This window comes from Ochotona princeps, chromosome X (assembly GCF_030435755.1).
Source record: "Ochotona princeps isolate mOchPri1 chromosome X, mOchPri1.hap1, whole genome shotgun sequence".
In the NCBI taxonomy this organism is placed as follows: domain Eukaryota; kingdom Metazoa; phylum Chordata; class Mammalia; order Lagomorpha; family Ochotonidae; genus Ochotona; species Ochotona princeps.
Window position 1 is genome coordinate 25,627,665 of NC_080865.1, and position 72,089 is coordinate 25,699,753.

Genomic DNA, 72,089 nt, shown 5'->3' on the forward strand with positions numbered 1-72,089 from the left:
ATGGTTGTACTCTGTGTATTAGCTATCACACATTAAGGAAGACCTAGAATTTTTGCTTTCTTAGGACTGGCTTATTTCACTAAGCATAATGCCTCCAGTTACATCTATTTAGTTAAAAAAAAAGAAGCTTTCATTCTTTTGATGGCTGAGTAATATTCCTTGGTGTATAAATATTGCATTATTGCATTTTCTTTATTCAATCATTCATTGATGGGCATCTGAATTAATTACATATTTTGGCTAATGTGAACTGAGCTGCTAGAAACCTAGGGATACAAATAACTTTCTCATATGCTGATTTCATTTCATTTGGATAAATTTCCACAAGTGAGATGACTGGATCATGTAGTAGGTCTATTTTTAGATATAGGAAGGATCTCTGTACTGTCTTTCCCATGGTGGCTAAGCTGCTGACATTCCCACCAGCAGTGGATGAGGGTGCCTTCCCCCACATCTTCACCAGCATTTATTTTCTGAGTTTTGTTTGATTAGCCATTCTCTTTGGGATTTTTATTTGCATTTTCGTGATGGTGAATGAATCTAAGCATTTTTTCCATATTTCAATTAGCCCTTTGAATTTATAGCTTCAGCTAAATGTTTCAGCTAAAATCAAGTGGAAAACATTTTAAAATATTTTAGGAATATCACTCATACTTTAACTGGCATTGCATTGAGTTTTAGAATGCTTTATGTTGTTGGGATGTTTAACAATATGAATTTTCTGATCCATGAAACCGGATGCAGTTCCATTTATTTCTGTCTTCCTCATTTTTTTATGTCAGTGCTTTGTAGCTTTCAACATACATGTTTTTACCTCCTTGGCTAAGTATCTTCCTAGGAGGGTTTTTGGTTTTTTCCTTTTTTGCAGCTATAGCAAATAAATTGTTTTCTACATTTCTTTGTAGGAGAGTTCATTAATAGAATGTGTAAACACAACTGATTTGTGTATGTTGATTTGTTCTCCTAAAATTCCTGACTTTGTTCACCCATTTTAAGAGTTATTTTTAAAATTTTTTCAGGGGTTGTTTTAAATATTATCATGTCACTTGCAAACAAAAACAATGTTTCTTCCTTTATGAATTGAATGCCATTTGTTTCTTTTTTTTGCTCAATTGCTCTGGCAAGATTTCAATTACTATTTTGATAGAAGCTTCCTGACTGGATATGTTCTTTTTGTTCCACATCTTGGAGTAAAAACTCAACTTTTCACTATTGATTATCAGTTATGGCTTGTAACATATGGCTTTTATTATATTCTTTTTTATTACTCTTTGTTTTTTCATAATAAACCATTAATATTTAATGTTCATTATGGAAGTGAAGGGATGGGGATTACAGACCCCTTTGGAGACTCCATTCTGGAGGAATGGAGAGGGCTAGGGATGAGAGAAGTAAAAGAGATGTTTTTGTAGCAGGAGTTTGGGGAGGCAGAGTTGAGAGTATGCATTGGCAGATGTCCCAGACTGGTTGAGGTAACACTCCAGAACCCATACCATGGTGACTGTTAGACCCAGATAAGGTACCTGCTGGTGGGTGCTTGTGGCCTGACCCAGCCTGCCTCCAGACATGACATTTGCCAAGAAATCCCTCTAGGTCTCCCACATGGGTGGCAGAAACACATGTACTTGTGTCATCATTCATTGCCTTCCCAGACACATTAACAGGAAGCTGAATAGAAGCAGAATAACCAGAACTTGAACAAGCCCTTTCATAAGGGATGCTGACGTCATACTCATTGCCATGAAACCAAGTCCTAGGAGTTTTTTTTTTTTTTAAATACAAAGTGTAGGAAACATTATGGAGGCTGTGGAGAAAAGGAATTCCTTTGACAATAAAGGTAAAAATTCTCTCATCCTCCCTCCCTCCATTTCCCTCCCCCTTCCTCCCCCTCCCTTCCCCTTTCATCCCCTCTGCTCCCCTCCCCTCATACTTTCTCTTCTTCCTTCCCTCACCCTCTATCTCTGGCACTGTTTGAAATAAACAACTCTCTAAAAATGAAAGTAAGAAACCTTTTATATAACTTTTATATAAACCAATAGTCCAAGAAAATTCTGTCATTTTAACAGAAAATAAACTAGATTCTAGTTTGGTTAGTACAATAATTAATTTTATGCCTTCTAAAACATATTATAAATATACCCATATAATATCAGCTAGCTTTTAAATGCAACAAATATCTTTTCCACAATATTATACTACTTTCCTCTTACATTGTGTTGTATTCCAATTTTCCTCTTATTCTACAATAATAATTTTACTTTAGGACAAAGTTACTTCCTTTATAACAAGAAATGTAATACATATTTTGCATTCTTAATTTTAGCATATATCTATGATGTTAATTTACCTGAATATATTGCAAAGTATTTTTAGAGCTGACAGACCATAAAATATCATTATTATTGGGGTAAAGTTTCATCAAATAACTTTAATTTTTTGGTGACATGGAGATATTTAATCTAAAGGAAAGCTTTATTACCTCTAAACCAATCAAATTGGTGAGTACTACTTTAAGGGATTTTAGAATCTAATTTGATGATATCATCCAAAGGTAGGGAAATATTACTTAGAAGAGGTACTCTTTTATCAGTATGAAGCATACTCCATGAACCCCATTGGAAGCCTGAATCCATGGATAGTACCAAAATCTCTACATGGTATGTTTTCTGCTATATGATTGCCTCTGAATTTGGTAATGTATTCAGTGCAGCTATTTTGGAAAAAGTCATGTCATGGGCGAGACCGAAAACAAAAGTAAAGAGATTTCGCTATACTGCTCAGAATGATATTCGATTTAAAAGATGTGAGTTAAAAGGTGTCAATTATTTTTAGAATTTCCGGTTTAATATTTTTAGACCACAGTTGGCCATGGATAGCTTAGACTGTAGATTATGAGATTATAGATGGAAAGACTACCATGCGTGCATATGTACATAAACACACAACATTAATGATTTGATGCCTAAAATTTGAACCATGAGTCAGGCCTTGATAAAATTTTGCTGTTTCTGAAGATATTGAACTGTGTCAACACCTTAAAGAGTAGCCATGCAATCAGCAGGGAAGAATAGGAGGAAAGCTGCCTGATGGAGTTACCCATAGAATTTATAGGTAAGCCAAAATTAGGAAGCATGAGGAATTTATTTACATAATTTCATGGATCTAAGAGCCCCACATATATTCTCGAGAGACAGCTACGAGAAACTAAATGCCAATTTCTTTGAATAAAAGAGTTGAGGGATTTCTGAAAATCGCTAGAGATGCAGAGCTGAGACAATCTCTTATGCAATTACAAGGTTTCCAGGAGCTGAAGAAATTATAACACACCATCTTCAGCTAGGGAATCCAGGAGAAAACAAAAAAGCCACAAAGGGCCAAATTTTTTATGTTCTAGAGAGAAAAAGGAAGGAAGGAAGGATGGAAGGAAGAAAAGAAAAGAAAAGAGAGAAGAGAGGAGGGAAGGGGAGAAGAGAGGAGGGACGGAGAGGAGAGCCAGTAACTCCTTAGAGATGTGCTGCTAGTGACAATGGCAGAATGTCAGACTCATTTAAGATCATCATCATGGATCCTGATTTCTCCAGCAAGGAAAGGAGGCATAAGATCTCAAAAGCTGGCATGAAAAACAAAGTGCCTACAGTGAATACCAGAAGATACATATTACTGTGAGTCATGGCAAAATTAATAGTCAAATAATGGAAAACCAGACTTAGTAAAGACACACCATTCAAAAGGAATGTTGGAAGGGGATGAAACTATTGCACTAGGGGGAGGAATATGCTTGCAGTTGGGAGAATGCCTTAACATTACCTTCCTATTTGAATTTTTGTAGGGTTTTTTTTTTTGTTTTAAAACAACAGAAATTAATTTTCTCATAATTCGGGAAGCCCAAAGTCTAAAATCAAGGTGTCAGCAAGGCCACATTTCCTCTGAAATCCTGGGTAATACTTCCTTTTTCCTCCTTAGCTTTTAGTGTCTTTGGACAATTTGATTTGTGTGTGTGGACAATTCAATGTGTGAACAAATGGATTAGGCATATGAATGCAAGGCTTTTCAAGAAATGATGTTGAGTGTGCAGACATCCAAATACAAAATAGAATAAATTCACACCTCACACCATATGCAAATATTAACACATAATTTTATCTAAAGATTAATAGTAAAAAACTTCCAGATGAAAATATAGCCAAAAATTGTGATGTAAACAAAATTTCTTAAATTCCAGGGCTAGAAGTATTATATTGTTGCTTAAGATGCTGCCTGCAATATGGCTTTCCATATCTGAGCATGAGTTTTATCCTGACTGCTCTGCTTCCAATCCTGCTCCCTGCTAATATGCCTGGGAAAGCAGTGAAAGATGGCCCAAGTGCTTGTACCCTTACTGTTAAACCCGAGTGGGCAGGGGCCAGGGGCCCCTCGCCCCACGACAAACGGAGCCCTCCAGCAGACACGAGATAGGAGACCAAGAGATGCAATCACGCATGAGGCAAGGTTTATTTCACACGGGCTCGTGGGCGCTCCCGCTTGATCTAGTAAGGAGTCGTGCCGAGCCGTACAAGCTGGGACTTTTTATAGGATATGGGAAGCAGGAAGCGGGGTTACAGAAGCAGATGCATAGTTACAGGGATCCCATTGGCACCTTTAAGTCACACAAGGCTATGATTGGTACAGGAGCTGCCTTTGCTCAAAGCAGTCTTCAAGAATGACTCAATGTCTGAGAAATGGAAACTTATCTTTCTTTTGTAAAATAGAAACTTGGGAAACTGAAGCTTACTGTGTCTAGCTCTTGGAAAACACCCAATGGCTCCTAGCTCTCTATCTTGTAAGGTCTTCTGCCGCTCCTTATCTCACAAGGTCTTCTGCCTGTAGGCATCCTATTGACCCTTTTTTTGTTGGAGCTAAATTTGGGCTCTACATTACCATTCATATAAGAAATCAAAATGAAGCTCTCAGCTTCTTGTTTTGTCCTTAATGAATGCTGCCTTTCAAATAAATAAATATTTTTAAAAGACTTAAACCTGTAAATGAAAACAATAATAAAATGGTGTTCATAAAAAGTAAATACATGTGTTCTAAATACATCGCTAAGGAAATATGAAAATCACAAACTAGGAGGAAATATTTTCATTATATATCTCTCACAAAGGACTGGCAATTAGTATCTACAAATAATTTCCAGAGCTCAATATGAAAACAAATAATTCAATAAAATTGGACAAAATTGTGAGTAGATACTTTACCAAATAAGAGACATATGTGGCAAAAAGCACATGAAAGGAGGTTTAACATTATTAATCATTGGAAAAGTTAAAATTAAAATGATTCTAATTTACACAGCTATTAGGATGATTCAAAATAAAAAAAAATCTTATTCATAAAAAAATACAAGGCCAATGCCGGTACAGAGGATTTAGAGTCCACACTATATCAAGTGGTGTTTATGTGAGTATTTAAAAGTTTGAATCACCAATAACACATTTACCATATGATTTTCCTATGACATATTGACTAGCAGAAAGGAGGAAGCATATGGTCATCTTCATAGATTTTGAAATAGCTCAGAAAACAACTGGCATTGTGAATTTTCAGATTTTCAAAACTTTAGATAACTGGAACCTTGTTTAGTATAATAAAAAGGTATGTTTCTCAAATTAAAATATTTGTAATGTTAAGGGTTGAGGTGCTTTCATTAATGTTGAAAGTAAAACATTCACTATCACCACTACTGTGGAAAACTGTTGTGATAGTAGCAAAACATATAGTTTTGATGACAAAATAGATGGGGTCAACTGTTTGTCAAATACTTGCAGGTGGGTGCAACACACAAGAGATAGGTCTGAGATCACCTTAGATGAGATTGTTTTAAGGACCCCCAAACTAAACCAATGGACTCATAAATCCAACTATGGGGAGAGTGACAGGACTTGTGGTCTGAGAATGGAATGTATCTGTCAAAACTAGACCTCCTTAATGGCTAAGATGGAACAGTAGACGGCGTACTCTAAGGCACATGGAGGATATGTCAGACCATTGAAGTCAGCAGAAAACTCCTGGTACCACAGCAGAGGAAGGAGGGCAGAGCAAATTGATCAACTATCCCGGGGAAGCATGATAGCAAATATCTGAGCAAACGGAGACTCAGAGGAGGACTGTGTCAACCAATGGACCTTGGAAAGATATCCTCATCCTTGTATCTGCAAGATTGACAGCATTTCCAGAACTATCAAAACCACCTGAGCAGAACCCTTGAGGCATGTGGAGCATGTCATGCCTCAAGGGTATGACATCGGGTGAGATGACATCAGGTGGCTGTTCCCCAGGCTGCGAGAGAGTTGGGAAGCTGGGTGTTTTCCCTTGTCTCTCCCTTTCCCTCATATATAGAAAGAAGGAAAAGAAAATGTGGAAATAAAGGTTGTACCCATTTTCCCCTGATCCTGGACCCTTCCCACCCTAATCAACTATGTAAACATCATTAAAAATAAAATTAAAAAAACCTGGTGAAAAAGCTGTCTTCAAATATAAAATGTCATTTGTCTTTTTAAACGTGACAATGCAAATTATATGATTAAAAGCAAGGTAGCATGTCACAAAAGTACTTTCATATGAATAAGCTGATAAAAATTGACAATTTAATGTTTTATTAAGGTTTTGAGGGGCCTAATACATCTGATTCACCAATTCATGACATGTCATTATAAATTAAGTTTCAATATCATTGTAATAACTGTTTACAAAATATTGAAGAATTTAAATATGCAACGAATTGCTTAGAATTTAACAAAGGTTTGTATTCCTATTTAAATTTTCATGACCTCAATCAAATATCACATGGAACATTTAGACATGGAAGAGAAATCAGAAAAAAACTCTTATCAGTAAGTAACAACTGTAAAGAACTGCTTACATACAAAGTCAATTTTAGCACAATTGTGTGTTTATTTTAAAATATAATTGGGTTTGGGCCCGGCGGCGTGGCCTAGCGGCTAAAGTCCTCGCCTTGAAAGCCCCGGGATCCCATATGGGCGCCGGTTCTAATCCCGGCAGCTCCACTTCCCATCCAGCTCCCTGCTTGTGGCCTGCGAAAGCAGTCGAGGACGGCCCAATGCTTTGGGACACTGCACCCGCGTGGGAACCCGGAAGAGATTCCAGGTTCCCGGCTTTGGATCGGCGCGCATCAGCCCGTTGCAGCTCACTTGGGGAGTGAATCATTGGAGGAAGATCTTCCTCTCTGTCTCTCCTCTGTATATATCTGGCTGTAATAAAATGAATAAATCTTTAAAAAAATATATAATTGGGTTCAAATCACATTCTAATAGAAAGGTAAATTTCAACTGTAGCAGTATTTTTTTGTATAAAAATGGTAGAGATTATGCAAGATATAGTTTTGTGGTACTGAAGAGTACAGTACTTTTCTCAGGAATATGCCTGACACATAAGTAATAATAAATACGAAGAATTTTTTTTAAACATTATTTAATAATCTTACTTAGTTGATTAGGGAACAAAGTGTCAAGGGCTACAGGGTGAAAGTGGGTAGTACCATTGTTTCCATTTCAATATCATTTTACCCTGCATCTGGGGTCAGGGAAAAAACAAAGGGAAAAGCCCCACCCAACCTCCCACCCATCCCAGAATCCCAATGGGAGGCGCGCTCTGAGGGTCCTGCTCATACAGTTTTGATAGTTCATCAGTTCTGGATTGCTGCCAATCTCTCAGTTCCAATCGCAATGAACCCTATTCAGAATCCACTGGCTAACAGTCTCTTCATGGTTGGGGTTCTAAGATCAGCAGTTCAGTTGGAGGGATCTCCAAAGAAACTTCATCTGAGATGATCCCAGGCTTGATTCTTGCGCGAGTTTGCTAGTACAGAGTCCGACACTGTCTGTCACACCAATCAGCTTATGCTCATGCTGGTCGTTGGGATTGCTGGGTTCGTTCTGTTTCCAGTCCTGCCTTCCTCGTGAACCAACGGGTGTTGTAGTCCAGTTCGATCCTGCCCACTTCATACTTGGTCCTCACGCAAACCGGTTGGAGCTGCAGCCTAGTTGGGGTGACTCCCCATAACCCTCACCAGTTCTGCCCCCTACCCTGGTTCCCATGCTTGCCAGTAGGCACCGCAGGCTTGTCAAATCTGTCCCACATCCTGTTTAGCTCTCGCACGAGTCGATGGGCATTGAAGTCCGGCACCTCCTTCGGGGCTACCACTCTCATTGGACAGCACAAACACCAGGACAGGGGCAGGGGTGGCTGTACAGAAGGGAACCTGCCAGTAGGTGTGTGGGCTGGAAAGTAGGTTGGTTGGGAAGAATTTTATATAACATTTATGTTTTCTTCTTAGCAAAAAGTTAAGAGAAAAAGTGAAATACATAACAAAGGGCTCATTTCCTCATGCTATGAGCGTTGCTTGCAAAGCACTATGAAAAATACCAACAACTTCGGAAAATGAACATATTTTGCAAAGAAAATAAACACACCTGATTTTAAGCATATGATGAGAAGGCTCTACACCATCTTTACATATGCCCATAAAGATAACAACTGCGACTGTTTTCTCTTTTGAATTGTCAAATTCACCAAGTATTACAGAGCTCCATGGAGAAAAATGCATTTTTATGGATGGTTGATAAGAATGTATTATAATCAGTGTGGTGGTCATTCACCATATTTATTAAACTGAAATGAATATCAGTGTGATGCAACAATTCCTCCATTTTTTGGTTCTATTCAGTCATTTATAGGTCTTTCATTGAACATTGAATTTCCTAGAAACCAATGACTTGTTATAGAATCTTTTGTGATTGTGTTATACCAAGCAGCGAGCACACAGTTTTAGATCATGTGGTTTGGAGGGTAAGGGTGAATGTGTGAAAGAAAGTCAATAAAAATAGGGCATATGTCTTATTGAGTGCTACATGAACAGCATTTTTAAGTTCCTGTTATTTACAGTCCATGAATAAAATGGATCTATAAATTCAAAAAAAAGGAATACATAATATTGTTTATTGCCACACAATTATCAAGAAAAAAGCAATAAAAGTTGAAATATCCAACAATGGGTGCATGTGGCTCGAACAATATTCCACAGATTAACTATCTAATATCTTCATTAAGTAAATAAAGAAAATGCTTTTATTTATTACATAGTATTTGTCTGCATGTATGTGTGTATATTCAGTTATGTGTAGATGAGAGACAAAAATACATTTGGGTGATTATCCAAAACATTGGTAAAAATAGTTGCCACAAAGAAGTAAAACTGTGGGGTTAATATTCTGACTGATCAGACAGTTTCCAATGATATTATGCTGTTCTTTGCAATTTTATTATCTTCTGTATGTTCTTATTTCATGTATGCATTATTATTTAAGAATTATACAGTCACATTATTTTAAAAAATTACAATATAAAACAAAATGTAAAAGGTAATAGCTTTAATGTTTGATTTTTTAAAGATTTATTTTTATTGGAAAGTCAGATATACAGAGAGGAGGAGAGACAAAGATCTTCCATCTGATGATTCACTCCCCAAGCAGGGGTGAATTTTTCAAATTCACTCCCCAAGTGGGAGTGCTTTTTCAGATTCATTAGAAATTCATAACTGACAAAATTTACAATCCATTTTGGGAAGTTCTTGAAGCACAGAACAAATTCTTGTTGTGTTTTACTTAAATAATTGTTTTCAAAAATTTCAGAGAAATCCAAGATTTTTCCTTAGAGATGATAATTATTTGGTGTATTGTAACACAAAATTATAATCTAACTGCCTTGATATAGTAATTTGAATTATTATGGATATTTCTTTAAATACATGGTTATTGCAGCCCTTGATTTTTTAAAGCAGAAGAATCTAAGAAATACTGTTCACTTTCCGAAGCAAACCAGATGTGAAGGATAAAAGAAGAGTGACTAAGAAAATAAATATAGTAGAAATTGTTTTTGCCCTCCCCAAATCAAAGGTTAGAGTGACATGCCATTATTGAAATAATGACAATCCTGTGTGCTGTGCTAGCTAGGTGAAATACAGCTTTTAGTTTCAAAAGGACAAAAGAAACTACTGTTGCTTCATAGTTGTAAATTAAAGCCATAAAATTGTCAATGAATAAACTAGACTGTTTTTTGTAATCTCACAGCATCTAGATGCTCTTGACTGATAGTCTCAATCAAAGCCACAAAATTACTGAAGGATCATTGCCAAGTAAATGGCTCTTCACATCTGTTGTCTAACTGCTGACCTTCTTTTCTCTGCCAGGACATAAAGGAGACACTAGAGACAGGTGATACAGGGTCAGATAATAACAAATCTTTTCCAATACTAATTATTTTTTCCTGAACTGTCCTTGTAAAATTAATGAGTTTGAGACTGAAAAAAAGTTTAGACAATTATAGCTTAAGCTGTTTTTTTCTTAAGGATTCTTAAAATCCTTACCCTTCCCCCTTGATTGGGTTTGAATTAAAGAGTAAGAAAAGTTTGCAGACTTGATCATCTCATTAGAATTAAATTAAGGAACATTCATATGATCTGATTGTAAAAAATTAGCTACGGAGTCCCCCAAAATTAGTTCAGACAGACAGAGACCAATAAGAAAAGCTTAGAACAATCAGGAAAAATTCAGCTTGGACTCCTATATACCTTACTAGGTAGGACACAAAGATCAGTTACTCCTTGCTAAGGTATTGAAGATTTCTCTGCACACCCCTCCTAAAATTGTTCTGCACCTTAATTGTTAACATATGCCTTGTTAGAGTTATAAGCCAGTTTGGACTATCCTAAAATTCTTGAAGTTCAGTGAAAATCATGCTTGAATATTATAAACTGCTAAATATAAAAATGAAAATAGACATGAGACAGCTGAATAGTACCCTACAACCATTTTAAGGTTTATAGCAGCCAGTTGTATATAAACTAAACTTGAGATGTCAATGAAGTAGTTACAGGATGTGGTTAAGAACTTGCATTTTCTAACATATTGGTCACTCAATACCATGTCAATTAACTTCATGATGTAAATTTCCATGTTTCTTCCTGTTGTTGAAGTTGTGTAGTGGCTTTTCATTGGAGGGGATGATACTCTGCCAGCCCAACTTTCAGACCAAGGATGGTCTCCTAAGAAACTTGAATTTATCTGGACAATAAGACACTGGATTCTATGCATGGTACATGTCCTCAATGAAGAAATCATGACTGGTTATGAACTGTACTACTGCAACAATATGGAAGAATTCAATATGGGGGGAGGGCTTTTTGTAGGGGTTAGGGGAATCCCAGAGCCTATGAAACTGTGTCATAAGACGAAATAATAAAAAAAAAAAACAGCTACAAATTCCCATTACCTAATATACACTAAATACAAATTCGCTCTCCTTTCAAAGGATAGAGGCTAAGATATATTTTAAAATAAAGAAGATGACATTGTTAATGCATTTTAATAAAAGTATACAATACAATAGGTTGAACAATCCTGTGGATATTGTTGAGTTAGGGCCCAAGAGTTCATTGAAGTCTACACAGGTTTAAATTTTCAGAACAATGGTGAGGATTTGGAAGGGCATTTTGTTCTAATAATTTGAAGGATCTCAAAACAATTGTCTAGTCAGCCTGTGTTCTGCAACCATCCTCACTATGCAGGTACCTGCTTTGGGGACCAAGTGTTGATTTAAGTGCTCTGCCAATCTACTGTGTTACATGCTCTCCCCTGGTGATTGATTTTAATTTATGTAAGTTAATCTTTCTTTTCTTGTTAGTGCAATTTGGATTCAGTCATTCACTGGTTTTCTGCCATTAAAGTATGATTACACACTCAAAGAATTATATTATTTATTCTCCACAGATTTCTTTCAAACTTTTTGCTCTCCTGCATGTGGTTTGTAGATAGTATTTCTATTCATTCTGGCTCCGCAAGTAACTATGGGTTTCAGTCATTACTAATACTCACCGGTACTTAGATCTCATTTTTCTGATACACGAAGATTTTACTGCTCTGCCCCATAAGTGAAGAATAGTCATGTGATTGTTCTGCCTAAGAAAATGTAATTGATTTGCTCTGTATTACCAGCCTCTCCAACCCACCCATCGTGCCTCTGTGGCACACATGGGAGCATGGGTGTTATGTGGAAGTGTTACAGAAATGTGAATTGATTGGAAAAGTTAACCAGTACATGGGCAACAGTTGCTTTGGCACTTTCGCTGACCATTGCAGCCATTTGGGAAGTGAAGTAGCAGTTGGAAGATCTTTCTCTGTCTCTGTCTATCCCCCTCCCTCTGTAACTCTGTCTTAAAAAATAAAAACTTTTTAAAAATGGTTACTTTACCTTCAGGCAAATAAATTAATGAAGTGTTTTAACTTTCATGATTTTTGCTTTGTGTGTTATAAAATCAAGGCATTTCTAATTTTATCCTTCCCTGTTTTTAAATAATCATCCTTATAAAAATAGCTTTCAACTAGTTTATAATGCTTTTGCATCGCATGGTACTCCTGGTTTTTAATACATCCACTGCACTGTAATTTATTTCATTCTACTAATTTAATGTCATCCTTTTAAGTACTCAGACTGGTCCCAAATGATTTATATGAACTCTTTTAATACGTACATTTTATCTTCATCACATGTCTCAGCCTTTTTAATGCTCTTTGCTCATTGGAAATTACTGGGCTTACCTTGCACTTCCCCTTTCTCAGATGTGAAAGTGAAAAATTTTCCAAAGACTTCTTTGTAGCCCTTGTAACTATAGTTTAAATTCTTTTATGTTATTTCAGTGGACAAACTTAAAATTATCTATGCTTCAAAACCATGTGTTCATTTGTCTATGTTCCTTTCAAATGTAACATTACAGGAGTTTCCTTAATATTTTATATTTTCTATGGCAAAATATCTTGGTTTCTAATATGTTCTCTTACTTGTTTTATACTGTAATTTTATATAAAATTGTTTCAAAATTGCTATATTACTTCCAGCATAACAGTTCCTTACAATTTTGCAATTAGAGTACTCCACTGAAACTTAGAGCAAATCATTGTTTACTGAGTGGCTATGTTTTCATATACTCTCACTTTTATTTGCTTTTCATCTATTAAACACCTTATTTCAATATGTGTACTAATTATGTGGTTCCAAAATCTCAGAAATCAATGAAGACACACTCAAAGATATCAATCTATTCTAGCTCCTGTGATTAGAAGTTGTTAATGAGGTCACAATTATATTTAGTCTTATTTTATCTTTTCTGTATTTCTGTGAAAGTCAACTGCTATATCATATTAGTGCTTTTATTTGGTTCGTATTTGAAAAAGGGCACATGGTATACATGGCTCTGTGCCTACTATTTCTCTTCCCTAGTAATCATAGGAATCACCACATATTGGTTGAGATCCATGTCATTCAGTCCTGGTACTATATAATGAATTTTCTTAAAAATATTTTTACTTTTTCACCTTTTTGTTTTTTTAAGATTTATCTTTTTTTTTTTTTAATTGGAAAGGCAGGATCCACAGAGAAAAGGAAGAGCAGAGAGAAGGATGTTGTACTCACTGGTCCAATCTCCAAGTAGCCAAAACAATTGAGTTGAGCTAATCTGAAGCCAGGAGCCAGGAGCTTCTTCAAGATCTCCCACATGCTTGCAGGGTCTCATGGCCTTGGCCTATTTTCCATTGCCTTCCTGGGCCACAAGCAGGGGAGCTGGACGAAAAGTGAAACAATTGGGACACAAACTGGCACCCAAATGGGATCCTGGCACTTGAAGCAGGAAGATTAACTAATTGAACCACTGCACCAGTCCCAGTTTTGTTTTTGTTTTTGTTTTATTTTTTATTTTTTAATTTTTTTTTACTTTTTAAAAGATTCACTATAGTTCATATATACAATTCTAGAGTATAACAATATTCCTATATAACATGTTGTTATATGTCTGTAACAAAATTTATCTAGGTAGTCTTAAGTATGGACATTTACATTCTCAATATTTTGCTATTAAAAGTAATGTTACATAAATTTTATTACATGTACATTATATTTACATTATTGGAGGTGTATCATTGCAACAGATTTCTTGAAGTAGCATTTCTGGGTAAGGTACATGTTAAATTTGATTACTTTAATATCTTTTGTAAAGATTCTACGATTTTATACTCCTGTAAGCAATGAATATGTCCTTAAAACATGATTTTATGTTTTGACACTCTTTATAAGTTACAAATTGGATCTCAGGGTAATTTTAACAATCAGTTTTCTTGTTAAGTGTGCTGCCTAACAATCATATATTTTAGGGTCAACTATTGTGTATTGGAAACTGTGTATCTGCACCTGTTCCCAATTTTATGTATTTTACTTTCATTTTTAATTCACACATAATAACTATATAAATTCAGAGACTACTTTGTGAATATTTTGAAACACATGTACACTGTATAACAATAAAATCAGTGTATTTAACATGTCCATCACCTGAAATACAAATAATTTCTTTGGGGTAAGGACATTCAAAATCTTCTAGTTATTTTGAAATATTTAATATAGTATTGTTAAGCATGATTGCCTTACTGTGCTTTAGAACACTGAAACTTGTCTCTCCCTCCTGCCCCCTTTAAAAACATTTGTTTATTTGAAAGTCAGAGTACAGAGGAAAGAAAAGGAGAGACAGAGACAGAGAAGGAGATCTTGCATCCACTGGTTTACTCCCCGGATTGTCATGAAGCCATGGTTGGGCCTGGCTGAATCCAGGATCTAAAAGCTTCTTCCAGGTCTCCCAAGTCAGTGTTAGGAACCATTTGGGCCATCTTGCACTGCTTTTTCCCACACATATTAGCAAGGAGCTGGATTGAAAGTGGAACGGCCAGGACTCAAACTAGCACCCGTATGAGATGTCAGCTTTGCAGGTGCAGCTTTTCCTACTTTGTCATAACCCTAACCTCTTGTCTCTTTTTGAATCATAATTTTGTATCTGTTTACCATTTTCTTTCCATCCCTCCTGTTCTTAGTTTCCCATGTTTCTAATAATGAATGTTCTACTTTAAAATTCTATGTGATCAGCTTTTTAAGATTCATAAAATGACTGAGATCATGCAATACTTGTTTTTCTGTGCCTGGCTTATTTAATGTAGTGTTCTACTGATTCATCCATGTTGCTACAATGGACAAGGTTACCTCATTCTGATGACTGAATCATATTTTAAAACAGATTTTTTTTCCATTCATCTATTAAAGGACATCTAGCTTTATTCCATTTCTTGGCTATTGTGAATAGTGGAGCAGTATACTTGGGAATAAATATGCTTTCTTGATTTAAATTCCTTTAGATAGGTATTCTCTATTAGGGTTGTTGAGTCATATAAACTTTTCAAAAAATTTTTTTGACGAATCTCCATACTACGCCCATGGTTACTGTGCTAATTTAAACTCTTGCCAACATTGTATAGAGTTTCTATTTCTCCACATTCTTGCCTCCATTTTTCATCATTTGTCATTTTGGCAATATCTGTAAGGTGATATTTCATTGTAGGAAATGTTGCTATTTCCTTAAGGATTAATTAGTTTCACCATTTTTTCATACACCTATCGACATTTTTTTGAGAACTGCTTATTCAGGTTTTTGCCATTTCTTAATTATAATACTTGTTTCTGCTATTGAGTTATTGAATTTTAAGTACTTCTTTTTTGAGATAATTTATTTATAATTGGAAAGGCAAATTTACAGGGAGAAAGAGAGACACACAGAGAGATCCTCCATCTGCTAGTTCACTCCCCAAATGGCTGCCATAGCTGGAGCTGAGCTGATCCAAAGCCTGGAGCCAGGAACTTGCTCCACATGGATGCAGAGTTCCAACGGCTTGGGCCATCCACTGCTGCTTTACCAGGCCATAAGCAGAGAGCTGAATTGAAAACTGAGCAGCTGGGTCACAAATTGGTACAATTACAGGATGCTGGAGCTTGCAGGTAGAGGGTTAATCCATTGAGCTACCATGACAATCCCATAAATAGATTTTAATGGCTAACATATGCCTTTCATTTTTTTTTTTACTTACTACTTCCATTTACTTAAAAAGCCGTGAGAGAGGTGCACATGCATGTACACACGTGCACGGGCACACCCACACACACCCACGAGAAAGATGAGAGAATGAGCTAATCAGAGGGAGAAATATCGTATCTATTGGGTTACTCTTGCACATGCCTTTTATAATCCCAGCTGAACCAGGTCAAAGCCAGGAGCCAGGAACATTCTCCCAAACGAGTGATATGAATCCTACGATTTGAATTAAAGCCTGCTGCTTCCTTGGATGCTCATGCATAGGAAGCTGTGGAGCTTGGATTCAAAGCCAGGTACTCTGATACTCATGTAGGCATACAGGGAGAAATCTTAGTCACTATCCTAAATGTCTATGCAGAGTTAAGGAATTTTTATATATTTTATCTATTGATTATTTAACAGATGTGTATTTTGCAAATATTTTCTCCCATTTTGTTGGAGTTCTTGTTACTTTGTTAGCAGTTTCCTTTGCTATACACAGAAGTTTTAGTTTGATATAGTGACGATTTTCTAATTTTTTTCTTACTGCTTGAATATTTGCATTTTTATTTAAAAAAATCCGTGCCCAGACCAACATCATGAAGCATTTCCTCTATATTTCCATCCACCAGTTTTATATTTTGTATAGTCACTACAAAGAATAGTATGGAAATTCCCAAAATAGAAAAAAAATTGTATAAAATTCAGCTACTCCATGACTGGATATATATCCACACTATATTGGTCATTTTTTTGTTGAGTTTTTAAAATATATTCTGGATATTTATCCTTTGTTGGCTAAGTAGCTTATAGATATTGTCTCCAATTATAATGTATACCTCTTCACTCTGCTGTTTCTGAGCTTGATATAATCCAATTTCCCTAGCTTTGATTATTTTTGTCTTTTAATTAAACTTTAAAGACATAGAAAAATCACTTTGAGCCACCCGGAGAAAAGAATAAGTCACTTATAAAGCAAAAAAAAAAAAAAAAAAAAAATCTGTTTGCCAGAAAGAGCAAAGCAAAGCAAGAGAGAAGCAATGTTTTCCTTTTTTTTTTTTTAAGATTTATTTTATTTTTACTTGAGAGGCAGAGTTACAGAGAGAAGGAAAGGATGAGGGAGGGAGGGAGGTGGGGGGAGAGAGAGAGAGAGAGAGAGAGACAGAGAGACAGAGAAACTTCCATCTGTGAGAATCTTCCATCTGTTGGTTCATTCCCCAAATGACCTCAATGGCTAGAGATGACTAGAGCTGTGCTGAGCCAGAGCCAGGAGCTTCTTCTGGGTCTCCCACATGGGTGCATGGTCCCAAGACCTTGGATCATCCTCAGCTGCTCTCCCAGACCACAGGCAGGGAGTTGAACTGGAAGTGAAGCACAGAGACAGGAACCCATTAACATGTAATATTTGTTGTTGTTGTTAATGAATCAATAGATCTAAAATATTTCTGTTTTTTTATTGCGGTGAATATCTATAGATATAATCCACAAATATTGAAGCTCATTAAAAATTCTCAGTAACTTAAAAGTTAGTATAATTAAAAAAATAAAAGCCTTTAGTGGGCTGAGCTGTGGTTAACCCCAGTACTGTGTATTTGTATGGGTATTTTCTCAGTTTCAGTTCACTAATCATTAAGCAGAGGAAAGGACTTCATTAAAAAAATAAAGATTAATTCACTTTTTTATTTGAAAGGCAGAATTACAAAGAGAGGGATGGAGGGAGGGGAGAGAGACAGAGAGAAGAGAGATTATGTTCTGTCCATTTGTTCACTTTCAATTGGTTACAATGGCCTTGGCTGTACCAGGCTGAAGCCAGAAGCCCAGAGTTTCTTCCAGGTTTCCCATGTGGGCACAGGGGCGCAGATACTTGGGACATCTGCTGCTGCCTCTCTCCCAGGAGCATTAGTAGCGAGCTGAATGGGAAGTCGATCAGCCTGAACTTGAACTGGTGGTCATATCGAGTGTCACCTGAGGCTGTGGCTTTACTTGCCATGCTGCAACACCAACCCAAGAGAAAGGACTAGAAATAAGCATTTCCTTTGTCCGGTGGCTGCCTACTTTAAAAAAAAAAATCTCATACCCTGCATGTAGGAACATTGTTAAGAGTGTGGAAAGTTGGACCATGTGCTTTTGAAGAAATTGGTATCTTGCTGGAAACATAACTGTGCTCAGCATTCCGCATTTTGGTCCAGATTTTGCTGTCTTTATGTGATTACATTACTTATCTTATTTTTTGTGTATAAGAATTTCCCTACTTGCTAAATTTGCTGTAGTTTTGTTTGAGTTCTCACACTGCAAACGAAATGTCCTTTTGATGTGCTGTTTACTCCCACAATTTTGATATTTTGTGATTTTAGTGATGATTTTACAGTTCAACATGACCTTAAAATGAAGTGCTGAAGTGCTGTTTAGTGCAAGAAAGTTGTGGTGTGTATTCAGTGAACTTCATTCAGGCCTGAGTTATACTGGCTATGAGTTCAGATGTGTGTCCAAAAAGAGTGGTTAAAGAAACTGTGGTACATCTACTCCATGGAATATTATTCAGCTATTAAAAAGAATGAAATTGTACCATTTACAACCAGGTGGTCCCAACTAGAGCCCATTATGCTCAGTGAAATGAGTCAATCACAAAAGAACAAATACCATATATTCTCTTTTATTTAAGGAAATCAGCATGGAAAGTGTAACTTCAATAATGTGATCCATACTTTTTGTTTGTTTTTATGGCTGTGTCATGTGTTTTCATGTTTTTTATTTCAGTTTTGTTTATTTCAAGTAATTTCTTTTCTCTTGTCGAATTCATCACTGGCTCATGGATTACACGGTGGCATCATTTTTCCCAACAGACTTTTGTGTTTCCTTTTTGTCACTCATGTGTTGGTTATTCAGTGGCACATTTTTTTATGGTGCTATAATTTGTTGTTGATGTTGTTGTTGTTGCTGTTGTTATGGCTGTTCTAACTCATACCAGTTGTTGATCTTGTTTCATGGCTTCTCACTTATGGTAATGTATAGTGATGGAGTACTGGGGTCTATCATATACAGACGTGGGGTATACTGGAACCTGCATCCTTGCCTCCAGACGAAAGATGGATTCCCAATGAAACTGTTGAACATGTTATATTGTCTTAAGCAGCTTTACTTCATATTGATTCAAGTAAGCCATTATTTTTTTTTAAGATTTTATTATTATTGGAAAGCCGGATATACACAGAGGAGGAGAGACAGAGAGGAAGATCTTCCATCCGATGTTTCACTCCCCAAGTGAGCCGCAACGGGCCGCTGCGCACCAATCCAAAGCCGGGAACCTGGAACCTCTTCTGGGTCTCCCACGCGGGCGGCAGGGTCCCAAAGCTTTGGGCCATCCCTGACTGCTTTCCCAGGCCACAAGCAGAGAGCTGGATGGGAAGTGGAGCTGCCGGGACTAGAACCGGCGCCCACATGGGATCCCGGGGCTTTCGAGGCCGCTAGGCCACGCCGCCGGGCCCGTAAGCCATTATTTTTAAAAAATGACTTATTTTTATTTGAAAGTTATTGAGAGAAGGAGAAACAGAAAGTGTAAGACCCTCCATCCACTGGTTCATTCCTCAAAAGGCTGCAATAGTTATAGCTGAGCTGGTTTGAAGCTGGGATCCAGGGACTTCTTTCCAGGTCTCCCACATGGGTCCAGGGTACTAAGGACTTCTGCCATCCTCTGCTGCTTTCCCAGGCCATTAGCAGGGAGCTGGGATAGTGCAGCCAGGACTAGAACTGGCACCCATATGGGATGCCAGCACTGCAGGTGGGGGCTTAAGCCCCAAGAAATTCCCTTTCACTGCAAAAACCTTTTCTCACCATTAGTGTTCTATAAAAGTTAGACATGCTATCAGTACAACCAAGTGGAATTGTAATCAGTCATGGAGCTCACTATCCATTCTGATAACAAAATTGTGAGCTAAATATCTGAGCACAGGTATAGTTCAAATAGCTGTACATATATCTACTGTGCATTTAGGGAATCCTAGTAGAAATCACTTATGCTTATATAGTCATGAATTCTGTTTCAGCCCTGACATTTAAAGAGCTTAAAAACGGAAGCTCTTGTTCTTAAAGTAGCAAAAGCTATTTTTTAATACCTCTATGCTATTTTCCCCTAAAATCCATAAAGAAAACCATCAAACATCCCAATTCAAGGCCATTCTACAAAATGCATGGAAAGTGCAACTCAAAACGTTCAAGGTCATCAAAAGCAAGGTGGGTCTGAGAAGCTACCATAACTGAGAGGGGCCTAAGGAAATAAGATGGATAAATGGGACGTGGTATCTCTGATGGAATGTTGGTGTGGAAAAAAAAGAATAAAAAGAAACAAATGCTGAATAATATGCGTCAGTTAATAAGAAATTTTGAAGACTGATTCTTTCCTCACTTTGAAATATGTACTATTCTAAAAGATGGCAATAATAGGTAAAACCTCATATGGGGAATATAGAAGCTATTTGTATTATCTTCCCATTATTTCCAGTAAATATACAATTATTTTAAAACTAACAACTTATTATAAATTAAAATTTTATAAAGAACTATCTCCCTTTTAAATGTAGAAAATGTTACACTTGTGTTTTATATCAAACCACTGTCACAACACTAAGTTCACAAAATTCTGCTCTTCTGTCATTTATTTTTCATGAAATATAAGGAAATATTGCCTGAGTTTAAATTATCCATGAATACTCTTACAGTATAGTCTCTTGTGTTAATTCTTTCTCAGGGGTTTCCTGACCAGCAGGCCCCGAGACCACCAAGGGCTGAGGCAACAGCTCTCTTCAGCCACAGAACCACCAGAAACAAACTGATGAGGGATGGTCATTTATGAGGGGTAAATTACAGAGTTATATAGAGTGAAAGGGGGAAAAGCAGGAGGGCGTCCTGATAGTATTTCCACCCAACAATCATTTTGACTGGCTAGTAGACATGTCTGTCTCTTTGGACCTTCCAATCATAGATGACATTCCTCACGCAAGGGTGGAAGCTGTGCCTCAAGCTACAGGCAGATAAGCCAAGACTCACATGCTCACAAAAGCTGGCACCTGGGCTGAAAGCTATGCTTCAGCTCATGTTCATTACATGTGGCTGGTAAACAGGATCAGGGATGCATTTGACTTCTCAGAGTTGCTTGTCAGAGAAGTCCTAGCGCAGCTCGTCCAAGGACAGAGAAGAGAGACTGGGGTGCAGCCCACCTCTCTCGCTGCATGCCCAGTGAACAGGCTAGGTTGGAGTACCGAAGACCATTGTCAAGGGATTTCCCCAGGGACATGGTGTGCCTTGTGCCTATGGCCTCCCACAAGGGCTAAGAAGGCAGATTCAGGGGCGATCTCCCTAAACTCTTAGCTGAATTTCAGCTAAGGAAGGAAATAGAAAAAAATGATTTCCTTACATTAAAAATGCTGTGAAATCTTTAACACTGAAAATGTCCACTATATTTTGAACTAAGGACTATTCCATTTTTACAGATTTACCTAGAAGTCAGTTCATAAATTAGAAAGAAACCTGAACTCCTGCTGTTAGATATGTATCACATTGTGCAACATCAGTAATTGCTTTTATCTCAGATTTAAAAGTCTAAAGTATTCGTTTACAATGTATATTTCAATAAGTGTAATCTTTCTGTGTAAATCACTCTAACCAACCCTGGACAAATCTGTAACTATAAATGCTCATGGGATTATCTTTTGATATAGTTTTTCCTAGTGCAGCAATTAAATGATAACAAAGCCAAACAAATCAACCTCTTCAACATACCATGTACACCTATCTGATCCTCAAATGATCAGGCTGGAAGGGATATTTTTTTTATTATTTTTATTTATTTTTATTGGAAAGGCAGATATACAGAGAGGAGGAGAAATAGGGAAGAAGGTCTTCTGTCTGATGGTTCACTCCCCAAGTGAGCCGCAACGGCTAGAGCTGAGCCAATCCAAAGCCAGGAGCTCTCCCAGGTTTCCCACGCGGGTGCAGGATCCCAAAGCTTTGGGCCGTCCTCGACTGCTTTCCCAGGCCACAAGCAGGGAGCTGGATGGGAAGTGGAGCTGCTGGGATTAGAACCGGCTTCCATATGGGATCCCAGTGTGTTCAAGGTGAGGATTTTAGCCGCTAGGCCACGCCGCCGGGCCCTAAACAGACAAATCTTAAAAGAAATCTACCAGCAGGCTCCTGAATCTGTGTCAGTTTCATTTCTCTCACAACTAGTTATTTTGACTTTTTGAACTGTGTGATAAAACTGTGATACATTCTGCAAATACGTGATCTTATTCAATTTTCACAATAATCCTCAGAAGGTAATGGTTTAAATAGAAAACATCAGTTTGTTTGTTGACTCATACTTTTTTATTTTTGCATTTTCTTTCACTTGTTATTTAGAGATATGTTGAGGGTCAGACCCCAGTACCTGTCTATTTTTTTCTTTCTTTATTTTTTTAATGTAGGGGCTGACACGATGGCTCAATTGACTAATTTTCTGCCTCTAAGTGCTGGCAACCCATATAGGCACCGGTTTGTCTCCCAGATTTTCCATTCCCCATCCAGCCCCCTACTTGTTGCTTGGGAAAGCAAGGGAGGATGGCCCAAAGCCTTGGGACCCTGTGGGTAAAAAACCCTGGAGAAGCTCTTGGCTACTGACTTTAGATTGGTTCAGCTCTGGTCATTGTGGTCATTTGGAGAATGAGTCAGTGGGTAGAAGATTTTTGTCTCTCCTTATGCTATAAATCTGCCTTTCCAAGACAAAATAAAAAAAGAAAAAATTTTAATGTAAACAGTTTTAATGCATTTCATAGTTATAACTATTTCAAAAAATTGCCAATAAATGGGTTGTTGTTAAATGCTAGCTGAAAATGTTCATGGAAAAATTGAATTAAAATATAACCATATTTTAGTCTATTTTTAAAAATCCACACATATTCTTATCATAGTATACATTTTCTAGGAACTTTATGGTGACCCCTCACATGCATGGGTTTGGAAAGGTTTTGCTCCAAAATAAATTATGTTTATTTATATTTGATTGAGGTACATAGAATGAGACAGGTAGAGACAGCTCTATCTGGTGGTTTACTGTCCAAATGCTCAGTCCAGCAGGGCAGGGAAAGGCTGAAGCTGGAGTTAGGCATTCAGTCCAGGTCACCCACGTGTAATTGTATGAGCCATCACCTGCTGCCTTCCAGGGTTTGCACATGGGAAAAACTGTAGTTAGAAGAAGAGCTGAGACTTGAACCCATGTGCTCTGATCTGGGATGTGGGCATCTCAAATAATGTGTTTACTGTTGTGCAAATGCCCTAAACTACTTTTAATTCCACTTTCCATGAACTTTTTGAAGTATCTTTGCATAAGTTTACATACACATGTATGTATAGTATTGTATACATACATATATATATATATATATTTTTTTCCACATCAAAATATTTCCATGAATAGGTTATACCAAGTCATTTTGCAACAATCTAGCAACAAAATTTTATTGGCTTTTGAAAGCATCAAAACACATTTGTGAATATATGGAGATGGAAAATAAACACATGATCTTTATCAGACACTTCTTGCATTAGCCTACAGAAAATAAACTTTGGTCTATGTTTGCTTTGCTTCTTTTTTCCTGTGCTGTAGAAATACTCCCAGTGTTCTTAATTAGCAGTCTTTCTCAAAAATTATTTTGAAACGGTACATCAAAGCTTGTATCTACAATAACTCCACTAAAATTTCAAAGTTATGATTTTCAAAGTCACCTTTTGTAAGACAAAGAAAGTAAATTTGTGTTGAAGTTGAAAATTGTAGCCAATTTCATTGGCTGCATGATGTATTTCTGAATATTGTCAAGGCATGTAGTATTTTGGTGGTAAAGCACAACATATCATTATGTTCTCTTTAGTGTGTTTCATTATGAAATATGTAATGGATGCTGATGCCAGGGAACAACCTTAAAATTTTTCTTAATTGTAATTTTGAGTATGCCTGGCAAACAAATTCGCAAAAAAAAAAAATTCTTTCAGAAGACATTCACCTATCCTTATATTTTAACTAATAATGGAATGAAGAGGCATAGAGGATCAAAGAAATATAATTTTGGAATTTATATATTTTTAGCATGTGTTTCCCATGAATTTATGATTTTAAAATGTTTGAAAGAAAATAAATATAAATTATGGGAATGATTCCAATTTATTATTGCTAAACTTTCCTCATTTAAAGAAACGCAAGCAGTTTTATAAAATATTTTGTCTTGCAAAAATTGTCATTAAAGCTTTTGCCTGTCCTTTTTTTTCCACTTTGTAAGTCAAATTTTCTTTAACAGTTTAAGCTTACTAAACTAAAAACAGTTTATCCAATCATCTATAAGCTATCTATGCATGCCCTTAGATTTTAACTACAGCTGCCCTGAAATTAGGACTAAAGATGGAAAGCACATGGCTATGAGCTCATCACCCCATAATGAGATGGGCTTCAGAGATTGCAAAACGTTTCACTTCCACAATATGCACATCGTGTACAATGCCAGATGCAGAAGCGCTGATCCGGTTGCCAAGCGCTATGGAGGGCAGGGTGATTCATTCAGAAATTGTCGCAAATTTAGACACTGAGGAACCAGCAGCCTGTTTAGGGTTGCTTACATACATGGTTACTGTGAATCCTTGTATGACATTCTGGCACCTAAAAGATCTCAACCTTAAATTCTGTGGAAATCTACCATGATGTCAGACTTGACTAATCCTAGATGTAACCCAATAGTCTGTGTGCCTGTGGATATTGAATCTACTTGTGATAGAGGAAAACCATTCCATTTAACCTCAGCATAAATCAGCACTTTTTTCCACAGATTTATAGATTTCAGTGTAAAACACTTACTGTGTATATACATCAAGTTATAAGTTCTATATTTGTGAAGTACCAAACTTTATACTGTATATGACATAAGATTATACAAATGAAATGTATTGTTAATGTAGTTTTATATATAAATATTTATCATCTTGGAACAGTTTATTCATTTATCCAGCAACTATTTTTTGATGACCTGCAAAGGGCCAGAAGCTAAGTTAGACATTAAGAACAATAGAATAAATTAGAGTGTGCCTTAAAAATATATGCCTAGTTAAAAATGAATAGATGATAAAATTTTGAAAAACATGAAAAATATACATAACAGAAATATAAGTTAGTAACATTCTTTGCTATCTGTGTGAACAAAAACAGTTTAAATATTTGATTTAAATGATTTTGAATATCTGATTTTATTTTGAGGGGTTTTTGAAGAATGAAATAAAGATTTTCTATTAAAAAATAGTTTCTCCTTGTCAGGATTTTATCCCTCTGAAAAAGTATCAGGAGCCTTTTATGGAAGAATAAGTTGGTTTGTTCACTCAATCAATTTTCTCCAGGTTTATCCCTGAGGTCTAATGTTTTGCCCTAATGACCTTTATTTCTAAGATATCAATCTTTCCAAAGAATGAACTACTAAAAGTGTAAAGGCTAGCAGATCTTTGAAGAATTGACTTTTGTAAGGGAAAGTATATTTTCCTCTGAATATAAAATAATATGGATATGTGTGGTATGTATAAGAGATAACGCTGGAGTATATTCAGTAAAAACACTGCCTAACTTTATACAGAGTCTGCACACTATGGTCTGTGAAACAAATCAGGCCTATCATCTTTCTTGTAAATAGTTTTGCTGGAACACAGCCATGCTCACTTGTTTACATGTTGTTTATGACTGCTTTCATGTTGCAGTAGCAGAAATATATAGTTATGATAGCGATTATGTGGCCTGCAAAGCCTAAAACATAAACTGCCCTGCTCTTTCCAGAAGAAGTTTGCTGACCTGTGGTTTATAATTTTGCATTATGCTCTTGGAATAATTTTTATTTGTTGCACTGATTAGGTCATGTTTGCAAAGTGTTGCTCAATTATGGAGTGCTAAATGATAACTTATACAGGTTAATTTATATAAGGCTTCATATAGATTATAAATACAGCCAAACAATTCCTTTGTATAGAAGCCTACCTATAGAAACAGAAATATGGAAATCAGAAATATATGCACTGCCCAATGACTAATTTTCTCTAAAAACTACTCAGTTTGCCACTATATTTTCCACATCTGTAGAAGTTCAGTGAGGAAAACGATCCATACCAGCTAGTTCATTTTAAGGTACTTAGTAAAGCAAACTAGTTATAAAGGCATTAAAATAACTGTACCTAGAGAGGGTGGGCCAACCCAGAGATTATCTATTATGTATTGCCACTAACATCTATAAAGATAAATGAATACCAGAGGTGAGAATCTAGCACTTCCCAATTTAGCCTGGAACCACAATACATGCTTCCTAATGGAAACTAGGGTCATGGAGAGAGAGAGTATTCTTCCCAGGGATACTGAAGTGTGTATGTGTCAGTAGAGCTACGTCCATCTGAAGACTCAAGGGAAGTTTTTTGTTTTTTTACTATTTTCTGGCAATCTTTGGCATACATTAGCTTGTAATTTGACTTAGGTCCCACCTAGCCCAGTATAACCTCATCTTAAACCCGATTATATCTACAGAGAACTTATTTCTGTATAAAGATAAGTTCTTAGGTTTGGGTAGTCATAGATTTGCACGGTTGGTGGACACTATTCAATCAAGTACAGATAAACTGCAGGAAAGAAGTGAATGCATCCAGGAAATTTCTGCCTCCATCTTCATGTGGACAGCTTCCCTCTGTATTTCATTTTACTCTGTCTCTATCTAAATTCCCTTCTTATAATGGCATCATTAATTCGATTTATGCCTCAACCTAGTCTGCTGTGACATCATCTTAACGTTATTACTTCTGTTAAGAACCCATTTCTAAATAAATTTACATTTTATGCTCCAGCTGGACATGAATTTCACACGAGATCTGTTAAAAAAAATTGTTAAAGTTGCCACCTGAAGCTTTTTCCCACTCACTGCATTCTGTTTGCCAACCTAACAAGAATCTAACTGGAAAAGGAGTTAATGGAAAGTGGGAAGTGGTTTCCTTAGTGGAAAGTGGTATGCAGCTGACAGCTCTTTGAAATACAAATCAGAACCTTGACTGGCTAGATATGGATCTGAGGAATAAGCAAAGAAATAGACAAAAATAACCTCATTGTATGTTTTAAATTTTTTCAGGTTCTTCTTATCTCTTAGATCCACACTAAACAGTTATGGATGAAATTGCAAGTAAATGTTGTTTGGAGAGTGTATTACATTAATTCAAATATGTGGGCAGAGTGGATTAAGGTCTAGACTAAGATATTTTGACAGCACTACCACTGGCAGTTTCTCTATTTATACTCATTCCCTGTATCACCACAATTCTCATCTACTCTGTTTCATTTTTTATGTTACTAATCTGACTCCACATTAATCTGAATTGCAATTCCCTATTCATGCATGAAACCTTTGTTCATTTGCGTGACACAAGATATTAATCTAAATATCAAGGTAATGAATACCTGAACTTTACTTATGGAATATTTTTGGTATAAATATTTGAATGTTTATTATATAATGATTTGTTTTTGTCTGGCATTTTTCAAAAAACAATGAGAATTTAAATGCCAGAAATATATGGTTTTCTTTTATAATGTCGCTTTTGCTACATTTGTTGCCATTTGATAATATATTTCTATCAGTAGCTTATCTTTCCTCTTATGATTACTTTTACTGTTCATGAACTTCCCTAGATGTTTGGATCTGTGCCATTCTGCTCTACTTGCTCATCACAACAGTAAACATCATGCTTAGATTCCAGGAACAATGTGAAGGACAAGTTTCAGCACATTTATCTCAGGTAAGTCTGAAAGTTACCTTCACTTACTCAGGAGGGATGTATCATGATTTCCCACTGAAACCATGATATAGCAAAATGAAACAAAGCAAAAACCAAAAAAGCAACCAACCAACCAAGTAACCAAACAAAAAATAGATTTTGCCTTACACACAACCAGGTAGAGATGTTATTTGTAAATAGCTGTTAAGCAATTTGATCCTTTCCTTTAAAACCTTCTTTCATAAGAGGAACATTATTGAGTAATAAGGATGTTGGAGGTAACTTTCAGGGATAATCTATCAAAAGAGCCTAAGTTCAGTTGGAAAATTATATTCTTGATTTGAAACATTATTTCAAATTTCCTTCTTGGTGGAAATCAGTATTTTTGGAGACATGGGCAACAAGGATAATTCAGTGACATGTGTGATTTTTGGATCAATTTGCATTTTAAATTTTTTTATAAATTATATACTTATTATACATGTACCATAAATCAGAGAATACTCATAAAATAGATGAATGCTATAGTACATATCTTACAAAAATGCAAAAATGTATTCCTATTGTGTATGTGTACCTATATAAGACAAAACTTTTGAAAATTTATGTGCATGCATGTCTTTCAGCAATATATGTTTGTGGATTCTTTTATAATATCCACCTCACAGTTATTTTTTTAATTTTTAGAGATTTATTTATTTGGAAGAATTACAAAGGGAAGGGGAGGTGGGAGAAAAAGGAGGAGAGGAACAAGGAAAGGGAGGGGATAAGGAGGAGATCTTCCATATATTGATTTACTTGCCAACTGGCAGCAACAGCCAGATCTGGGCCAGGCTAAAGCCATGAGTCAGGAACTCCGTGCTGGAGTCCCACTTGGCTGGCAGGGACCAAAGCACTTAGACCATCAGTTTTCAGTGCTTTCCCAAGAGCATTAACAAGAAGCAGGATCATAAGCTTAGCAGCTGGTACTTAAACTCTCAATTATATGAGATTTTGGTGTTGCAAGTGGTGTAACTTGCTATATCACAACACCTGCCACAATTTAGAAGTTTAAATTTTCCATTAACATTTGGACTGTGTTTGCTGAATATAGTTCTGTTATTTGGAGAAGTGAATTTTTTTTTAAAGATCTATTTATTTAAAAGTCAGAATTAACCAGAAAGAGGAAGAGAGAGAGAAACTTATTTTCTGATTCACTCTTCAAATGGCCACAGTGGCTAGGCTGGACCAGGCCAGACCAGTGCTAGGAGCCAGAATCTTCTTCTGGATCTCCCACATGGATGTGGGAGTACAAACACTTGGGCTATATGCCACTGCTTTCCCAGGTACATTAGTAGGGAGTTGGAGCACATGTGAAGCAGGTGGATCTTGAATTGGCACCCATGTGGGATGCCAGTTGGTGCAGGAGACTTCTTTACCACCTACACCGCATCACTGGTTTCCAGTAAGCTTATTTTGAATAAATCAGATCAACTCCCTTACCCACTTTGGTTTGTTAAATATTTTAAGTGACGGAGATGACAAGTGATCATGTTAGATAAGTGTCTTCTTTGGTTCCTCTTACATTTTCTTATCAGGTTTAGCAATTCCTTTAATCGAAAGGATAAGAAACTCTCTTCCTATAAATTATCTATTCAAAATATCCCTGAGATGAATGCCATCATTTAATTTTACTCTTTAGTAACAACATGCTTCAGCAGGAGAAATTTATGCTAATTGGGAATCAAGGCTTTAGGTTGGAATGAAAGCACTCTTGTTAAAGGAATTTTTAAGTGGCAGATCCTTTACTGTCAAAGGAAGCACTATATCAAAATGCTCTCTAGGGTACCTTAAAATAAATTTTCCCCACTTTGGAGTTTACAATTAGAAGCAAAGAACTTCTAAGCATCCTTCACTCCAGCAGTCTGAGCATGTCAGAGGTTACGACCCTAGTGGTGATCAGTTGTTGCATGTTAACAAAGCATGCCCCCAATTGCATACCTGGGATGAAAATGATGACGGACTTGGTGAGTCACTCAACCCCTGAGGACATTTTTGCAAATAGAGGCAAAACGTCAAGACCTTTCTCAAAAATTAAATCAGCAAGCTTCCTAGTTATCCTCCTGGCTTAAGTAGAGGGAGTAAATTTTTATTCCCTGAAGCACCTTGTAAGAGCAGAGCTGCCTGAGTGCAGTTCTGAGATGCCTTTAGCATGAATGGTGGTTGGAAAGACATAGCCTTTTCAGAATATAAAGCAGCAAAGAATTTCTCTTCCCATAAACCTGTATGAAATAATTTTATAAGAAATAAACCATTCTGTAGAACCTATGCATAGGAGATATACCAGTGATCTCTAAGCAAGGGCAAAATTTTAAGAAATAATTTCATTTATTTATTATTTACTTTCTATAAAAATATATGACTATGTTTCTATGGGTGCCTATTTCAGAATACTGCCATCTATTTGCAGCTTCATTTGCCTACTTAAACTTGACTTTGCTCAGTGATTTAAATACAAATCTACCATGTTTTCAGCAGCACTGTCCAGTGGACCTTCCTGGGACTTATTGATCTATAATCTGTACTTGAACAGTACTGGGAGACAAAGCCCATGTACTTAATAGTTTAAGGGACATTGTCCTGAAGTTTTCAGCCTTTTTTGTTGTTGTTCATACCACAGTTGAAAAATGTTGAGAGCAGTTCTTTATTTTTAAAAATTTCTAAATGCAAATTTGTGTAGGGTGTTTTTTAATTTTTTAAATTTTATATAATGGAGATAAATTTTTCATGTTTCATATGTACAGTCTTAAGAGCATAATGCTATTTCCCATTTAATCCTCCCCCACCTTGCACAGACCTTCTCTATTTGTTTCATAATTTTTATTTTGAGTTTTAAAACTTTATTCTTTCAATTTGCTTTATAATCATAAGCTTAACCCATAGGGTAGTTTTTAAATTTAGAATCTGAGCTCAGTGTTCCTCAAACTGTGATTCTTAGATTCAGAAGCTAAGTACCCCCAGGGAACTTATTCAAAATGGGAATTTCACCTTAGATGTCAAAATCATGTTCTGGGGATAGGTCCCAGCAATTGTTTGGTTTAGTTCTTAGTATAATACTCACACACGCTAAAATTTGAGGCATTTTCCTGGCTTTTCTTGAGTTCAGAAATATGAGGAAATATGCTTTGATTATTAATTTTAATTTTGTATAGTTATTAGTTTAGTATACGAAACACATAACAGATATTTTGTGTGCACCATATTGTGCACACATATTGTGCACTACATATCCCAAGCAACAATAATGTTCTTGGATGCTCAATCAATATTTCTGGAATGAATTATTGCATGGTTATCTATAAATAATTACATAACAGAAATTTTGTATCATCCAGGGTGACCTTTGGAAATTTAAGCCTGATAATTTCCTTATTAAATCATTTAACAATTTATCATCTTTCCAAGGATAAATCTGAAACTTCTTAAATAGACCTACAGGATCTAGCCATATCCAGTGCCACTCTGTTGTCACCAGTCTCCATTGACCTCTCAACTGTCTTTAGTTCTATTTTGCTAGCTTTGTGTCTCTGTGGTCTTTGAACCTCATGTCTTCTCATTTCCAGTTCATTGCATACTTTCTTCTTTCAACAGAAACTGCTCCAATAGAAATGAACAAATTCTAAGTTATTTAGATTAACATATTCCATAATCATAGGTGAAGACCACCTTTTATATTTTCCTATGCCCATTTGTATTTTTAGTTCATACCTATGAATATGTATTCATCTGTATGCTTAATTGTTTAAGTTCTATCCTCTTAAAGGCAAGAGTCATTCTCATGGTGCCTAATATAAAGTAGCTAGAGCTTTTGAATAAATGAGTAAAATAATTATGTAAAATTAGAGTAATCACTCAACAATTGATCACTGAGAGTTCAAAGTTAAATGTGTTTTTCCATGTTTGCCATTCTTTCTGGGTTACTTTTCCAATGACTCCCTAAAAATTTACCACATACTGTCAGTTAAACAATAGAAATTTGTTTTCTCACAATTTTAGAGGCTGGAAATCTGAAATCAAAGAGTGAAAAGGGTTGATCCTATCTTGGGTGCTCTATGAAACAATTTGTCCCATACTTTTGGCCTGTCTTTTGGGACAAGCTGCCTATTCTTGCTTGTGACAGTGAAACTCGAATGCATGCTTCATGTATTCATGTGGCTATTGTCTGTCTGTATAGGCCCAGCTTTCCTGATCTCATCAAGTCACCAGTAATTGTATTAATACCTACCATAATGCAGTATGACCACATCTTTACATGATTACGTCTTTAAAGACTGCTTCCATAAAAGATCAAATCATTAGGTTCTAGGTAGACAAAAATTTGGGAGAGGATAATTTTTCATCCCAATAAGCCTTTACCTCCAATAAAGAGATGATCCTTTAGAAAGAAGAGAAGCAATTAATATTAACTAGGATCTGCTTATTCATTTAGCCTGTTTCATATATTTTAACGTAATAACATTGTGAAGTAGATAGTACTAGATCCATTTCTCAATAATTATAAGTATTTTATAGGAGATTAAGCAACTTATTTAAGGTCACACAGCTAATTCATAGCAGAACTGATTTAAATTAGATGTTTTTTTTTAGCTTTATGCTCTTTCTACTCCACCATGATCAATAAGCTAGAATGACGCACTCTAATAAGCATATTTTGCAACACTATTTATTGATACTATCTCAAAATGTTGAAAAAACGATGTGTTTGCACTTTGAAGACTAGTTAGAATAGCTGCTCATTTCCTAGACACAAGATTTCTACCAATTCTTTCTCTTTATTATCTACCTTCCAATGTGGTTAGTAAAAACATAGTGAAAAACATTGGCCAACTCTTAGTATTATGCCCCTTTGATTTGCTTATCATTCTTCCCTTTTTCTATATGCCAACAAATATGTCATAAGTTGCCCATTGGGAACTTAGGTAATACATAGACAGGTAATATATATTCTCTTTTTTTAAAAACAAGTTTAAGTGCCGTGATCACAATTTACCATTATTTTCATCATTATTCAGAACATTAATGTTTTCTATGTTTTGTTTCATGTCAATGTTTGAGGTATATATGCTGAAACCTGAAAGTTCATGAAAGATGAAATTAAAGAATAAATTTCTTTTGGTGCAGAAAGGTTTTGAAATCTATCTTTATGAAGAATCTTCCAAAAGTTCATGGAAAATTCCTATTATGAAAAAGTTATACATGACTTTCAATGTGTTTTTATACCAAACATACTTATCTTTTTTCCACCCAACTTTGTGAAGTACTTTCCTACAGAAGCATACAAAATAATTTAAAAAAAAATAAGTGGTCTTGAGTACTTCCTGATAATTTCTATTGTGAGTACAAGGAGTATCTGGTACTATACATGCTATTTTAATATACCAGAAATATGGAAGACAATTTAAAATTAATCTGAATCCTGTAAATGATAAGATAAACCTTTTAGTAATTTCCAAGACTACAAAGACTATCTGAAGATAAATCTGAATTGAGAGTATTTATTGTATTATAGAGATTGTTTAAAACTATTTGATACTTTGTAATGATAAGCTGATCAATATCCTTTTTATGTTTGTGATCATACCTTGTTCTTAAAGGCCTTGTAAAATTTACTTCTTTACTCTTTTAGAGTATGTGCTTTATTATAAGGCATATATTATTTACTTTTGTCACATGAAGAATAATCAAAGTTTGTAGAGAAAAAATGGACTATTACTTATTTTTATTAAAAATTTAGGTATGAATATCTTGAACCACTGGATTTAAATATTTTGGCTATGGTGTAACTTTTATTTATTTTTATACTTTATTTTTGTAAATTTATGAAGATTTATTTTTAATTTTTCTCTACAATGTGAATTTACATGCATAAGGGATTATCCCTTTCTCTCCCTCTTTAAGTGTATCAAAGGATACTGGTTACGCAAAACCATGTCAATTCCATAATGTTACAAATTGCTGTTAATGTTATATTGGGACTCTTAATTGACTGTGATGATATTATACCAGCTCTGACTTCGGACCAGAAATGGTCTCCCCAAGAAACTGTTCAACCCATCTGGACAGTAAGTAGCTGGACTCTATGCTTAGTATATGTTTGCAAGGAAAGAATCTTGATTGAATTTGAACTGTAATACTGCATCAAGGTGGAGGAATCCACCAGGGGGGAGGGGAGGGGGAGGGGTGGGGGGATTCCCAGAGCCTATGAAACTGTCACATAATGCTAAATATTAATAAAAATATAAAAAAATATTGTGCAACACAAGCCATCTACATCTTCTAAAGTTTCTTAAATTTCTTCTTCAGAGTGGTACATATAATTTATTCTCGTATTTCATTAATTAGAAAGAGTCATTTGGCTTTACCTTCAAGGAGATGAATGAAAATAATCATGACATGTCTAGTAAGAGAATCAGATATAGAAGTGAAGAGCAGCAATGGTTATCATGGTTGGCCCTACTAAATCTACTTGGCTTATTCATCCTATTGCCTGCAAAATACACACTCCTCCCTGTAACATGACCAACGGGATCAAATGTGAAAATTCTTTTCGGTCTTGTTCATTACCCAAATTTCAGAATTTCTGAATTATGATTTAGAATATTTATGTTAGTTCAGGTATGGCTAGTGTTGATCCAGAGACCTATAAGTTAAGCGAAGATGAATATATGATATGTTGCACATAAATATCTTTAACTGTACTTATGAAACCTCAAAATAATATCCAATGGCCCTGAGTATATAAAGGAAGAAAGGGAAACAGAACATCTGTAATTCATAGACATTATGAAATACAACTGAGCAAATGTTGAGAAATTTCCTTTTCAAAGATGAAAGCTAGAAGGAATGGGAGTTAGTAGAATATTATTTGACTGTGGCCTGATTACACTAAGGAGAAGGAATGGCCACTTCAGTACTCTTCATAGTTCTGGCTACTAGTTATAAAGACTTTTACTATCCTGATATCCTCCATGGACAATATGAAATAAGCAGTGGAAAATGCCTCACCATGGAGTCCTTGCAGTTTTCTCAGCCTTCTGCTTCTACAAGATTGGAGTTTTAAGGATTATTTTCAATTTTAAGTGTTCATAGAATTTTATTTTTTGCAGTAAAATTCTCAGTAGACTTATATATTGAATTGCAGTTGGCTTGTTGTTCTAAAAGACACATACACTGTTCATTGTATGGCCTATTGGATTTGCTGTATTTACTTTATTATCCCTGTGTCTTTCTCTCTCAACTTAATTGCTTATTTGTTGAGCATGTCAAGTTTCAGTAAGGCAGCCATAACTTTGTTTTCTTTTTTTGAGCCATTGTTTTTCCAATTTAAAGGATTATCTAAGTCTCAAAAATCTTAATTGGATTTCTCACTGAAAGATCTTAATTTGTTCAGAGATATTAATAGTACGTATGGAGGGCATACTCCTGTTTTGATTTTTTTCCACAGCACTAGTCTTTAATGGGCCTTTTGTGTCAAATTCCTTCTCAGATACATATTTTACCAATTAGTGTTAAGAAGCAGTTTGTTCTTTTAAAAACAGTATTTCATTTACTTATTTTGAAAGCAGAGTTAGGAGCAGGAGGGAGAAGAAGGATAGGGCAGAGAGAGAGAGAGAGAGAGAGTAAAAGAGAATATCTTCCATTTGCTGGCTCACTCCCCAAATGGCCCCAACAGTTGGGACTGGCCCAGGCTAAAACCAGGAGTGAACTCGTATTTCTGGCCATTTTTTGAGACATTTTCTTATTCAACTGATTTCTGTATAGCTCTGAGATCAACAGATTCTAAAACAACATCTAAAAATACAGTAGTAGTGATGGTGGTGGTGATGAATAACTAGAGTAGTAAGATGATGATCATGAGGGTGGCAATTGCTTTCTCAAGTCAAGGTGTGTTTGTGCGTGTGTGTGGTGTTGTGTTGTGGATAATGTGTCAGTACCACTGAAGATTAGGCAATTTACTTTTATTTCTTGTTCTTTTTTATCAATACTCCTCAACTCACCTATCTTTTACATAATTTCTCTCTTCAATTTTTTGAAACATTTTCAAAGCAGTTCTATGTCAGGTCTTAATTTTCTCTAAATCAGTTTTTATAATATCCTCCTTTTATGAATGGAATAAATCTATAGAACTCATAGTGCATTATATATTACAGATACCTGTTATTAAAATTAGATGACTGTCAAGTGAATTCTGCATAGCATCAAATTATTGACTAGTTTCTATTAGGTATAAGCATTGTGGATATTTAACACATGGCGAAAAAACAGAGGAAGGAATTTTTCTTATTGATGACCATAAAATTAAAACATAAGATGAATCAGTAAATTAGGTAAAGTTAAAAACACTTTAAAACTAGAACTGTTTTTATGAGTACTTATTTACTTATTTATTGACTCATTCATCCAACCCGAGAGAGGGAGAGAAACAGAGAGAAATCTTTCATATGCTGTTTCACTCCTCAAATGTCACAGTGGCCTGGACTGCACCAGAATTAAGCCAGGAGCCAGAAACTCCATCTGAATCTGCCTGCAATGTGTATTGTAGGCACCCATGTACTTAGACCATTATTTGCTGGATTTGTGTGAGCATTAACAAAATTAGCAAGAAGCTGAATTGGAAATAGTCAGGACTAGAAAGGTACTCTAATGTAGGATGTAGCTATCCTAGCAGCAGCTTAACTTGCTGAACAACAGTATCATCTTCTAGCTTCAATACTTATTAATTTTAACAAATTTTGTTTTAAAGCATACCCTACTCAACCAAATCACTGAAGTATTTTATAGCAATTCTGTGACATTCTGACTATATATTTGTAGATAATAAAATGACCACCCACATATACATAGGGGATCAATATGTTCATGTAAAAGGAAATTGAAAAATAAGTTAATTTTGGTGTAAACATTTTTTGAAATACATGTATGGTGGAGTCTTCAAAAGTTTCATGGAGCATATGTACTATGAAATAATCATTTGTGGATTTCAAAATCATTTTGTACCAAACTAAGGTTCCATTTTTAGTTCTACTTGCATGAGCTTTTTGAACTACTCTTGTATATATATATATACACACACACACACACACACAGTTACATACACATGGAGAGAAGATATATTTTTAAAAGATTTATTTATTTTTATTGCAAAGTCAGATATACAGAGGAGGGGGAGAGACAGAGTGGAAGATCTTCAGTCCAATGATTCACTTCCCAAGTGGCCACAACGGTTGGAGCCGAACCAATCCAAAGCCAGGAGCCTGGAGCCTCTTCTGGGTCACCCACGTGGGTACAGGGTCCCAAGTCTTTGGGCCATCCTCAACTGCTTTTTCAGGCCACAAGCAGGGAGCTAGATGGGAAGTGGGGCCACCAGGATTAGAACTGGTGCGCCCATATGGGATCCTGATGCTCCAGGTGAAGACTTTAGCCTCTAGGCCATAGCAACAGGCCAAAGAGAAGCTATTTTTAAATATAATCTAAGTACCTGTATAAAAATTATTAATTCCTCAAAATAATCAAATATTCATTATTTGTATTTTCATATTTCAGTATCTTACAAATGCATGTGTTTAATAACTGATTTATAGTAGGATTGTGGTCTGTGTGCCTTATAGCTAATAGTAATACATGGCCCTCTGGTTTTTACAGCAAGCTGTTCATTGCAGGTTGTCTTCCCTGAAATATTCATTTTTGCAAGACTTTCAATGCTATTAAGACGCCAGCCTACTCTACAATCATTCTAAATTAGTTTTGACTTCATACAACTGAATTGCTATGGCAACCATATATTACAAAGTCTCACCATCAATCTACATTTCATCCCAATCAACCAAATGTGTTTTTTTCTCAAAAGGTTTGTCATTGTGACGTCATGCCATGGAACAGGTCATTATTGCCTCACCTATCAGCAGAAATGGCACTCCTATTGCCATTAATTTAGTGACAAGTCCAATTCCCAAAATTCATACAAAAGATACAGAATATTTGCCTCAAGAAAATCTTATGTGTCACCAGTTTATCAAGGAATTCGATTCTAGGGAAGTGAAAGAGGTAAATGAACAATGAGTCTAACGAAGAGACTATGAGATTATCAGCCTCGCATCTCTACTTGGCCTCGGGTGTAAATTACTATTAAATATGAAGGGTTGTGAAAGGTAAAGGTTATAAACTGCTGAATTGAAGGAAAGCTGATTGGGGGAAAAGCTAGTAAAAAATGTATTTACTGGCTTCCCATCCTGTTAGTTGAAAGCTAATGTTTTAGCATCTCCACACTCATGGTTAGTTTTATTTTTGTGCCACTGCTTAGCAGCAATAGAGAAGATCCAGGTGCAAGCCCAATGGCAGACTGTGAAGCTGAAAAGGGTAGGTCATGTTGAGTTTCACCCCTGTGTGGTAATAACTTCAGCAGTGGCTCTTCTGTATTTGGAGAGGGAGTTGAAGTCAGTAGGCAGGGCCTTCAGAAAAGGGTGAAAGCAGGTGAATCTGAGGTGCCACGGAAGAGATGTCTGATTGAGAGCACTACCACTAATCCTAAGTGCACCAAGTTCTTTATTATCTGTAAAGACTCTTTCTTTCCAAGGAAAGCAAAGTAATTCAGTAGTCGAACTGGCTCTGAGAGTGTAATTCTGTACTGTATAATGTGAATTCTTGAACCAAAATGACCCATCCCTGTCAAGTTTGAGGATATCTTTTGAAGTAGACACTGGTAACAATCCACTTTAGAGTACCAGCAGGAGAGAAAATGTCATGTGTCAGCAATGGAGTGCTGCACTGTCTGTATTTAGCACATGTCAAATCACATATTGAATAGAATGCTTGTATTTTGTTAATTGTAATATACATAAATCAGTTGAAAGATTGTATTTCCTTAAAAAGGAAAGGACACATTTGGGATAATTTAATAGGGTTAAATATTCTCTGCAGGTATTGCAGATGCATCATTGAAAAGTCAGGTAGCATTTATGGTAAAAATCAAACTCTTTTTAAACAAATATTTATTGATTTATTTGAAAGGCAGAATTGTAGATGCAGAGCGGGCGAGAGAGAGAGAAAATGAGTATATCTTGCATTCTCTGTTTCACTCCTTAAATATCTACAGTAAATGAAGCTGGACCAATCTAAAGACAGGAACTTCTTTCAGATTCCCCACATGGGTGCAGAGGCACAGTCACTTGGACCATTCTCCACTGCTTTTCCAGGCGCAATGGTAGGGAACTAGATCAGAAGTAGATCAGCCACAACACAAATTGGTGCCCATATGGGTTGCTAATATCACTAATGGCAGCTTAACCCACTATGCCACAACACTAACCCCCAAACTCTAGTCATTAGGAAAATTCCAACTAGAGTCATGATCCACATAATGATGTTTCAGTTAACCATAGACTGCATATGATGGTAGTTCCATAAGATCATATTGCTTGTACAATTATAGCTTTCTTAGCTTGTATAAATACACTTTACAATGTTTGGACAATGACAGGATTGCCTAATGATATGTTTCTCAGGACACATCTATGTCATTAAGCAACACCTGAATGTGTTTTGCTCAAGAAGAAAAGGAGGGAAGTACGCACTACACTAGTTGCTTAATTAATACCACATCTCAATTCCTAGCTGAGAAAGCATGAAAAGAGTCAATATCTCTTTGCTAAAGGAGTCAGAATGGTGTCTAAATGAAAACTACTGTTTCAAAGCTAAAGAAGCTCTGGCTTCATTACTGTGAGATCTGTTGTGTGCTTTTAGTGCCTGGTGCTAATTTGATGGAGAACTTTGATATCGTCACTAAGATACTATGGTGCTGTTGTGTTATCTGATGAGTTAAGTGGCTTGATAGTGAAAATGTCTTTAGAACTAAACTGTGGCCCATGGCAGATGTATGACAACAAAAAATACCCAGATAAAATGCCTGGAGACTTTGCATAGCTGAAACTACATGAGATTTGAGCACATAGATGTCATCTTACTTCTAAAGCATGACTTTCAGAATTGAGGTAATGTTCTTGTCATTACACTAAGCTTACCTCCTATGCATGGGATTGTTTCACTAGGGACCGGAAGTTGTCCATCACTCCATAATTCTGAGTGAATTACCATTTGCTATAGGTTCAGTGTTAGAACTCAGTATTATCAGGAATTAGATTTTAAACAAATTTGTATGTCATTTTTGGTTGGACACACATAGCTTTTTAAAATGTAAGAGGGCAGAGCTCCCTATCATTGTGTATTGTAAAATATGCAGTGAGAATACTAACTAAATTCCACTAATTACTTATGGAGTTGCCATTGTGCAGAGGAAATACTGTAGATGATATTTAAATTGTTAATTAATGCATTTAAACCACAGGGAAAATCACAGGCTATATGGTCCACTCTTACAGTACATGTATCATGACTGGGTGTCCTCGGATGCTGATGCCTATGTGGTAGACAGAATACACAGATGCATACAAAAAACATGACATGTCTGGGCCAGCAGAGGATGGCAAGTGCCTTGTCTGGGGATGGAGGGCAGAGCGAGTTGGGTGGCTCTCCTGGATGAGGCTTGCAGCAAAATGCCCAGGTTTATGGATGTACTAGCGTAGGCTTTGTCAACTAGTGGACCTTGGTATGGTTTTGTTGGCCCTGGGACTGTGGTATCAGGGATGTCTTGGAGTTATCTGATCTGGTGGCACCCTTGGAACATTCTTCCCTGCATCGGGGTCTCTAGGATAATACTGATGACTTTCTCCTCTTCCTGGGTGCTGATATGGTTTGATAGCAAGGAACAGCCCCCTGCTTCTCCTCCCCCCATTCCAGGCTAACAGGAGAAAGAAAATGATCAGAGGCATGTGTTCCTCCCTCCTTCCTCCATGCCTCGATCTTCCACACTCTGGTCAGTGGCCCACATGGGTATGCATCCTTCTCAACTATATAAACAACATTGGGAATAAAATATATTTTAAAAAGTAAAAACATAATCTAACGTTGTTTAAGGATTCAGTACATGAGACCTAAATATTGTAGCTTCATGGTGGAAGTTCCTATAAATGGAAGTATAAAAGTTTCTTATCAACCTAGGCTGTTTAAGGAGTTTATATATATATTTTTTATTCTCAAGGCACATTTTTATAGAAGTTTAAGTTTTAGAATTCAACAATGTTTAGCATTTTAAAATGGTCACTTTTTACATAGATATAATATACATATACACATATAGTATTTTTTCCTTGAAAATAGAGATATAAATATCATAAAGTGAGGGATTCATAACATGGAGGAAAGATATATTGTTATGTATGTGGTATAATTCAATGAAGTGATATTTATAATTATATAATAAATATGACATCCACATAATTTTATACTTATATTAATTTTCACAAATAAGAAAAAAACATTTGTTTCTCAGAATCTGGCCTTTTTCACTTAACATAGTCTCTAATTCTATCCACTTTGTTGCAAAGTTCAAGATTTCCTTCTTTTTTATGGTTGATTAATGCAAAATTGTAAAACTGTTATGGAGAACAGTATGCAGAGTCTTCAGAAACCTAAAAATAGACCTACTACGTGACCCAGATATCCTACTTCTGGTAATATAGTCAAAAGAAGTGAAAGTACCATATGATAGCGATAGATATGTCCTCTATATTTATAGCAGCTTTATTCACATGAAATCATGTGAAATGGAATCAGCCTAGTTGTCCATCAACTGATGACTGGTTAAAGAAATTGTGCTATATATGCAATATGAAATATTACTCAGCACTTTATACTTCAGTGCCGGAGTCCAGCTCCAGCTGAGTTCAGAGCTCGAGAAGGGTGCGTGAAATAGGTGTAGAAAGAAGAGAGACGGACCACTACAATTCCAAGATCATTGTGGACAATGAGAGAAAGCTGTCCACTTTATTTATACAGAAGCAGTCACAAGCTCTGGCACAGACTTTTTACATCATTTTGTTGCATCCACTCAACTGCAGAGTGCGGCCACAAGCAGTACAATTACAGAATTTTCTTTAGGGGCAGTTTGACATAGCTTCAAGGGGGACACAGTTTACAACAGCTTGAGAGGTGAGTGAGGAAGGATTCCACATTCCTTGCTTATCTTGGCTTGCCAACCCCCGCCTGCTCTCCTCAGGTCTGGGCTCTAACCTTGGCACCACCTGTGACAACCAGACCCCTACCTTGAATTATGTATGGGTTAAAAAGTCTGGGGCCTTGGTTTCTGGGGATTGGGGTCATTGACATTAGTTGGCCATTTAGGCCTGCAAGCTCAGCCTTTAGGGTCCCAGTTACAGGATAGCCTTTAGGGTCCCAGTAGCTACATTTTTTTTTGTCATAGCAGTTTCAGCCCATACTCTCATCACTTCCATTAGTTTGTAAAATTCTTATCAAGCCATTTCCCAGAAGGCATGCTATATGTCTGGGCCAGATTTCAGGGCAATGGGTTGGCACATAAGGAGGTGTCCAGAAACGGCATGGGCTTAATTGTACTCCTGTGTGCAGTTAAAGGCCCATTCACCGAGACATTATCAATAACATTAGCTCTCAAGCTCATGTTGGTTGCAAAAGCCATCTCACAGGGACAAACAATGCCTCAATAGATTACAAAATTCTTAGTGGGGTGGTTGATTGTCCATGCAAAAGGGGATGAAACTGTGTCAAGGTGGTCAGAGAGAAATCCGCTGGGCCCTGCCAAACAACTGGAAGCTCCCCTGTGCCCTGCCAAGCAGGGGAGCTGTTCTCTTCACACTTTCATGTTGTTCACACCTACTGCACGGACCCCAGTACTTCAGCTGTTATAATTCAACTCTGGTTTTAATACTTTTAATTTACAATAGCATTTCATATTTATCCTGTTATTGTAACTACTGTGTGACTATCTAAGACCACAAAGCCTTCCCTGAGAAAACCATATTCTCCACAAGAACTGAGAATGAGGCATTTGCAAATGCCATACATGTATTAGGTACCATGAAACTGAATTTGGGTGTCATGTATAATACAGAATTTTAAAATATTTCATTATGAATTGTGTAATATGTGTTACTATAGGCATTTTGTACATGCTTTTGATACAATGATAGATAATATAAATGGGGCCCCACCTTAGTCTACTTGCTGTTACTCTATCTGAATGCTTGCTATTGAGTGATATCGAAAATGAAAAGAGATTTATTGTAGCTCCCAGTTCTGGAGGTTGCAAAGTTAAGATCAAATACTAATAATATCTGATCAGGTTCTAGTGAAGGTCACATGCTAAATCACCCCAATGTAAAGCGAAGAAGCAAAAGCTGGTGTAAACTGAGTGTTCACATGAAAAGACAGAGAGCAAGAAGCTGAGGAATTTAACTACTTGGTCTTGTGGTAAATAATCCAGTCCTACAAGAGTGAAAAGTCTTGCATATAACTGGTTCCTTCTAAAACCCACCTTCTATCCCTAATACACAAAGGAATTAAACCTCGCCATGCATTTTGATGGGAAGTCACCATACTCAACTGATTGTGGTTTCCTAAAGGTTTGCTTATTAGAAAAATATAGTTGAAATGAAACAAGCAAATTCAGATAATGGAGGACCAGGTACACCATCTTAAAGGTTTGGTCTGTATTTTAGAAAGACAAAACATTTTAACAAAGAGGCTGATATGGTAAGATTTTGAGTTTAGAAAGCTGAGTCTGGTTACATTATGAAAAATTGCCTGTGGAGGAAGGAAATCTGAGACATGAGCAGTCATCAGTATTTTTGCCATGCTTAAGAGATATTGGTGGCCTTGAATAGAATGTAGTAAGAACAATAAAACCTGGTTATTATGGAGCTGTGAAATATTGAAAAGAAGTCAAAGAAAATACCCAGGTTTGTGAAATTCGTAACTTAGTAGAAATTGATTTCATTTTTTTCAGATTACAAGTACAGGAAAGTGAGCTATCATTGGCAGATTAATGTGGGGCACTAAGATTATGTTAGGTTTGCACATTTTACATTACTGAATTGACTGTAAGATACATATGTTTGTATCCAACAGGCAGTTTATTTTCAATATAGTCTTAGCAAGGAATGCATATCCAGGATGAATAGATTTTAAGGTAGAATTGTTGTAAAATGTAGGTAGAATTTAAGGAAACAGAAAAGCTTGGTGAAGTACTCCACGCTAGGAGCAACAGAAAGCTTTTATTTGGACTGAAGAGAGAAAGGAGAATGAGCAATAACCAGGATTAACAAGAACATATGACTGTAGAATAACATTATTGAACATCTTATTACAGCAGATATGATCCTAAGAAATAAAATAAAACACTGTCTAGTTATGTTCTGTCGGTGAACTGGCCAGTGGAATACACAGCATGTTCTTCCCTTTCTTCTGCCTTCCCATTTCCCACAAGTGTTTCCCACTTGCCCAAGAGCAAGGAAGCCCAGTCAATGGAGGGTAGCATCTGTTGACCTAGAGCATAGTCAATAATAGTGTGCAATGGCCATGGTGAAATGAACAGGGGAAAACCCAACACACAATCTGACTTTCTTACCTGGGCCAGAGACAGGCTTAATAAGAGCTCTGAACTATGTAGTTATTAATTTCAGTATGTGTGGTAGAAGTATACAAGAGTAAAATAGAATACATATTAGATCTCTAAGTCAGGTGTCAATACATTTTGCGTGTATCTGTGTGCAAAGGGCTAGATGAACAGTATCTGAGGTTTTGGAGACTATACCCTCTGTGAATTACTGAACTGAAGCACTGTGGCATGAACATAATCACAGGCAATGTGTGAATTAATGATTTTGGCTCTATTCTAATGATATCTTATTTACCAAAAGAAATGGCACTCTAGATTTGGCCCATAGGCCATATTTTAATAACCACTTGGCTAAAGGAAATGGGAATTACAGGAATGACAAGCATAAAAATGAATTATCAAAGAACACTAGGTAGGACAGGATAGAGATATTACAGCAAAACCAGGAATATCAAATGTTACAAAGTTAAGTATAGATAGTTTTTAAAGGATAAAGGAATTTTCTTTTTTAAAAAAGATTTATTTTATTTTTATTGGAAAGGCAGATATACAGAGAGAAGGAGAGGCAGAGAAAAAGATATTCCATCCAATGGTTCACTCCCCAAGTGAGCCGCAACAGCTGGAGCTGAGCCAATCTGAAGCTGGGAGCCCAGAGCCTCTTCCGGGTCTCCCACACGGGTGCAGGGTCCCAAGGTTTTGGGCCATCCTTGACTGCTTTCCCAGGCCACAGGCAGGGAACTGGATGGGAAGTGGGACTGTCAGGATTAGAACCGGTGCCCATATAGGATCCCAGCATGTTCAAGGTGAGGATTTTAGATGTTAAGCCACCGTGCCGGGCCCAGGACAAAGGAATTTTCAATAAGAAGATTCAGGGAGATTCATTCAAAAATATTAAGAAATGTCTTTTGGATTTAGTGGCAGCAAAGTCATTGGTGATATCACTTTCAGGGATGCTCCGAAAGTCAGATTTCAATGAGTTGGCAAAACAAAATAGAAGTCAGTCTCTGAGTGTAGCCAATTATTTAAAGTTACTTGATGTAGAGGGAAGAGAGTAGATATGTTACTAACTGGGAGTAATACTAGGGCTGAAAAATAAATTTCATATAAAGCATACTAAAGAACCTTCAAATATCAATAGGAAAGGACTTACAGGTACATAGTAGTAGAATATATAGGATAAAGAAGGAATAATTGTTGAAGGAAAATATAAGAAAGAATGGGCAAAATAGAAATCTAGTCTTTGAGAGGAAAGCAATATCTTTTTAACTTAATTAGATAGGAGATTATAGTACAATTTGAAGCCTGAATCTATCATCTATCACTGCATTAACCCCCCCCCCAAAAAAAAAACCAATAAGGATTGTGGGGTTTTTTTTCAACAGCAAAAATTTATTCCTCAGGGTTCTGGGGCAGTTTGAGAGCAGGGTGCTGGCAGATTCTGTTCCCCAGAATGCTCTTCTTCAGGCTTGCCACAGGCTACATCCTCACTCAGCAGAGACACTGAGCTCCAGCCTCAGCCTCTCGTTACATACACACTGTCATCATTAGGGACTCCAACTTCAGGACCTCAGTCAATCCTAACACCTCCCAAAGCCTGCACGCCACCACACTAAAGGTCAAAGCGGGACATGGGGAGTCCCTAACAACCACAGCTGCCTTGTCATTTCTACCTGAAAGGGGCTTCTACACATCTGAGGCCGAAGGGACTCACCTCATGGCTGCCTCTCTGCACATCACCACCACCCAGAAAAATATAATTCTATTCACGAGGGAGGATGTGTAGTGTAGTTTTTTTTTAATTGTGTTTTTTGAGAGAGAAAGAGAGAGAACGAACATCTTCCATCCCCTGCTTCACTCCTCAAACGGCTACAACAACAGGGACTGTGCCAAGCCAAAGCCAGGAGCCCAGAACTCCATCCAGGTCTCCCACATGGGTCACAGGGATTCAAGCACCCAAACATTCAACTGCTGTTTCCAAGGGCGCACATGAAGAGGGAACTGGAATTCAGAATAGAGCTAATACTTAAATGTAAGTACTGTGATTTGAGATGCATGTGTCTCAAAAAGGATTTATTAGGTACATCTCATCGTTCGGTGGAGTCCATTTGGCTAATTATTCCATTTTATGAATTTTGGCTAACATCACTCAAGTGGTAGCAATTACCCAGATTCAGTTGGGAATGGATGACTCAAACTAGTTTAAGTCTAGTTGTTGGTGCAGCTAACGAAGAACAGTGGCATGCCTTCCTTTCCAGTGGCATAGCCACTACTCTCAAAATACAAGAGGGTGAAACTTTAAAATTATGAGTCTTCTGACAGCCACTTTTCTGAGTGTGTAAACTGTCCTGCCATATTCTGCTGCACGGGAAAGTCATAGGGAGGGTTAGCTCAAATCAAGGAGACATCAGACACGGCCTCTTAGTGAAAGGAGACCAAATGTCTCCACTCACTGCCAGATACACCATGCCAGAGTTTTTTTTCGCCAGCATCTTTGTGAACAATCTCCCACAAGACTTTAGAAAGTCCTGCTGTTTTTGAAGCATTCCTATTTATTGTCTTGTTCTTTACATGCATGTATGATTAGAACCAGAATTTAGAAAGTATGTAGATAAGCTAGTCACTTATGGGTGAGACTAAGACTGTTTATTCAAATCTTTCTGATAATATAGAAAAATAAGCAAATGGAACTAGGACACATTGTATTCTTTTTAATGAAGGAAAAATGGCAAAAATGGATCTTTATAGTTGTTTTCAACACAAAAATCCAATGTGAGAACTCTGAGTTTTGTCTTAAGGATTTGGTTCATAATCTGCTTTCTACTTTTTGTGCTAAATAGTGATTAATATTTTTGTCGCATTAAAACATGGATTCAAAGGGTTCATACAGGACAAACATGCTGTGGAATTATTTGGTATATTCAGTTCATTTTTTGAAATATGATTGAAAAGTGGCACATGCAATTTTTAACCATCAGAATTTAGATTGATCTTTTTATCTGAATAGAGTCTCAGTGGGTGAAAATCACTGAAATTGCAGAATATCTGAAACAACTTCAATCCATCACACAACAAAATATCATCAGTGTGCTGAAGGAATACAAAATAGTGTTTACTTGACTATTTTTGGTTCAAAACTTTCTGTCTGAAAACGAAGTGGCTCAAGGTTTTCTTGCCAACATCTTTCTTTAAAAACTACTTTTATAAAAATTCTCTGTTAATTCTGAAGTTCTGAGACCAGTATTGATGATCTCGGAGAATGCATTTATTCTTCCATTCTCTATTAGAGTCTATTCCTCCTACTCCATTCATCCTTTCCTTTCTCCCTATTTCTTGGCTATAAGGTAGCAAGGATATATATATATGCTTGAAAGTGGTTATTTGTAAATGAATGAATCTGAGGTGTTAGGGCAGAGTTCATTTTAGTTCAAATATGCAATATGAAGGTGGCTATTTGCAACCGTGAAAGAAATTGGCCTGTGGCCATATAGCTGTGAAGAGGTGGTAGATTGAGTATCTCTGGGAAACTGTTTGTGTAGTGAGATTAAATGAAACAAAGACAAGTGTGTTTCATTTTTTAATAATGAATTTATTTTATTTTTGATGATGCTTACATAGGAAGAATGCATGCCCATCTGGACCACTGTAGGGTGGATAGGGTTGAGGAAAAGGGAAAAGTGAATGAGACAACTTTCCAATCTATTTTGTCTTCTGCCTGAATCTGGGGGATGTGGAGAGGAAGGGAAGAGGACCACTCCCTGCACCCCAACTGCATCAGTACCCAGGGATGGGGGATAGCCATTCAATATCATCCCAGTGTCTCCAATGTGGAGCATGTTCCAAGGGCACTGCTTAAGTGGCTTGATAGTTCTGAGTTGCTGTTGATTTCAGTGCTCCAAGGATGAGGAAATCCTGCTAAGATCCATTGGCTGACATAGTCCACCATACAGTCTCCACTCACCCTGATACTCACTGTCAAAGCTTAGCCAGGAGAGATGTCCAATTTGTTCTGCCCTCCATAATACAAGAGGTCCTCAGTAGGTGCCGATGAAATGGTTGTCATGTCCCCCATGTGCATCTGGACATACTATCCACTACACAGGCTTAAGCAACTGAGGAGACCCAGTTCAGACACATGCAGCTCAGTCTCTCACCCACACAGTGGTGGGTAAAGTTGCCCAGTTAGTTCTGTCCCCAACCCCATTTCCTATGTAAACCAATGGATGCTGTGGCCCAACCTAGCTGTAGAGACCTCTCAATAACCCCCACCAAATCAGCCCCCAGCCCTGGTTCCTCTTTTTTTTTTTAATTATTTATTATTTAACTTCAGTAATTACATTGTATTATGTGACACAGTTACATAGATACTTGGGTTCTCCCCACCCCTCCCCAAACCCTCCCACCATGGTGGATTCCTCCACCTTGTTGCATAACCACAGCTCAAGTTCAGTTGAGATTTCCCCATTGCAAGCGTATACCAAACATAGAGTCCAGCATCTTATTGTCCCGTCAAGTTCAACGGCTTCTTAGGTATACCCTCTCTGGTCTGATGACAGAGCCAGCAGAATATCATCCCAGTCAATTGAAAGCTCCAACATACCATCAGCAAAAATTTACATCATTATGGAATTAATTGACATACTAATGAGTAACCAATATGTTAAAAGTAAATGCGGGTTCCCAGCCACCTTCTGTGACCACCTCACCTATACTTCAATTTTAGTTTATACACAACATATAACATTCAAAACATAACATGTTATACATAACATCATACCATCTTAAATTAAGGCAAACATGTGGTATTTAACCTTTTGGGATTGGCTCATTTCCCTTAGCATTATGGTTTCCAGTTTGGCCCATTTGGCCACAAAGAACTGCATTTTGTTTTTTTTAATAGCTGAGTAGTATTCCATGGAGTAGATGAACCATAGCTTTCATATCCAATCCTCTGTTGATGGGCATTTTGGTTGTTTCCATGTTTTTGCAATTACTGATTGTGCTGCTATGAACATAGGAGTGCATGTTGGTTTCTCATAGAACAAGTGTTCTGGATATATTCCTAGGAGTGCTATTGCTGGATCATACGGTATGTTGAATTTGAGTTGTTTGAATATTCTCCATACTGATTTCCATAGAGGCTGTACCAGCCTGCAGCCCCACCAGCAGTGGAGTAGGGTTCCCTTTTCCCTGCAACCTCGCCAACAAGTGTCGTTGGTGCTTTTATTCATGTGGGCCAGTCTTACTGGCGTTAGGTGGTACCTCATTGATGTTTTAATTTGGATTTCCCTTATTGCCAGGGAACTTGAGCATTTTTTCATATGTTTATTTGGCATTTGGGTTTGTTCCTTTGTGAAGTGTCTGCCCATTTCCCTTGCCCATTTCTTGAGTGGGTTGCTTGTTTTGACATTTTGGTTGTTTTGTAGCTCTTTGTATATTCTGGATATTAGCCCTCTATCACCTATGTCGTGTGCGAAGATCTTCTCCCATTCTGTGGGTTGCCTTTTTACTTTGTTGATTGTTTCTCTAGCTGTACAGAAGCTTCTTAGTTTGATAAGGTCCCAATTGTTTATTTTGGTCTTGATTTCTACTGCATCTGGAGTCTTTTTTAGGAAGTGAGGGCCTACCCCTAAGTGTTCCAGTGTGTTTCCAACATTTTCTTCCAAAAGTTTGAAGGTTTCTGGATGTAGGTTTAGATCTGTTATCCATTTAGATCTGATCTTAGTGTATGGTGAGAGATGTGGATCTATTTTTTTGTTTCTGCAGGCTATCAACCAGTTGTCCCAACAGCATTTATTGAACAGACCTTCCCATTTGCCTGGGTTGTCGTTTGTCTTTTTGTCAAAGATTATTTGGCTGTATCTATGTGGGTTTCCTTCTGGCGTTTCTATTCTGCTCCATTGATCTTCCTCTCTATCTTTGTGCCAGTACCACGCTGTTTTGATAACCACTGCCCTATAGTATGTCCAGAGGTCCGGAACTGTGATTCCCCCTGCTAACTTCCTGTTCTTCAGGATAGTTCTAGCTATCCGTGGTTTTTTGTGCTTCCAGATGAACCTTTGGATCATTGTTTCCAGTTCCATGAAGAATGTTTTGGGCAATTTGATAAGTTGGTGTGTGCAATAGACTTGTCCAGTCCACCCTGCATCCCACTTGGCTCTCGTACACATCAATGGGAGTTGGAACCTAGCTCAACCTGACCAACCCCACTATCCAGCCAATGCTCATGCTGGTGGGTGCCACTGCCTGTTCAGCCAGGCCTGCCCCCAGCCCTGGTTTGTATGCTCACCAGTGGGAGCATAGCATATTAGTGATATGCTCACAATTTCCTTACTAGGCCCACTCCCAGACCCCTATCCTGTACTCTCCAGGTGGTTCTGCAGTGTAGTCCAACAGGCAGGACTTGCCCCCTAGTCCCAGAACTTGCCAGCTGATGCTGCAGCATAGCCCAACCAGCTTGCACTTACTCTGGCTCTTGCATGAACCAGTGGATGAGGTTGCTTATCCCAGCTTGGCTCTCCTCTTAACCCAGCTCACATGCAGGGCAATGGGCTTTATAACCCTTCCCAGCCTCGCCTGTCCCTAGTCCCTACTCTCATGCTCACCAGTGGGAGTAGTGGCCCAGCAGGGGAGTCCTCACAGCCTCTCTACCAGGCTGACTCTACCCTCTGAGTATTACATATGCTTGTGAATGTTGCAGCCCAGTTTGGCATGTCTTGTCTCACCTTGGTATTTACCATTAGGTACTGCATCCTGGCTCAGCCCAGTCTGCCCCCAGTCCTAGCTAATGCTGGTGGGTGCTACAGCTTAGCCCAGTCCAGACAGTCCCCAGTTGTGACCCTAATGTGAACTGGCTGGTGTTGTGGCCCCACCTGGCCTCTCCTGCACTCCATCCTGGTTCTCACATCTGCCAGTGGGTGTTATGAACTAGCCCAGCCTGTCTGTCCCCCAGACCTGATCCATACATATGCTGGCCGGTACTGTAACGTGACCCGGTCTGGGCTGTTCCCAGTCTTGGTTCTTACACTCACCTGCAGTGACTGCATCCTGATGGAGGAGTACCTCAAGCTCCTTATCAGGTTACCTCTCAGTAACAGATCTTGCACACACTGGTGGTTCTTGAGATAGCCTGACTTGGCCCACCTCTTGTCCTGGCAGGAACAGCAGCCTTGCCGAACCAACCCACACACATTTCAGCTCTTATCAATGGGTACTACAACCTAGCCCTACCTGATCCAACCCCAGACCCAGCTTTCACATGGTTCAGTAGGTGCCCAAACTGTCCTACACCTATCCTGGCTCCTGTGAACTCCAGCAGGTTCTGGAGCCTAAACCAGGCTGCCACACTCCAGACTCAGTCCACACCCATGCATGCTAAGGAATGTTGCAGTCATATCCTGCCCAGTTCACCCCATCCTTTGCAGCTCTTGCACTCACTAGTGGGAGCTGCAACCCAGCTGGGGTGTCCCCTAAGCTCTCAACCAGGCCTGATCCAAGCCACGTTATCTTGCACTTGCTGGTGGTTGCTCTGACCCAGCCCAGTGAGACTGTTTCCAAATTGCTCCTGGAAGATTCTAAGGTGGGAACCTTCCAAGCAGAGGAAAACAGGGTATGTACCTCCAGTTCCAGGATACCTGTCAGCCATCAGGTTTCCCAGGGGTACAGTGTGCTATACCCTCATGATTTCTGGCATAGGTCAGGAAGGCCTGGATCCATGGACAACTACCCACAGCCCAGCATAACCCATCACCTGGCTTGGCCTTTGCTATCAGATGCTGCAGCCTGTCCTGGCCTGGCCCACCACCAGTCCCAAATCTCACTGGTGGGTGCTGCAACCTATCCCTGCCCAGTCTGCCCCCATCCCTGGCTTTCATGCAAACCAATAGGTGTGATAGTCTATCCTAGCCGAGCATGGCCTTCATTCCATCCTGGCTCCTGAGCTTGCCAATATGCTATGGTTTGCCTGAGCTCTGCCCTGTCCATTCCCAGCTCCATTCCCTGAGCCAATCCAAATCCACACTTCTGCTGACAAGTGATGCTGCCATGCCATGCCTGACCAATACCCAGCTGACTCACATGTTCACCAGCAGGAACTGTGACTCACTAGGGGAGTTCCACAAGTTCCCCCACCAGGTGCGTTGCCAGACCCAAATCTCATGTATGCCAGTGGGTTGTAGGCCCTTTCCTGGCACAGTCTGCCTCCCAGTGTTTGCCTTGTGTGTGCAGCCCGGCCTGCCCCCGACCCAATTCCTGGGTGCACCTGCAGGTGCTGCATCCTGAACCAGTCCAGACTGCTTCCAACCCCAGTACCCATAAGTGTTGATGAGTTCCATGGTCATGTCTAGATCAGCCCATCACCACCCCTGACCCTCAAATAAAGCAGCTGGTATGGTAATCCCCACAACGGTGGTCCGCAAATTTCCCACAGAATCTTCTCTCACATCTAGTTTTCTCATATGCTTGTTAGTGTTATGGCCCAGCCTGACATGACCCACCTGTTGCCCCAACTTGCTGGCAGGTACTGTGGTTGAGCCCTCCCAGAGAGGTCCCGCAACCATGATGTTTGTGTGTGCTGGTAGGCAGTGGTTGATACCGCAAGCCCAGTTCAGGTCTCCCATGTGATTGGGTGTATTGGTTTGGCTCTGAAAGGTCCTCTGGTTTTCCTCCTCCAAAGCACCCTATCACAGTCCCCTTATTTATCTGTAAGTAAAGCAGCCTTGTTGGTGGAAGTCCCCCAGAAGTCACTCCTCACCTGTCACATTCTCCCTCAGCAGTTCTCCCTCGCATACATCCCCAGACCCACTTCCTGGAGCAATCCACAGCCCCTTCATGCCTATGAGCACACCAATTCCCAAACCCAGCCTTCCAGCAGTGTGTTGTGTTGCCCTGGAGCCCTTCCTACATGCCCAGGGTCCAAGCATGTTTAAGAATTGGTTCCCAGGGGCCCGGCGGCGTGGCCTAGCGGCTAAAGTCCTCACCTTGAAAGCCCCGGGATCCCATATGGAAGCCGGTTCTAAGCCCGGCAGCTCCACTTCCCATCCAGCTCCCTGCTTGTGGCCTGCGAAAGCAGTCGAGGACGGCCCAATGCATTGGGACCCTGCACCCGTATTGGAGACCCGGAAGAGGTTCCAGGTTCCCGGCTTTGGATCGGCACGCACCGGCCCATTGTGGCTCACTAGGGGAGTGAAAACATTGGATGGAAGATCTTCCTCTCTGTCTCTCCTCCTCTCTGTATATCCGGCTTTCCAATACAAATAATAATAAAATCTTAAAAAAAAAAAAAAAAGAATTGGTTCCCAGGCTCCATCTGCTGACATGCCAGTGACTGGCCCCCACATCTCTTAAAAAAATAGAATAGACAAATATGCTGGCATATTAGTACAGTTAACACGAATTTGATGCTTACCAGACCAAGAAAACCTGTTATCTCCCATCAGTATGGCACATAATACCAGCTGTGGATATTTTGTTTTTTAACAGGGAAATTTAAGGTATGGCAGCTAGAAGACAATGGTGGCATACCTCCGTTATTGTTATCCTTGAAGTATGTGTGTCCTTATGTCTCAATTTTCCCTTAATAGTCTCCCATTATGCTAATTTTTATGGATCCTGATGGGTCCTAATTGTTTTGCACTCCCTTTCATTCACAGCTTGGAAAATAAATTGTATAATTACTGTATCTAGCAAAATTATATATCAAAATGCAACATAGTGAGGGAATAGGACACTCAAATAGGAAACAAGGAGTGTGTTCATTGAAATTGCTTAAAATATTTTGCAGATTTGGATGACTGCAAGGGTATTACCCATATCCTTTGCATCATACTAGTCTTGGCATTGGTGAATAATCACTTTCAACTGCCCTCTATTATAGTCACCATCAAGAAAGTATTCTAATGCAAAGCTTAAGCTACATGAGAAATTACCAGGGATTCAAAAGCTGGGTAAGATGTTGAAGGACTAGGACCCAGCACAATAGCCTACTGGCTAAATCCTCACCTTGAAGGTGCCGGCTCCCCTTGAAGGTGCCGACATCCCATATGGGTACCGGCTCATGTCCTGGTTACCCCACTTCCCATCAAGCTCCCTGCCTGTGGCCTGGGAAAGCAGTAGATAATGACTGAAAGCCTTGGGACCCTGAACCTATGTGGGAGACCTGGAAGAAGCTCCTGGCTCCTGGCTTCAGATCAGCTTAGCTCTGGCCAATGCAGCCACTTGGAGAGTGAACCAGTGGATGGAAGATCTTTTTCTGTCTCCTTCTCTCTGTAAGTCTGTCTTTCCAATAAAAATAAATAAATCTTTTAAACAAAGAAGATGAAGATGTTGAAGGAGTTGGGTAACCTGCAAAAGCAAGTATAAGGAAAAAGAGTAAAATGCAATTCATTATATTTCACCCCTTCTACTCCCTGTATTTATATGCTTGATCTGGAAAGGTTTGTGAGATGTTGGTCATACAGTTTGCAAGTGGTTATTTAGAAAGTTCATTGGAGTATGATACCTGATTTATGCAGGACTTGATAATTGAATCTATTAGAAGATATTACCTGTACTATACTTGAATATTTTTTTCTCTGATAACATTGAAAATTAATATATAAAGGACTAAATTGTGTCTTCTTTGGGCTGAAGGTTGAGTTATTTTCCTTTTCCAAATCACAGAGAACTAAGTTATACAAATCACTGTAGCTGGAATCAGGTCATCAAGTCATCAGGTATTTTATAAGTAAATCTATTCCAGTTACTACTGTTAAATTTTTACTTATGGGCAGTTCAAATACCCACATATGAATGAAAGTATCCTGTGATTATCACACAGTTCAAAATTAAAGTTCCCTATTAAAATATTGGTTTTCTGTAATAACGTTTCTTAAATTGGGTAAGCTATACTGGCATGCACCGTATACAGTGCATGTGAATATAAATGTGGATTTTTTTTCTGGTTCTTTCTTTTTCTTTTTCTTCTTTTTTATTATTTTTTTTAAATATTCATTTATTCATTAATTACATTGCATTACATGACACAATTTCATAGGTACTGGGATTCCCCCCCCCTTCACCCCAAACCCTTCCCCCATCATGAATTCCTCTACCTTGATGCATAACCACAGCTCAAGTTCCGTTGAGATTCCCTAATTAAAAGTTTACACTATACAGAGTCAAGCATCCCACTTGTCCAGTTCAAGTTCAACAGCCTCTTAGGGAGGCCCTCTCAGGTTTGAAGGCAGAATCAAAGCATTAATCAAAAAAAGATGGAAAATGGAGTAGATGAATCAACCACCTCAGCTTTATGCTTGCAGCGGAAAACTGGACAAGGGGAAACCCTAAGACGGACTATGTCAATCAGTGGACTCTGCACCAGCCTCATCATACCTGGACTGTTGCTGATGATATGTTGGTGCTTCTAATTGATCGAGGTGACGCTCTGCTGGCTCTGCCTTCAAACCTGCCTTTTTTATTATTTTTAATTCATTAATTACATTGTATTATGTGACACAGTTTCATAGGTACTTGGGTTCTCCCCACCCCTCCCCAAACCCTCCCACCATGGTGGATTCCTCCACCTTGTTGCATAACCACAGTTCAAGTTCAGTTGAGATTCCCTCATTGCAAGCATATACCAAACATAGAGTCCAGCATCTTATTGTCCAGTCAAGTTCAACGGCTTCTTAGGTATACCCTCTCTGGTCTGAAGACAGAGCCAGCAGAGTATCATCCCAATCAATTAAAAGCTCCAACATACCATCAGCAAAAATTTACATCATTATGGAATTAATTGACATAGTAATGAGTAGCCAATATGTTAAAAATAAGTGCGAGTTCTTAACCACCTTCTGTGACCACATCATTGACATTTCAATTTTAGTTTATACACAACATATAACATACATAACATAACATGTTATACATAACATCATATCATCTTAAATTAAGGCAAACATGTGGTATTTAACCTTTTGGGATTGGCTCATTTCCCTTAGCATTATGGTTTCCAGTTTGGCCCATTTGGCTACAAAGAACTGCATTTTGTTTTTTTTAATAGCTGAGTAGTATTCCATGGAGTAGATGAACCATAGCTTTCTTATCTAATCCTCTGCTGATGGGCATTTTGGCTGCTTCCATGTTTTTGCAATTACTGATTGTGCTGCTATGAACATAGGAGTGCATGTTGGTTTCTCATAAAATAAGTGTTCTGGATATATTCCTAGGAGTGCTATTGCTGGATCATACGGTATGTTGAATTTGAATTGTTTGAATGTTCTCCATACTGATTTCCATAGAGGCTGTACCAGCCTGCAGCCCCACCAGCAGTGGAGTAGGGTTCCCTTTTCCCCGCAACTTTGCCAACAAGTGTTGTTGGTGCTTTTATTCATGTGGGCCAGTCTTACTGGCGTTAGGTGGTACCTCATTGATGTTTTAATTTGGATTTCCCTTATTGCCAGGGAACTTGAGCTTTTTTTCATGTTTATTTGGCATTTGGGTTTGTTCCTTGGTGAAGTGTCTGCCCATTTCCCGTGCCCATTTCTTGAGTGGCTTGTTTGTTTTGACATTTTGGTTGTTTTGTAGCTCTTTATATATTGTGGAGATTAGCCCTCTATTACCTACGTAGTGCATGAAGATCTTCTCCCATTCTGTGGGTTGCTTTTTTACTTTGTTGATTGATTCTTTCCGTTGCTGTACAGAAGCTTCTTAGTTTGATGAGGTCCCATTTGTTTATTCTGGTCTTGATTTCTATTGCTTTTGGTGTCCTTCTTAGGAAGTAGGGACCTACCACTAGATCTTGCAGAGTATTTCCAACATTTTCTTCCAAAAGTTTGAATGTTTCTGGATGTAGGTTTAGATCTGTTATCCATTTAGATTTGATCTTAGTGTATGGTGAGAGATGTGGGTCTATCTTTTTGTTTCTGCAGGCTATTAACCAGTTGTCCCAACAGCATTTATTGAACAGACCTTCCAATTTGCCTGGATTGTCGTTTGTCTTTTTGTCAAAGATTATTTGGCTGTAATCTGTGTGGGTTCCCTTCTGGTGTTTCTATTCTGCTCCATTGATCTTCCTCTCTATCTTTGTGCCAGTACCAGGCTGTTTTGATAACTACTGCCCTATAGTATGTCCAGAGGTCCAGAACTGTGATTCCCCCTGCTAACTTCCTGTTCTTCAGGATGGTTCTAGCTGTCTGTGGTTTTTTGTGTTTCCAGATGAACCTTTGGATCATTGTTTCCAGTTCCATGAAGAATGTTTTGGTCAATTTGATTGGGATTGCGTTGAATGTATATATTGCTTTTGGCAGTATAGACATTTTAATGATATTGATTTTACCTATCCAGGAGCATGGGATGTTACTCCATCTTTTGAGGTCTTGTTCAATTTCTTTTTTAAGTAGTTTGCAGTTTTCTTCAAGTAGGTCTCCTACATTTTTGGTTAGATTTATTCCCAGATATTTCATACTTTTCTCTGTTATTTTGAATGGCATCTTGCTGGTTAAATCTTTTTCCATCTTGGGGCTATTCGCATACACTATGGCTGTTGATTTTTGTTCATTAATTTTGTACCCTGCCACTCTACCAAACTCTCGTATAAGTTCTAGCAGTCTCTGTATTGGGTCTCTTGGCTCTTCTACATAAAGAATCATATCATCTGCGTATAGTGAGAGCTTGACTTCTTCGTTTCCCATTTGGATTCCTCTGATTTCTTTTTCTTGTCTTATGGCCTCAGCGAGTACCTCTAGGACTATGTTGAATAGTAGTGGAGAAAGTGGACATCCCTGTCTTGTTCCAGATCTCAGTGGGAAGGGTTCCAGTTTTTCTCCATTCAGTATGATGCTGGCGTTGGGTTTTTCATATATTGCTTTGATTATGTTGTGGATTTTTCCATCTATACCTACCTTGGTTAGGGTTTTTAGCAGGAAGTTGTGTTGGATTTTGTCGAAAGCTTTTTCTGCATCTATTGATACTATCATGTGATTCTTATTTTTCAGTTTTTGGATGTGGTGTATCACATTTATGGATTTCCGAATGTTGAACCATCCCTGCATTCCATGGCAGTTGGGTTTTTGGATTTGTAAGTAATCTCCATAAAGTCTTCCATTATGGCTTTTTTCTTTTACATCCTCATCAGAATTTGCTACTTTTTGATGTTTGGGAGATAGTTATTATGACTCGAGTGAGGTGAAACCCCAGTGAAGTATTTATTTGCATTTCCCAGATGGTTAGTGATCCTAAACATTTTTTTTCCACATGTCTGATAGCCATTTGAATTTCATCCTTTGGAAAATGCTTGTTTATATCCTTAGCCCGTTTCTTAACCAGATTGCTAGTTTTGCCGGTGGTGAGATTCTTGTGTGCCTTATATAGGATGCATAATAATAATTTATCGAATATAGACTTTGCAATATTTTCTCTCATTCTGTCAGTTGCTACTTTGTCAGATGTTTCCTTTGCAGAAATTTCTAAGCATGATGTAATTCCTTTTGCCTACTTGTCTTTGTTACCTGTGCTTCTGGGATCTTTTTTTTTTTTTTTTTTTTTTTACAAGTCTTTGCCTGTGCCAATGTCTTGCAGTGTTTCCTGCAGACATTTGACGGTTTCAATTTCAAATGTTACATTTAGATTCCTGATCCATTCTGAGCACAGTTTTTATATAGGGCATAAGATCGGGGTCTTATTTCACATTTCTGCATGCTGAGATTTAGTTTCCCTGACACCATTTGTGGAAGATATGATCATTATCTCCAGAGAGTGATTTTAGCTGGTTGTACATGCATGGATTAATTTTTAGGGTCTGTAATCTGTTTTATTGATCTGTGCAGGTGTAATGTAGCTCACAAATCAACAGAAGCAGGGCACTTGTGTGGTGCAGAGCATGCCTGTCCATCTATGGGATCACAAAGGGGCAGGGCCATTCCAGTAATTCAGGAGGGTGTGGCATACATAGCGACTGGGCTGGATTTTGATTGGATTTGATCTAGAAACAGCATCATGCAGAAGTAGCTCCCTGTGTGTTTAAGGGTACATTGTCAGTTAGGCTCCCCCTCTGGCAAATTAATGATGCACACTCCAGCTCTCTAATGGGGCCTTGGTAGTCACAATGGCTGTAGGATTCACCAGCTGCAAAATATTTAGGTGTTCATGCTGTCAGTGGGGGCTATTGGGAATGTCCTGCTTATCATTCTCTATTGTAAGAGTACTTTCTGAAATTTAAACTGGTCTAGACTGGAGTGATAGAGTAAATGATGCAAGATATTTTGATTGCTTCTTTACAAGATCATCCAAAGAATGTATTCCACAGTTTCTGTGTTTCATGTGGGTTGATTTCCAGAACTCCCTTTTAAATATTCTGGCAGAAGTGTGAGCTATTTATCCTTTGTCTGACTTCGTGGGAGGAAAGAATGTTTTGCCTCTAGTCAGCCAACTCAGCAGAAGTCCCCATTTTTTTTTAATTCAGTATTGTTACAATGTCTTAGTCTAGCATTGACCTTATATATTCTCTTGCCAAATATCTGTTCATTTATTTAAGTAATTGATTACATCCCTTTAAGAAATGAGTTTCCTGCTTATTTTCTTTTATCATGATTAGTTTAAACATTTGGGATAATGAAAGGGAATACTTTGCTTTTGACAAAAGAACCTGAATTATTATCAAGGAATGAATTATTTTAAAACAGGACTTCTCTGTGTAGATCCTCACATTAGGGTTGAACTGCCAGGGTCAATTTCAATTACTTTACAGATGAATTGAATTATTTGGAAAGAGGTGATTTAGTCCAGTTTAAATTTGAAATCAACTTTTACAAATTATATATATTATATTTTTCCCCTAAGTTTTTTGTTTTGAAGTTTTCTTTTTTATTATTTGAAAGACAGAATCACACAGAGCAGGAGAGACAGAGATCTATGCAATTGTTCACTCCATTCCAAATGGCTGAAATGGCCACAGCTGAGCAGACCTAATATAAGGAGCCAGGAGCCGCCACTAGGTCTCCCAGGGGCCCGAGGTCTTGAGTCATCCTCTGCCTCTTTCTCAGATTGCACACAGGAAACTGGATCAGAGGTGGAGCAGCTGGGACTTGAACTAGCACCATATGGACTTTCAAATTGTGCCACAGAAAGAAGCCTAGCATACTATAGCACAGCCCTGGCCCCAGAAATTATATACATATATTTAAAGATATATTAATTTACATGAGAAGCAGAATTTTCAGAGAAAGCTGGGGAGGGATGGAGAGACAGAAAGAGATCATCCGTGTAAGTGCTGGTTCACTTCCTAGTAGACTCAAGAGCCAGGGTTGGGCCAGGCCAGACCCAGGTGCCAGTAATTTCATTCAAGCCTTCCACATGGGTGGCAGAGGCCCAAAAAACTGGGCCGTCTACCACTGTTTTCCTGGACTATTTAGCAACAAGCTGGATCAGAAGTGTAGTAACCAGTAGTGAAAACAGTGCTCATTTGTGGGCAGCATTGCAAACAGCAGCTTAACCTTATGAGCCACAACACTGGCTCCTAGAATTAGATATAATTTACACGTAGTCATGGAAAAAGATTACAGTTAGACTCTTCACGAGTCAGTGTCACTGAATTACATGAAGGCAGCTGGTTAGTAATTGAAGATACTCAATTGAAGCAACTCCTATCTCTTTGAGGCAGTCATTTAACGGTACTGAACCCACTAGCATTTCCTCTAATGTAACACTTGGTCAGTTTTTAAAATGTGGGTCAATTAAATTGATTCAGGCTTTCCTGGGCAAAGTCTGTTTCATCTAATGCTTAGGAACCTTGTATTTTAGGACACTCTTGTTCTTTAGGGGAAATAAATTCTCAGTTGATGATTTTAATGGCCCCTCAAATTATAGGTTAACTTTTCATTAATGAAGTTATTAACATGGTGTGGCATTATGGTTAGAAATATTGAATTTGAATTTTTCTCTTTTCTTATAGATTAAGTAAAGAAGTCAAGAATTGACGTAGATCATTAGAATGTAATTTGATTTTAGAAATGCAGATTTAGATTATGGTCAATTGATATTTGATAGCGATATGACAATTCCATTAGCAAAATTTTTTTTTCAACAAAATGTCCTGGAACAAGTGAATATCCACATTAAAATTTGAAATGAATCATAGACCTCAATGTAGACCTAAAACTTCAATGTTCTTAGAAGAAAATAGGAAAATGAATATTTGTGATCTTGGTTTAGGAAATTATTTCCTATATATGAGACAAGGGAATAATGTGATCAATAAACCACATGTCAGTTGGATATCATGAAAATTGAAATGTTTGTGCTCACAATCAAGGGCCCAGCACAGTGGCCTAGTGGCTAAAGTCCTCACTTTACATGCGCCAGGATCCCATGTGGGCGCCAGTTCTAATCCCCGTGGCCCTGTTTCCCATCTAGCTCCCTGCTTGTGGCCTGGGAAAGTAGTAGAGGATGGCCCAAGGCCTTGGGACTCTGCACCTGCATGGGACACCCAGAAGAGGCTCCTGACTCCTGGCTTTAGATCAGTGCAGCTCTGATCGTTGTGGCCACTTGGGGAGTAAATCTTTCTCTCTGTCTCACCTCCTCTCTATATATCTGACTTTCCAATAAGAGAATAAATTAAGAAAAAAAGAACACTATCAAGAAAGTGACAAGACATCCCATAGCATAAGATAAACTGATAATCATATTTCCCAGTCCCCAAACCAATTATCTGTAGGGGATGTATTCTAATACATAGAGAATGGCTGAAACCTGGTTTAGTACTGAACCTTACATACTATGCTATGCTACTGACAGGTAATGTGTTGATATGGCTATATAATATAGAACACAGGGATGATTCATATCTCCAGTGAGATGGAGCAGGACAAAATGAGATTTCATCACGCTATTCAAAAGAGTGTATATCTTGAAATATATTAATTGTTCATTTCTGTAATCATTTGTGTAATATTTTTGAACCATGGGTGACTGAAAGTAACAGAAACTACAGAAAGTAAAACTGAGTACAAAGAGACAATTCTACCTGATAAGAAATAAGAATATGTAACAAATACTGGTAATTTAAAAAATTGAAAATGAAACAACAAATAAATGAGTATAAAAATAATGTACTTGAATAGATGTTTCTCTAAGAAAGGAAAACAAATTATTAATAAGTATTACAATTAAACATGCTTAAAGTCAAATGAGGAATGGCTATTTAGCCTAGTGATTAAGACACTGCCTGAGATGTCCACATACTGAATCAGAATTCCTAGGCTTGAGTCCTGACATTGCTCCTGGTTCTAGATTCAAGCTAATACACATTGGGAACCAAAGGCCTTGGCTCAAGTAGTTGGATACTTATTACCCAAGTGGGAGACCAGGAATGAATACTGGGCTCCTAGCTTTAGCCTAACCCATCCTAGGTTACAGTCATTTAGGGAGTTAGTGAAAATGAGAAATCACTCTGTTTGCATCCTCCTTTCTTTCTAAATAAGATAAATAGATAAATAACATTTATAATAAAGACAAATCAAAATCATTATGAAATATCACTGTGCATTACCAAATTGGCTCTGATTAAAAATACTGATAATAATCACAAGTTGAAGAAACTGCTATACAATAGTCTGGCAATTTCTCATAAAACTAGACAGTTTATCTTATGATCAAGATATTCTATAAAACATGAAATTGATGACATATATCCACACTTGGAATATGCACATCAGAATTGTTCATATAGCTACAAACAGTAAACTAAAAAAAACTATGAACAAATGAAAGGATAAATGAAGTACCATATATGAATTTGATAGAATATTACTCAGTCATGAATGTAATGAAATATTGATACATATTCTAATATGGATGCACTTTCAAAAATGACATTAAGTAAAATAAACCAACCATAATGTTATATTTTATGATTTGATTTATATCAAATGGCCATAAAAGCAAATATTTAGAGACAGGGTGCATTATGAGTTCTAGAAGCTGGATTTGGGCTAATGGGATGTGACTATTAATTGGCATATGGTTTCTTTTGGTATATAAATATGTTATAAGATTGATTATGATGATGCTTGCATAATTATGTGAAAATAATACAAAATATTGAATTCAGGCTCATTTTAAATGATGAGTTTCTTATATGGTATTTTGATCATATCTCAACTAATCTGTTTAAATATTTAAAATGAAAAATGACTGGCCTGAATTTTAAAGGAAGATGCCTACTCAGACATTTCCCTTAAGGCACATTTAATGACTGCCAAACTGACTGCCTTCCCCAAGGCACTATCCAAACTCTCTTGGTGCACTTTATATAAAAAGACTTTAGTACTGTAGCTATGGAGTAGAAAATGTTGTCAGTTGACTGTGAGGATTTTAAAACATTTCCATGTATTCTTTGATGATCCTTGCACTGAAAAATCAATTTCCTTGAATCTCAGCTGGCCTTAGTGACTTACTTCAAATTAGCAGAATGTAGCAGAAATGACACAAGCCATGGAGCTTTTGCCTGGTTCTCTTTAGATACTTTCCTTAAACATTTGCTTTTGGAATTCTGAATCACATGCAAAATTTCTGAGGCCAGCTTGCTGTATTGAAGCTTAGGCCACATGCAGGATCCACATGTAGCATCTCTAGTTCATAGGCTGTAACTGATGTCAATTGCTAGTCGTGTGAGTAAAGATCACTCCAGATGATTTCAGCCACTTGCTACCAGATCTACTCAGCCTAGACGAAAGCTGTTCCTACTGTATTGCATTCAAATTTTTGACTCAAAAAGCTATAATTATGCACAATAAAACTGTTGTTTTGTGCTTTTCAATTTTAGAATGGTTTCTATGTAGAATGGATAAAATTCAGTATAAGAAAAGGCTAGACCCCAAATTTGAAACCATATAACAGCAGGAACTTAAGAGAATTATTTGTAGAGATGAAATGTTTATAAAAGAGGACCCTGGTGTTCTAGGAACAATTTTTATGACTACTAAAGGATAAATTTTACTAATAAATACATGTTTATTCAATTAGAATAGTAAAAAAAAAAAAAGAGAGAGAGTTTTCACACCATGTAAAGGAGACAGAAGCAATGGATCAGATTGGATTTTCTGGTTTGTAGAAATTTGGCCAAACTTAATGGATTTGAATCGTTTTTCTGGTTTCTTTCCAAACATGTCTGCCAGTCAGCCAAGGTGACTTTAGGAGTTCTGCAGAATGCCATGTGGCAGGAGTCAGGATTTGGGTTTGGAAGGAGTGTGGGTGATTGAAGAGTAAGCCCAGAGGCAGATTTGTAAGGAGCATTCAGTAGAAATACCATTTCCCAAGCCCAAGTCAGGGACTATTGCCACTGAATGTAAGGTTTCTGTCCAGGATTAATGGAAATGCTGAAGTCTAAATAAAATCTGTGACACTAAAGGGACAAATATAGAAAACAATATAGTGAGGTTGAAGCTAGAAACAAGAAGTTGAGGAAACCAACTGGTGTAGGGTATAAAGGTAGGGTATAAAGGATCAGGACCAATTATGAGGGAAAAATGCTGCAGTGAATGTCCAGGAGAAATGGTCCAAAAGTAATGAGTTCAGAGCTTATGTTCTGTAATTGCTTGGAATCCAGTCAGATAAAAAAAACCTGAATTATGTCTGAGAAATGCCTGTGCAGTCCTTAATATTAATCCAAATGAAACCAATACAATTAAAAAGTCAAGAGATATCAGTCAGCAGCAGCCAAAGAAGCAGCAATACTTAAGAATGGGCAGGAATTTAGAACTACTGCCAGCTATATACTGAACCTTTTCCTTGTTAGCTTTCCTTGCTCTGTCTCCATTCTAATAATGACCTTTGAAGTGATAAGTAGGGGATGTTTACAAGCAAAGAATGGTATCATCATGTACTATAAGCAGTCAACATCCTGGATCAAGCTCACACTGGGCCAGAAGAGAGGAGAGAGATTGAGCACAACCTGCCTAAAATATCATTAGTAGAGCAAGCTATTGGTAATTAAAAAAAATTCAAATAGCATTTGCTTATATCCCACTCATTAAAACTCCTCAGTAAAGACAGTAAATCCATTGAGCCTCCTGGGTAGCTCAAGGTAAAGTAGTGAAGTATTACAAGTAATGCCCAGTAGGTTTGTTGTGCTTTAACTGAAAACCCTCTAGAAAAATGACAGAGAAAATCAGTAGTTCAGTATTTAGCCAGCATTAGCAATGTTTTCACTATTGTATGGTAAGAATAACCAGAGGACTATTACAGATTTCTAATGTTTAAACTGCTCTAACTTGTAATCTTGAAACCTTGTAGACCAGTATGAAGTTCCTGGCTTCTGGCTTTTGGCTTTAGTCTAGCCCACACAGTCTAGCACAAACTTATCTGTATTGCCTATTTGGGGGAGTGAACACACTGATAGAAGACTCTCTCTTACTTTCCTCTTTTCTCCTTCCTCTCTCCTTCTCCCTTTGTCTCTGTAGTGGTGCCTTCCAAACAAACAAATCTGTTTTTAGAAAGAATTTTTATAAGATTCTGATGAAAACAACAGCTAATGGATAATGTTCAATAACGTTTTAATCATTAGAATTCTTATAAATTTCTCAAACCATTAAGACATTAAATATAATCATATTCTATACATCAATAGTGTATTCTTTTTAAAAAAAGATTTATTTTAATTTGACAAGCAGAGTTAAAAATATATAGAGAGAGCTCTGCCATCCACTGATTCACTCCCAAAAATGACCTCAATGGCTAGAGCTGGGCGTATTCAAACCCAGGAGCCAGAAGCTTCTTCCAGGGCTCCACTGGTTTCTCAGGCACATTAACAAGTAGCTGTTATCAGAAGTGAAGCAGCTGAGACTTGAAATAGTACCCATATGGATTGCTGGCACTGTGGGCAGGACTTAATGTGCTGCACTACAACACAAACCTCTGCAATGGTGTATTCTGTTGATCAATTGTTTGGTTTTGGGCATTAGCATGAAATAATCAGCATGTCAGTTTGAATATCTTCCTTATCTTACTCAGTTTAGTGATCCTGACTAGGAAAACTTGTGTTTAATTCTTGCCCTGGCTTACTCTTTCTCCCAGTGTTTTGTCTAGAAGTCAGTGAATACGCAGGAATGTAGATGCCAACAGAGTGTCTTTATCACATTGCCTCAGCAAAATACTATATCTATTATAAGATAGTGTTAGAGCACTGCTCATTCATCTTGCATGTGTGCATCTGTCTTTCTGTTATAGTTAACAAATGAATAGGGTAGGAGGATTCAGATTTACAAAGATTAGTAAAAGTGTTTTTTTTAAATGTTGTACTACTACAAATATAACATAGAAGAAATAGATAAATTTCTAAAAACACACAACCCATCAAGATAGAATCGTGAAGAAATAAAAAAAATCCAATAATAAGCAGGGATATTTGTTCAGTAACTAAAAGTCTTCAAACAATCCAGCCGAAAATCTAGGAACAGATGGCTTCATCGGAGAATTCTAAAAACCATTTAAAGAATCAACCACAGTTCTCAAATGCTCTCAAGACACTGTTGGAGAGGGAACACTACTAAGCTCATCTGGTGAGGACAGCAAAAATTAGACATACCAAATATTACAAGAAACAATAAATCAGTATCTTTTATGGATGCTGATGCCAAAAGAAATCAATAGCCAAATAATAAGAAAACAAATTCAATGGCACCTTAAAAGGATCATATACAGTGACCAAGTAGGATTTGTTGCTAGTGTGCAAATACGGTTCAATGTATGAAATGTATGAAAATCAATAACTTTATTATACCACATTAACAGAATGAAAGACACAAATTACATAATCATCTCAATTGGTGTGGGAAAAGCATTGGATTAGATTCAACATCTGCTCATGATAAAAACATTCCACAAACTGGGAATTGAAGGAGACTACATAAACGTAATAAAGGATTTATATGGAAAACCACGTATGACTTGATACTCAATTGCAAAAGCCTGGAGACGAGGAATAAGACTAGCAGGCCATATCCTCACATTTCTTTTCACTATAATATTGGAGACCCTAGCGAGACTAATTAGGCAAATTATATCTCACAAATGAAGATTAAAGGGATAATTTGAAATAAATAAAATCAAATCATTCAATAAATAAAATCACAGAAATGGCAGTTCTGAGAGCTAATTCAGGAAGAAAAGGCCATCGTGTTTTTGATTTGAGATAGAAAAGAAAGAATGAAAAAGAAATGTAGTACATTTTATTAACTCACACAAGAATTTATGGAATGACATAATAAACTAGTAACTGTGAAGCTGAATAATGGAAAGTAAAACATAAAGTCTATATAAAACAGGAAGAAGTCATGAAGATAATGATGATCTAAAGTCCTTCTATGGAGATGGAAGAAAATATATGGTAACAGAAGATTTGAGTAATAAAGTCTTGCATACTGAAGTGCAAGTTTCTGCTGACAGAATTAACTAGATAATATATAATATCCAAACAAGGAAAGAGTATTAACTAGAATGAGATTAATCTGTAAATAGAAAAGAACTAAAGTAATAATAAATGTTTGCAATGTAAGAGTAATAAAAATTCATACAATAATATGATAGAAGTAAAAATATTTCACATGTATAAACACACATATTTTATATATATACAATCATACAATACTCCTAATAAAATTGAAGCTTGAAAATTTGGCTGTAGGATAAAATATTAAATAATTTGAAATTCTTAAGAGATTTAGATGCATGATAAACATGGGGATTAAACATAAAGTCATAATGGATGGCTGTACAAGCATTTTGCCTATGAGTTAGGGTGTGACTTGGGATGTCTGCATCATAAGAATAAATTAAAATCTTTTCAAAATTAATAAATCCAAATTTTCAAGTGCTACACACACACTAAAAAATAAAGATGATTATTTTAGACCAATTAGTTAAAAAATAAATTGGGAACTTTTAACTTATCCAAAAGACCCAAGAATATTTAATCTGAGTAGTTTCAAACCTCATAAATTCAATCTGGCACTCCAAATGTTTGAATAAGAGAATTTAATAAAAATAAAACAGCCAAGGCAGTTATAAACTGTTTTTATTGTGGTTGTTTTTAATCAGTTTTCAAACCTGGGTTTCAAGTTTATCTGAAGAATAAAACTTCCATGAATACATAACATTTCATTGGAAGAACATAGCAAGTGATGATTATTTTACCAAATACTAATCACTACTATAAAGCAGTGATTACCTAGGATAACAGGATGGTCATGAAGGAGCAGACAAACAGAAGAAAATATAAACATTCCCGATTGAGAATCACCATCTATGAAAATGTAAGTCAGAACTGAGGGATTTTTTTTAAACGATTTATTCATTTTATTACAGCCAGATATACACAGAGGAGGAGAGACAGAGAGGAAGATCTTCCACCCGATGATTCACTCCCCAAGTGAGCCGCAACGGGCTGATGCGCGCCGATCCAAAGCCGGGAACCTGGAACCTCTTCTGGGTCTCCCACGCGGGTGCAGGGTCCCAATGCATTGGGCCATCCTCAACTGCTTTCCCAGGCCACAAGCAGGGAGCTGGATGGGAAGTGGAGCTGGCGGGCTTAGAACCGGCGCCCATATGGGATCCCGGGGCTTTCAAGTTGAGGACTTTAGCCGCTAGGCCACACCGCCGGGCCCAGAACTGAGGGATTTTAGTAAACTGAATATACTAGTTAAATATTGGTGGTCTTAAAAATTTCAGTTACCAAAAAAAAAAAAAATACAGAGGTCTCAACCAATTATTACTGACAAAACAACTTTCTTAGAGACAAGGAATACAACATAGAAATGGCGGAAGGATAGATGCTGAAGGATCCAGACCTATTACTAGGTCACACAAAACTTGCTTTGCTTGTAGGTCTGGAAACATTACTGGTATACATGCAAATAGAGACCAGTTTTAACCCTGAAACCCTATCTTCTTGCCTATCATAGCTTACCTCCTCTGCTCTGTTAAAGACAGGTACAATTAAAACTTCAATACTATTATTAAACGTGCTGGTTATATTCTACCATGAAATAATTTACATGTTTATGGTTATAGGGCACATTTTCTCTAGTTACTACAGAGTGATTCTTTGGCAATGGTAAAGATTCAATACCAGGTTGTAGTGTTGCCTGGATATAAACATGTAGCCTTCCAGGCCTGCTGAAATTAAGTCATGCTGTACAGGAAGTGGGAACAATGAATATTTCAGAAGGAAAACCATTGGGATTGAATTTATACAATAATGGATAAAATCATTTTCTAGTGAATTGTAGTTTTATTAGAACTATGTTTATAATGCTTTGCACAGCAACTTAGTAAATTATTTTTACTACGACTGGAAAGAAGAGCTCTTTTTAAAGTAAACAGAATATAAAAAATCATTAACAATAATAAAGTTTACTACTTTTAAAAGGAGAATTACCTTTTGAGAATCTCTTAAATGTGAAAATATGCCTTAGATGAGGAAAATTTCAAATCATATACCTAATAAGTCATTAAAGTTCATAACACAAAACAAATTTTCTGAAACAAGAAAAATTCAAAGGGATTTCTCTCAAACTGATTTCCCCTGTATTATTAAAATAGTATAAACAGTCATTAGTCCATCATTCTGCTATTTAAGTATATCCTGACATTGTAGGAATGGACAGTGGCAAAGAGTCCAGCATCCTACTGCCAAGATATACATAATAGTTTCATTGGGAGTCTATCTTTAATTTGGAAGTACAGATGCATGCTGTATTATATCTTCACATCTGGATATGATAGTCTCTATTACACAGTTACTATAAATTAACTACTATTAAAAAAGCTAAATAAAGTCTGAGCAGCAGCATTGGTGTCTGGATCACACAGCCACATAGCTGTGGTTGCTAGAGGTACCTGTGCCGGCCCAGGCTTCTTGCTGGGGATCCTAGCTCACCATCCACTGCTGCTAGGCAAGTGGAGGGTCCTGGACTTGTGGGCCGTCAGAGTACTAACTGGTACCGCTCGGCATCCAGCTCTGGAGTCTTGGGGATATGGAATTACTGCCTAGGGACATCCATGGACAAGGATACTGTACATGTAGGTGAGGAATGAATTCTGAGGGAAACCCAACGACAGGGCCATTGTACTTGCAGGTAAGCGAGAGGACTGGGACCTGGTGGTCCCAGTGTGGATCAGACTGATGTACCAGCCTACATGGGAGTCCTGGTTTGGGCTTGTTAGCATGGAGCATAGATGACCAACACCCAGCACACATGTTAGCTGTGGCTGGGGGCCTGTCTCGCAGGGCTGAATGTCAGTACCTGGCAGTGAGTGCTGGATCGGGGGATGGGTCACATTAGACTGGGCCATGACACCAACCAGCACACAAGAGAAACAGGTCCAGAATGGATTCTATGATGGATATGTGGGCGCAACCCTATGGAATTACAAGTCCCACTGGTTAGCTTGAGAGTTGGGATGGTGATGAGTTGAACTAGGTGTGACCATGGACCTCACTGGTGCACACAGGTACTGGGGCTGGGAACAAGTGGGGCAGGTCCAGGCTGCAGCACCCTTATGAGCACCCTAAAACAGGGTATGGGGTGGGCCAGCCCACACCAGCTCATACAAATGCCAGGACTGATGGAGCAGGTAAGGATCAATCACATGCTGGCATGCAGGAGATCTGGGTCTGGGAGTGGCCCGAGTGGGGGAACATGGGAATCTCCCCTAGTGGGTCATAGCTCTCGCTGATGAGCACATGGTCCGGGTCTGGGTGTTGAGCAGGCTGGGTAGGGTAGCTCCATCCTTCAGCAAGAGCTTGTTTTGGAAGGAGCAGACCAGGCAGGGCCAAGTAAATCATAGCCTACTGGCAAGTGCAAAAACCAGGTTGGAGTGCAGGTCTTTCTGGCCTAGGCTACCACACCTACTAATCTGCATGGGCTGGGTATGAGGACAGTCTGAGCTGGGCCAGGTTATAGCACCCGCCAGTGAGAGTTGGGGCCAGGCCAGGCCAGGCTGCAACATCTGAAGACAAAAGCCAAGACAGAGAAGGGGCTTAGCCAAGCTGGGTCAAAGCAAGCACTGACATGTGCGAGATCTGTGGCTGGGAACAAGCCTAGTTGGGGAGCTAAGGGGACACCATGGCTGGGTTGTGTGACCCCACTGGTGAGTGTGGGGACCAGAATGGGGGCTATGGTCTGATCTGGACATGGATTCAGTCTCCCTCAGCATGGGTGTGTACTGGGTCTGGAATGTGCAAGACTGAGCTAGACTCCAGCACCCATTGAAGCTCGTGAGAACCAGGATGGGTGTAGGATAGGCTGGGCTAGGTCTCTGTCCCTACTGAGCCATGTGTGACTTGTGTCTGGGTATGGGTCAGGCTTGGGCTGGGTTATAACACCCAACAGTAAGAACTAGAATGGGTGAGGGCCAGTCAGGAAAGGCCACTGATTTGGCTAAGACAGGAGGTAGACTAAGTAGGGATGGCCCATGGACCCACTGGTGTGCACAAGTTCTGGCATTAGGAGAGGTTCTGATGGAAGAGCTTGGTAACTCCTCTGTTGGGACACAGTTCCTGCAGGTGAGCGCAAGAACCAAGAAAGGAAGCAGCCCAGATCAGGCCATGTAACAGTACCCACAGGCTTACCTTTGGTTCAGGTCTGGGGTAAGCCAGGCTCGGCCAGTTCATATCATCTACTGGCAAACCCAAGAGCCAGAATGGTTTGTGGGTCATGCCAGGTCAAGGTGCAATACCAGCCAGTTCATATTAGGGCTGGGACTGGGGACTGGCTGGACAGGTTAGGTTGTAGT